The sequence below is a fragment of the Parasteatoda tepidariorum genome, chromosome 6 (genome assembly GCF_982258835.1).
Source record: "Parasteatoda tepidariorum strain Cologne lab strain chromosome 6, Ptep-v5.0, whole genome shotgun sequence".
NCBI classification, from domain to species: domain Eukaryota; kingdom Metazoa; phylum Arthropoda; class Arachnida; order Araneae; family Theridiidae; genus Parasteatoda; species Parasteatoda tepidariorum.
In genome coordinates this window covers 13,963,113-14,035,201 of record NC_141760.1, presented here as the reverse complement: position 1 = coordinate 14,035,201, position 72,089 = coordinate 13,963,113, and the positions used below count along the sequence as shown (strand labels likewise).

The following is a 72,089-nucleotide window of genomic DNA, read 5'->3' as shown; positions in this document are numbered from 1 at the left end:
CAACCTAAAATATACCTTAAATATACCTCCAGAGGTATATATGTTTCAGCCTGAAGTATATTTTTTTACACTTGTGGAAGTATTTATTCAACAACCTAAGGTGTGTCATTTTACACTTCAGGTTATTATAAATCAACCTCAGGTGTATTTTGTTCGACTTCAGGTAATTATTTTTCAACCTCAGGTATCTAATTTTATGCTTGTAGAGGTAGATATTTTTCAACCTATGGTGTGTCATTTTACACTTCAGCTTATTATAAATCTACCTCGGGTGTATTTTGTTCGACATCAGGTAATTGTTTTTCAACTTCAGGTATATAATTTTATGCTTGTAGAGGTATATATTTATCAACCTGTGGTGTGTCGTTTTACACTTCTGGTTGTTATAAATCAACTTCAAATGTATTTTGTTCTACCTCAGGTAATTATTCTTCAACCTCAGGTATATAATTTTATGCTTGTAGAGGTATATATTTTTCAACCTAAGGTGGGCCATTTTACACTTCTGGTTGTTATAAATCAACCTGAAGTGTATTTTCAACAATTGGAAAGGTTATTTTTAATTTTCGCCATGTGTTCCATGTTCTACCTTAAGTTATTATTTCGTAACCTCAAGTATATATTTTTGTATTTTTAGAAGTATTAATTTCTCAACCAAAGACGTTTTTTTTAGCACTTACGAAGGTGAGGTGTTATACGGACCACCTAGTTTATTAATTTTTAGACTCACTGTATAAAAAATATAATATATATATAAAGATATTATATATATTATATGAAGAATAATGTACATTACATTTTTTTTCACTAGTAGAGATCATTTATCAACCTGAAATTTTTAATATTAAACCTTCGGCAGTAATTGCTTCTTTTGCTAAGCTATAAAAGAAAGTTTCAAATGCATAATTCTTCTATAATTTTAATAGATTGATTTAAATCATCTTAAAATAACACTTATCCAAATTCTACAGTTAGTAAAAATTATTTATGGGAGCTCATACTCGTATTTTTAGAAGATAGTTGTCTAAGGTGCTTGAATTTTTAAAGCTATAAAACTACAAATTTAAATAATTAGTCAGCTGAAATTCAAAGTACTTTTATTTAAAACTAAAATTTCACTTTTTTTACAAACCAACAAAATTATTTTAAATACTGTTTCCGTCTACATGTTGAAACTTGTAATTATTGGAACCTAAAAGGAAAAAAAAATATAAATTAGTAAGAAAGTCATATTTACAATAATAGTGGCAGGTCTTAAAATATTAGAAAGTATTTTTTTTATCATTTAAATTAACTGGATGAAATTAATTTTCCTTTTCAGATAAATATCTTCTGCCATTTCTATTCAATCCTCGTAGCTAAAAAGCATAACATGCATCACAGCTACAAAATAAAATACACTGAGGACAGTATTACCATTAACAACATTTACAGAAATTCAAATATACAGGGTGTTTATAAAGTCTCGGACCCATTTTGATGGTTAATAACTCATAAAATAATAAAGATAGATTAAAATTAATAACATAAATGGTTAGATAGACTCAAAAACTTTCATGAACCTTGTCAATGAACTTCCAAGTGTGCCCCCTTCGTCGCACGGAGATTATTAAGTCGATAGTCAATTTCACGCCAGGTAGCGGCAAGCATGTCGGCATCCACAGAGGCTATTGCGGTTGTAATTCTGGCTTTTAGGCCATCAATGTTCGACACGATCCTCCTGTAAACTTTGTCCTTTATAAAACCCCAAAGAAAAAAGACCAGCGGCGTTATATCAGGTGATCTGGGTGGCCAAGGAATTGGACCTCCTCGCCCAATCCATCTTCCTGTAAAATGGTCATTCAAAGAACTACGAACGATGATACCCCAATGAGGTGGTGCACCATCTTGTTGCAAAAAGACATGTGGCTGAAGCTCTTCTAGTTGTGGAAATACGAAGTTTTCCAACATGTCTAAGTATACGACTGATGAGATTGTCTTTTCTGTAAAAAAGAAAGCTACCTCTCGTGAAATTGACTATCGACTTGATATTCTCCGTGCGACGAAGGGGGCACACGTGGAAGTTCATTGACAAGGGTCATGAAACTTTTTGAGTCTATCTAACCATTAATGTTATTAATTTTAATCTATCTTTATTATTTTATGAGTTATTAAACATCAAAATGGGTCCGGGACTTTATAAACACCCTGTATAATTCCAATCTTATTATGCAATTTTAACACTTTGTATTTTTCTATACATCTGTAACATTATGGTACTTGTAAGTTTAATAATTAGATTTCCTTCCCTTTCTTTTTTAAAAATCTTTAAACTCAATAAACCTAGTCTATATTTTTCAACTTTTAGTCTGACTTCATGAAACTAGCAGCTTTTTTTTTAATTTTTGACGCTGATTCTGAAAAGGACTTATGTTATTGTCAATCACATCAGAGTTTCTTAAAAAATAGTAATTTTAATAATTTTTAATCAATGTAATCAAGAATCTACAATCGTTTAATAAATTAAAATTTTAAAGTTATGTACCAATTTTTATTCTTTTTTTACACTCAATCGAATAGAACAAATTACAAGCTGATAAGGAGCATTTATTTTAAAGTTGTGAGTAATTTTATGTGAGGAAAATGTCTAAGAGAGAATGATTTGAAATAATACTTTTAAAATAAGTTGAGTATAATATCTGATATATAACTTACAATACCGAGCAGAATAAAACTAATAGTTAGTTGTTACAAACACTTGTTTAAATATAAATACACATCCCTTAGGATGAAACTCTAAATAATGCATATTACTTTCAACAATAAATGTTTTTATTTGCAATTGATTTTATTCAATTCAGGATTAAAATTGCATACTATACTGACCTATTTCTAAAATATTTAAGATTTCCGAAATTCGCACATTTTTGAAGTAAGGATGAAACTCTAAATAGTTCATATTACTTTCAACAATAAATGTTTTTATTTGCAATTGATTTTATTCAATTCAGGATTAAAACTGCATACTATACTGACTTATTTCTAAAATATTTAAGACTTCCGAAATTCGCACATTTTTGAAGTAGTGAACCATAAACAGCTGCATGAAAAAGCTCATAACCTTATTATTAGTATTAGTATAATACTAGTATATGAATTAGTATTAGTATAATTTTAAATTCTATTTGTAAATTGTTTTTGAACTCTCTTTCGGGGCGGGAGGATGTGGCAACTCAAGCCACGAATAAGGTTAAATCCCCACAAAAGGGATTTCTACTAGGCGTCTTCCCTAACCGAGGGAGAATTCAATCAGAATGAAACTTGTACTGGCGAGATAAACATCTCGTGGAATCGGAAAAATCCGATTTGAATATATAATGCATAATCAGGAAAATTATATGTTTATTTGTGTTTATGTTTAGTGTTCCTATTGTTATGTTTAATAAATAGATAAAAAAGGACAAATTTGGAAAATCATTACAATTACGGACAGGATATCACTACTGAATAACGCAACCTAAAGGCTTGATAAGTAAAATATCACATAAATGTTTTTATTTGCAATTGATTTTATTCAATTCAGGATTAAAATTGCATACCATACTAACTTATTTCTAAAATATTTAAGATTTCCGAAATTCGCGCATTTTTGAAGTAGTGAACCATAAACAGCTGCATGAAAAAGCTCATAACCTAGAAACAAATTGTCATATAAACTTGAAATCGGATTTAATTTCATTCTGCCCAATATTCTAATAAGTAATAACAATCTGCTTAGTAAATAATTAACGTGGGTAAAATGCGAGAAAATAACATGTAGTGAAAATAGCAGTTTTGTGATCAAACATGAAGAAGTGAGCTAGTACAGTTACTAGTTTTCAATTATCAAATATCTAGCAAACTATTGTTATCAACAATTACATAAATTCTGTAGTTTATTAGAAGAAATTACTTTTTCTTTTAGGTACAAATTCAGAACTATATCCTAAGGAAAGGCTGAGCAGTAGCTTGCTTGTCTCTTCTTCTGCGCCGCCGCGCATGTGCTACCCTTATGAAAAAATCGAGGTATAAATGAGGTATAAACAAGGTATATTTTAAAGGTATAAAGGAGGTTGTTATTTAAAGACGTCGTTGAGGTTGAAAAGGGTGCAAATGAATACCTCAAAACCAACCTCAAATATACCTTAATATATACCTCCAGAGGTATATATGTTTCAACTTGAGGTGTTTAATTTTACATCTGGGGTGAGGTAGATATTTACTACTTTAAAGTGTTTCATTTTCAACCTTAGGTTATTACTTATCAGCTTGAAGTATATTTATTTACACTTGTGGAAGTTTTTATTCAACAACCTAAAGTGTGTCATTTTACACTTCAGGTTATTATAAATCAACCTCAGGTGTATTTTGTTCCACTTCAGGTAATTATTTTTCAACCTCAGGTATCTAATTTTATGCTTGTAGAGATATATATTTTTCAACGTATGATGTGTCATTTTACACTTCAGGTTATTTCAAATCAACCTCAGGTGTATTTTGTTCGACCTTAGGTTATTACTTATCAGCTTGAAATATATTTTTTAACACTTGTGGAAGTATTTATTCAACAACCTAAGGTGTGTCATTTTACACTTCAGGTTATTATAAATCAACCTCAGGTGTATGTTGTTCGACCTCAGGTAATTATTTTTCAACCTCAGGTATCTAATTTTATGCTTGTAGAGGTATATATTTTTCAACCTGAGGCATGTCATTTTACTCTTCAGGTTATTTCAAATCTACCTCAGGTGTAATTTTTGATAGTTGGAAAGGTGATTTTTTACTAACGTAAGGTGTATTATTTTTCACCTCAAATATAGGTTTTTATGCTTGTAAAGGAAATTTTTTTAATCAAACTAAAATATGCCATTTTTCCCTTCAGGCTATATTTTTTTATGCTAATGCTGGTAATTAAATATAATTAAAATATTTCTCCTTAGACTGCTAATTTTTAACCTAAATATATATCTTTTCACTTGTAGAGGTATTTATCACTCTGATGGAGTTTTTAATGTTACACATTAGGTGGTAATTACTTATTAACTTTTTACGGTCTGTCTTAATTTTCACTGCTAATCCTGATGCTAAGAAACTATTTTCTAAACACATAAGCGGAATACGGATGAATCTTTCTTTCGAAAGAATTTTCGACTGATTTCCATGTATTGTGTGAAGAAAAGTAAAATGCAATGCAAAGAATATATCTTCCTTTAATTTTGAAATACAACCCATTGGAATGTATTCTTCCTCACACAATTCAGAATAGGAATTTTCACTTAACGCCTTTAATTTATAGTTTGTGAACCTTGTGCTAATTTGCAATTAAATAGTTCATAAAATTTATTAATCTTGAATTAACATGTAGAGTTGAATAATGTTAAGTATGCTGACTCATAAACCTTAAAAGAACATTTCAAATGTTTCTGTAATTTTAATCATTTCAATTAAACTATCGTGAAAAGAGGATACATTTGATTCAGAAAAATGTGGGAACTCATTTATATAGAACAGATGTTAAAGGCGCTAATTTTTTGTAAAAGCGAAATAACAGCAAATTTAAATAATTTAGCCAGCTTACAAATAAAAACGTTTATTAACAAAAAAAATTAATTTTTCGTTCAAGAAATCAAAATTCTTGACAATTACTCTGCTTCTTCTGCAAGTTTGCTGTGCTTACGTTATTTGGAGCATTGGAACCTATAAATAAAAAATTTGAATTAGCGAGAGTCATATTTACATTGATAATGACAAATTTTAAAAGATTAGAATAATATTTTAAAGCTTATTTCGTTGCATAAATCACCTTTTATTATTATTTCTATTCAATTTTGAATAAATAAATGGTTTCTTTAGTAACAGCAGATGAATAAGAATAATAATAATGACCTGCAAAACTCTCCTCCCAGTATATTTCAATTCTTTATTTTGACTGTTTAAACATATCACTTAAAAAAGCTAATTCTTCTGTAAGATGCATATAAAAACTGCTGTAGAAATAACACGCTTATTGAAATTCTTAATTTTCCAATAATTCAACCGACCATTTTTAATTATGGATTGTTATGCTGATATTTAAATTTTTTTCTCAGCAAATTTTGAATAAATTCAATTACACTGGCCTGCTTGTTTAAATTTTTAGTCCAATTTCGCAAAAGAAATTGTACTAAAACCAATTCTCAATGCTGCTGATTCCGAAAATAATTGTCTATCACGTAAGGTTTTTAAAAACAAAAGGTCATTTTCAACCTTTTATTTAATGTGATCAAGAATCAATCATCTTTTAATAAAAGAATGTAGAACATCAATGTTTTGTGTTTTTCATGCCCCATCGAAATAAAAGCAACATTAAGTTTATATGTTTACTTGCCTGAGAGAATAATTTAAGATAATGCTATAAAATAATGTTTTCAAAAATCAAAGATCATGCAAACTTTATCAGTAATTTTTTAGGTGAAAAGATTTCATTGAATCAAAGGAGAATAATTTACTTGTCTTTTTTCTTTTTGGTGTATATTTAGAGTTACTCCCAGGGGAAGGCTCTCCAGTTACTAGTCTCCACTTCCTCCTAGCTGCAGAGCACGTATTATTGACTTATTCAAACCTTGAAATTCTGGATGCCATTTACGGAGCAGCTCTGTAAAAGTTGCATGTTCAAGTTGAGTAAAATCAAGTTATATAAAAGTTGCATAGTAAGTTTCATTTGGAAATTTTCAGATGAGATTTTTTTTTAAGAAATTGAAGGAAATTGAAATATATATTTATATAACTTTGATAAGTTACTAATGTTGACAACAAAAATCCAGAGTCAATAATACTTTTAAACTTTTTTAACTACAATATAGGCAGATTAAGTATAGGTTCACCAAAATGATTTTAATATTTAATTGAAATAATAAAATTATTTTTTTTGAATAGCTGTCTCAGTAAATTTGTTTTATACAATATTCTTTGTGGATTAAAGATAAAAACTATTTTATTAGAGCACACTATTTATACGAAAAGTTTTCATGTTCTTTTAGTCTCTTTACGAGTCTTCACGAGTCTTATTAAAAATAAATTGAAAATCATTCCAAAATATTAAACTGCATCATGTTGATCTAGAATAATATTCAAGATTTTGCCTTAGCGGACTAAAAACTAAAATAAAACTAAACACAGTGGCGCGACAGCCCATAGAGGGTCAAGGTCTACTGTGCCCATTTCAGTTTTCTTGACCTTGGGCTCTGGGATGCAGGAGCAGATGTTCCGGTTAGGTGGTCAGCCGAACGCGGAACCCCCAGTGTTTAGTTCCCAAGCATGCTTGGTACTCATTTATCGACCCACTGAAGGGATGAAAGGCTGAGTCAACCTTGCCCGGCCCAAGGATCGAACCCAGGACCTGTGGCACGGAAGAGCGGGGCGTTGCCTTAGTGGACTAAACGGACAAAAAGTTTGAATTTTGCATGAGAATTTTTTAAATGGATGCCAGTTTTCCTTCACCTATAGTTGCCTTTTTGCTAACTAACTTCAGATATTATTTAATAGGTGATACACATACAAATACTTTTAAGATACTCAACTAAACCAAGCTTATGTATAAAAGGGCAAGTAAACTTAAACTAGGCTGCATTAATTTCTTCGTAAAAATTTTAGTAACTTGTACTTGTCAGAATTCAATATGCTGTTGCTGGAATTATTATGGTGTTATTGAAGAAATGATTTCTGATGAAAAGATGTGTTCTCTTAATCTTAATTTTAATGTTGAACTGAGCCATATTACACAAGTAACTAATTCTGGCAACTTTAACTTAATTCCTGTGACAAATATATCTTCTGTTTGTATTTCCATCCAGTGCGATGACACTGGAAAAATTTATTTTGCTAATGTGGTGAACAATCTAGAATTAGAATAACTTTTTTCTCTCTAGAGGCAATGTATATGTAAGTTCAGTAATCCCCGCTTATATATAATGTAATCGCTGTTAATATCAATCACTTATTATTACCGAAATTATTCGGTTCTGATTTTTTTTCATTGATATTAGAGTTTTCTGTGATCCTTACATAATTTAATGTTATTAGAATTTAATTTTCAAAATTCTTTATTTATTAGCGTTATATTTTTATTTACTCTGCACATTTAAAAATAAAAAAAATTCTTTTCTTTCTCTGCGATAATGTTAGAATTTCCAATTTCTCATCATTTCTGGAGTTAAAAAACAAAATATTTTTCAGATTATGAAAATTTATGAAGTTTGCTTTATTAATTTGTGAGGGGGGTTAAAAAATTAGTTCACTAAAATTAGCTTGAATCTTATCTCATATTACATATATTTTTATTAAAAAAAATTTCAGATTTTATTAGGAATTCTCATATATTTTTTTATGAAATTTGTTGATTTGATATGGTAAACTTGTTTCCTACCTTAGAATCACCTGTTAATAGTAAACATTAATTTAAAAAAATGAATATTTACTTCGAAAAACAGGATTGTTTTTTTTTCTTCATGTTTGTAAATATATATTTTTATGAAAATGCAACTTTTGAAGAAATATTAAAATTTTTGTGTGATGTATTTACCCTGATTGCAATTTTTATTGTATATGTTTATTTTATTAGTTAAATATGTATGTTAGATTTTTGTTGAAGGCAACAAATATGCATTTCGTTCCTTACAATAGTGTTATTTATTTGTTTTATTACCTGCAATACATAAAACTGTTAACTTTCAATTTTCAGTGATTTATTTATAAGAGAAATTATGAACCTTTTACTCAATCAGCTTGCATACTGCTACGTTAAAACATATACATTTAAGCAAAACAAAAAGAATAGTTATATTTGAATAAATTACAAACAATAAAATATACTGTGCGTAACCTGCTGTAACGATTCACCAGTAACGTTACCCTAAACAGCGACGAGAAATATTTAGATTGATCTGTCTTATTGCTAAGCCTACAACAATAGCCTCAAAGAATATCCTCCGACTTAAATAATGTAAGATCAGGACGCGTCTTTAAAACAAAAATAATGAAATTTAAGTTTGAAAATTGAAGCATATTTGATTAAAAGTGACAAAGCTAAATTAATAAATGTCAAGCACACTTACCGAATTTTAAAGAAACTTTCGATTGTAAACACACACGCCATTTGCCGGCTAGCACGGAACTCTGGGAAGTGAGCTAGTTGATATGAAGTGTACTTTAAACAACCTTAAAACAACCTTAGGTATAAATAAAATGACTTCATACATCTCAATAAAGACCTCACTCTCTTTAGTTAAAAAAAAAATTTATTTTTTATACCTCGTAAATACCTCTTTTGTTACAAGTGTAAAAAAAACAACCTGGTGAACCTTAAAAACTGCCTCATGATTCTGGTTGATATGAAGTGAATTTTAAACAACCTCAAAATAAGCTTAGGTATAAATAAAAGGACTTCATATACCTCAATAAATATCTCACTCTCGTTAGTTGAAATAAGGTCAATTTTTTTATACCTCAAAAATACCTCTTTTATTACAAGTATCAGAAAATCAACTTGATATACCTTAAAAATCACCTTATCAGTCTGGTTGATTTGAAGTGAATTTAAAACAACCTCAAAATAAGCTTAGGTATAAATAAAATGACTTCATATACCTTAATAAATATCTCACTCTTTTTAGTTGAAATAAGGTAAAAAATTTTACACCTCAAAAATACCTCTTTTGTTACAAATGTAAGAAAATAAACCTGGTATACCTTAAAAATCACCTTATCAGTCTGGATGATTTGAAGTGAATTTTAAACAACCTCAAAACAAGCTAAAGTATATATAAATCAACCTCGTACACCTTAATTACAACCTTTACGAGGTATAATTTTTATTTCTGTTTTCTCTGCAACCTTAAATATACCTCAAATATACCTCAAAACAACCTTAATACCTCAAAAATACCTCAAATCAACCTTAAATTTTCATAAGGGTAATTACAGTCTAGGCCATCTCAGTAATATCAGGGAACTGTGGATAAGCTCTGTAAATATATATATATATATATATATATATATATATATATATATATATATATATATATATATATATATATATATATATATATATATATATAAAAATAATATAAACTTTGTAACAAATATCCAAACGATAAGCATACAGCTATAGTAGAATTTCAAAGCGAAATTGCTATTTTAAAAATCTTTCAATTTTCAATGATTTATTTATAAGAGAAATTGTGAACATTTTTCTCAATTAATCAGCGTGCATACTGCTACGTTAAAACATATACATTTAAGCAAAATAAAAAGAATAGTTCTATTCGACTGAACTACAAACAATAAAATATACTGTGCATAACCTGCTGTAACGATTCACCAGTAATGTTACCCAAAATAGTGACGAGAAATATTTCGGTTATTCTCTCTTATTGCTAAGCCTACAACGATAGCCTCTAAGAATATCCTCCAACTTAAATTATTTAAGATCAGGACGCGTCGTTAAAACAAAAATAATAAAATTTAAGTTTCAAAATTGAAGCATATTTGATTAAAAGTGATAAAACTAAATTAATAAATGTCAAGCACACTTACCGAATTTCGAATAGACTTTCGATTGTCAACACACACGCCATTTGCCGGCTCGCATGGAACTCTGGGAAGTGAGTTAGTTAATATGAAGTGTACTTTAAGCAACCTTAAAACAAGCTTAGGTATAAATAAAATGACTTCAACACCTCAATAAATACCTCACTCTCTTTAGTTGAAATAAGGTATATTTTTTATACCTCATAAATACCTCAATATCGTTAGTAGAAAAAAGGTATATTTTTTATACATCGTAATTACCTCACTCTCGTTAGTTGAAATAAGGTTGATTTTTTTATACCTCATAAATACCTCTTTTGTTACAAGTGTAAGAGAAACAACCTCGTATACCTTAAAAATCATCTTATCAGTCTGGATGATTTGAAGTGAATTTAAAACAACCTCAAAATAAGCTTAGGTATAAATAAAATGACTTCATATACCTCAATAAATACCTTTTTATCGTTAGTTGAAATAAGGTAAAAATTTTTATACCTCAAAAATACCTCTTTTGTTACAAGTATAAGAAAATAAACCTGGTATACCTTAAAAATCTCCTTATCAGTCTGGTTGATTTGAAGTGAATTTTAAACAACCTCAAAACAAGCTGAAGTATATGTAAATCAACCTCGTACACCTTAATTGCAACCTTTACGAGGTATAATTTTTATTGCTGTTTTCTCTGCAACCTTAAATATACCTCAAAACAACCTTAATACCTCAAATCAACCTTAAATATACCTTAAATTTTCATAAGGGATCTGCCGTATTTCATAAGATATTAATGTTATTATGTAATTCTGGGGAGTTTGGAGTGAAAATTTGTTTTAGTTATTTTGTTATTTATTATTAAAAAAGGTGACATGGTTGCTAGATTTTGAATAACTCGCTTTTTTGGCAGTCTTGATTTAACCTGTTTCCATAAGTTTATTACTGTTTGTTCTTGTTGCAAGCTGTGCTCCATCTTACGTTAGTGTTAACACTTTTAGCTTTGTAAACACAAGTATTGTCAGCATTGTAAAGATAAGTAATCAAATACATTGTTTGCAAGAATCTCAAAACACAACGATGCCAAATGGCTTTAAAATACAATGGAAACAGTAACCCGGAAATTTACGCGATGCCGAGCTTGCAGCGTTCCCCAGTGTAGAAAACACCATCCATATGACAGTGGCGTAGAGCAATACACTCTATCTATGGCAACACTTTTCATGAAAAAAGAAGGAAGATCCAGCTCGCGCTTAGAAAACGGAAGCAGATCTTTTTCACCCTCCCAAACAAGCTGTGTACCTAGTTGCAAAACTCCACCTAACGGCCAGAGTAAAAGCTCTGGCAAAAACAAGTTCTGGGTGAGGGAGGGGGGTGGAGAAGAGTCTCCCTTTCTCTCCTCATCAGGCGGCAAATGCAATATGAGATGACTAAAAATCCATTCATTGCGTTAATTGGGAACAACTAAAACAGATAAAGCCACCATCTTTTAAACAATGACATTAGTTTTCATTTGTGCATTATTAATTGTTTGAAATTTAGTTTATGTTTCTTCCTTTTTTATTTAAGCTTGCTAAAAATTTTAATTCATAATTAGATAGACTAAAGTAACAGATTAATTGAATAATTTTGCGATTTATGAAAAAGCATTTAGATAAAACAATTTTAAGTACTGTAAAAAATAGTCAGTTTCATTTAAATAATAATTAAAGAATCTGTTGATTTTCGTTTTTACGTAATTGATTCTCTTGATTTTTCAGTGATTTTTAGGAATTTACATAAGATGAAGCAGGCAAACATATTTTTTTGATGATTATTTTATTGAAATTTTTTGAAACGAACCTATTTTGTGCCAATTTTATTATTTCAGATAAGTCAAAATTATTATTAAATATTGCTTGGTTTTTATTCTTTGTTTTATAGTGATGTTATATATTTTCTCAGGGCTAAACATACATCATGCAAAAGCAAACATTTATTAATTTAGTTTTCAGTAAAAGAGAAGTTATTTTTCAGGCATTATTTCCTTTTTGTACATTTTTCTAAAACAAATTCACAAAGTTAAATGCTATTTTAGTAGTTCAAAAATTAATCAAATATAAAATAAAAATTAGTTATAAATTCAATTGGAGAGCTATTGATTTTAATTAATTGAATGTTAAACTTTGAAACTGTTAACTGTTATTAAAACTGTTTTTCTCTTAATAGTTTTAAAATAAAAATTATGCTTTTATTGCCCTTTGATGCAATTTTTTAGTAAACTCTGCCTCTATTCAAATAGTCAATTTTAGAAACTTTAACAACTTTTAATAAACTATATTGTCAAAAAAATAATAAATTTCTGTATAAAAAAAAGGCATGCATTAGAACATGAATGAAACATTATTTTGCCGTAGATATAAAGAACCGCACTGTCTTGAATACCAGCCGTTTTATAACCCTTAAACTTTGGCGATCAGCTGAAATGGGTGATTTCCAAACTAATTCTATCGCCAAGAGCTTGGATGCCCGATTTTTGAGCGTGAGAACGAAAATGGCTCGAACTTTTGAGTGGGAGTGATGTAAAAGAATACGCTAGGAAATACATATTTTTTGCTACAATATCTTTTTTCATGCAAAAAGGTTTCTGGATACTGGACATTAGTATTTCACCTCTTTCTGAATAAATATAAAATAGCTCTTGGTGTCAACATTTTTTCTTGCTATCCATATATTGCAACTACCTCACTACTGAAAAGGTAATTTTGCAGGTATCATTTTCATCAATTTTCGTAGCATTATTGTCGGATCTGTATTTTTATTTAAAGCAAAAATTTTTGTTGTTAATTATAAAAATTATTTTTTGTGTCATTTGTTGAGAATAAAATAATCAATTGCAGGAAATAAGAAGAATTAGAATGTACTTATACATTTTATTACCTTTTTTTAAGTTTTATCTACTTACATTCATTAAAGTTTTAGATTTTGTGTTTACAATTCTTATCCCTTAATTTTAGCTCCTTTAGCAGCCTCAGTGTGCCTGTATGTCTTAAGTGGGAGTTATGTGGAATTTCTCAAATCGTTTTTATTCGAAGCAATTTTATTTTGTGCTCCTAATTATTATGTTAGATATATTTATAATAGTGTGGAAACATATTCGAATTAATTACTTTTGTGTATTGAATTTTCTTGAATATTATTTGCAATAAGTTATAACTTTAATACAAGGTTGGAAGGAAACCACTTTTTTGTTTCTGATGAGTGGAAGGTTAAATTAATAATATTTTGGTTGGTTTTTAATTTAGGTTAAATTAATTAATAATATTAATTAGGTTAAATTAATAATAATAAAGTAACCATTGAAATTATCAACTTTCCTTGTATGAATATGCTTAAATGGTATTAAAATAAAATATTGATTTACATTTTATTATATTACTAGTTTTAAAAATAAGCTTACATGAGTTAAAGGTTTTTTGTTTACATATTTTATTATTATTAGTTTACATATTGTATTGTAACATAAATTGTGTTTTGTATATCCCGTTGCAATGCTTTTAGCTTTGTTCTAGGTTGTTATGATCATCAGTTAAATTTGAAAAAAAGGCTCCTGCATTGACTGAATTTTTCACAGTTCTGACCTGAGTATTGTCAGGATTACCAGGTCAGTGCCTGTTGAAAATCCAATTTTGATCCTTCGGTACAGAAATAGAAATTCTACATTTTAATTTGTTTTACTAATATAGTTAATAGTGATTGGGTAAATTAGAGTTAATAAATCATATAGTTTACATTTCTTATTATTTGAGAGATTCTGCTTATTAAACATTACTATAAAGGACATTTTGAAAACTGATATTATAGTTTAAAATAATATGAAGGGACTTGAATAAAATTTGAATAGTTGAGAGGAAGCACAAATATGTACCAATGAGGAACCTGCATGTTTTTTTTTTTTTTTTTAAATGAAACTTCGTGACATTCTATGAAGATAGACACTAATTTCAGACCTGTGCGATAACTAGTTATTTTGTTATTAATAGTTAAAATCGCTCGATTAGCCCCGCCCCCTAAATCGCTGCTAGGTTTCCCATCCGCTCTGATGACGTCACGATACAGTACAACCTCGACTCCCTTCATGTTTCGAAACGGCGAAAAGGTGTGGTTGTCATCAGCGTTACTACAATTTACTCAAATAAATGAAATTCAAATGTAAACAAAGTCACTTTTCTCGGTAGAAAGCTATGGTTTAACTCCTTCCGCTCGCTGAGATACTGTATCCTGACTTCATAGCAAACCACGCCCCGTTTTGTGTCTCATGATGTTAGTTTCGTTTTGGGCTAATTTTAAGTTAAGTTTTTTTTAATATTCGGGTCAGTTTTTTAAATTCTGAATTGATTTTAGGGAGTTTTAAGATATAAACTATTCAAAATATTCTCCATTCTATAACTATTCAACATTCTGCGATTACCCGAAGCATGCAGGTTCCTCATTGTAATGTAATGATGTTTTGTATTGTTATAGGTTATGACTTTTTTGTCATCAACTAATGAAATGCATACTTTTAAAGCTCCTTCAACAGCCTCAATGTGCCTGTATGTCTTAAGTGGGAATTGTGTGGAATTTGTTGAATGGTTTTTATTTGAAGCAATTTTTTTGTGCTCTTAATTATAATATTGGATATAGTTATAACAGTATGGAAACATATTCGAATTAATTACTGGTGCTTATTGAATTTTCTTGAATATTATTTGAAAGGAAATAGGAATAACAAATAAGTTATAACTTTAATAATACAAGGCTGGAAGGAAACTACTTTTTGTTTCTTATGAGTAAACGATTAAATTAATACTATTTTGTACCGTAAATTTAATGTAACCATTTCAGTTATAAACTTTCTTTGCATGAATATGCTTAAATAGTATTAAAATAAAAATATTGATTTACATTTTATTATATTACTAGTTTTAAAAATAAGCTTACATGTGTTAAAGTTTTCTGTTTACATATTTTATTATTTGTTTGATGCTGCAATGATAACATTACTACTATAAGTGATATTTATAAAATTCATATTAAAATTTAGAATAATAGTTGTTGATTAACTTACTTATTGTTGTCTAAAGGATGTCCATCGAGGTTCTTAATTAATTAGGCAGATCGTAATTAACAACATTTTATTAACACAAACAACAACAATAGTAAAAGACAGAGCGCCGCATTAAAGCGACCGTATTAATTAGCTCGTACATATCATCTGAAGACGTGGGTGGAAGCATTACGTAATTCTTTGCGCATGCGCGCCTCTTATATATTCTTTAATTTCTTTTAATTCTCCACATACACTCCCACCTTTTGAGTTTAATTAACCTTAATCACACTCAAAAATTAAATCTTACTAAACACTTATAAATGAAATGTACTTAAACTTATAAAATGACACACAAATATGACATACAAATATGACATACATGTAACTTTAACAGAAAACATATACATATAAAAATTCACAAAACATTTAACTTTTGACTTCTAATCTATAAAGTCTCTGGACAGGTCTCATAAACTCAGAATTCTCTGTCTTTACGAGAGCAAGCCTTGTTTTGCCATCACGACCTGGAATTAATTTCAAAACTCTAGCTAAATTCCAAAAAGCGCGTTTTTTATTAGCATCTTCAACTAAAACAATTTCACCGACCACTAAAGGATTATCCTTGAAATCTCTTATAGTTTGTTGACGTAACTGACCTAAATATTCAGTCCTAAACCTATTTCTTAAAGACTCTCTTACTCTTTGGAGATGTTTAGCTCTCTTACTTAAACCTTCCTTATCTGCCTTATCGATGTCTGTAACACCTGAAGAAGGTATTTCGTGCAGAAACATTTCTGGAGTCAAAGGGGAAATGGTGTCCACGTCTTCCGATACGTAGGTGAGGGGTCTCGTATTAATTATTCTTTCACAATCACACAAAATTGTGACCAATTCCTCATAATTTAAGGAAGAGCGTCCTAATATCTTACGTAAAATTCGCTTCACCATTTGTATTAACCGCTCCCACCAACCACCCCACCAGGCGGCGGAAGGAGGGTTAAACCTCCACCGTATCTCATGCTCTGCAGCTTTTGAAGCTAACTTGTCCCATTCTATCGAATGAAGAATCTTTTGCGCACCAACAAAATTTGTTCCGTTATCGGAATATATTACCGACGGTCTTCCTCTGCGCGCAATAAAACGTCTTAAGGACTGAAAAAAGGCTTCCGTAGTTAATAAAGTTACTAACTCTAAATGTATAGCCCGGTACACAGCGCACGTGTAAAGTACTATATAAGACTTTTTCCCATCCTTAAGATATAGTGGTCCGGCTAAATCGACACCTACAATTTCGAAAACAGATGCATCATTAACTCTAACTTTAGGCAAAATTCCAGGCGTGACATTACACTTTGTAGTATTAAATCTTAAACATTTTACACACTGTCTTATACAATTTCGTATAGTTTTACGACTTTTCAAAATCCAAAACTTTTCTCTTAAATGAGACATTATCATAGTAGTACCAGCATGTAAAAGTTCAATATGACAATTAATAATTAACAATTTGACAACTGGGTGATCACTAGGTAATATAACTGGATAAATGAAATTAGATTTATCTTCACGAAAAACTAAATTAGTTTTAGCTCTAATAATACCATCATTATCAAAAAATGGCCTTAATTGTCTCAACTTATTATCATTGATACCTGTAAAACTGTCCTTTTGTATCAAAAGAATGAGACTTTTCTCTGATCTATCCAATTCATTTACATTCAAAAACTTAGAACAGTTCCTTTCTAAATTTCTACAATTATTATAAAATCTAAAAATCCAAGCTATCATATTTACAATTTTCTTATATGAAGAAAAATATTTATAATACCAATTATCATAAACATTATCATTTTTACTTAAATTTACAATGACAGATTTACGCAGTTCAGAGTTGACTAAATTCTCATCTGGGGCTTCAAAGGATTTTGGCCAATTTTGTTCGTTTTCATACAACCAGTTAGGCCCCTCCCACCAACGACGTTCAATAAGCTGCTCAGCTGAACAACCTCGCGAAGCAAGATCGGCAGGATTAAAAGATCCGGGAATGTGGCGCCACATGGTGTGAGAAGTCAAAGAACGAATTTCTTTTACACGATTTTGAACAAAAATACCCCAGTTGAGTTCCCGTTTTATCCAACTCAAAACTGTCGTTGAATCTGTCCAACAATAGATATCAATATTGTTAAGATTCAAATCTTTAATTATATTTGCTAACAATCTAGATCCAATACAACATGCAAGAAGCTCTAGCCTTGGTATTGTCAATGGTTTTAGAGGTGCAACTCTACTCTTAGCTTGCACTAAATTAACTTTAACAAAAGGTTCATTGGTACTTTCAACTCTTACAAACACACAAGTTCCATAGGCTAGCTTACTTGCGTCACAAAACACATGTAGACTCATCAAGGTATTTGACAAATCGAGACAAATCCATCTTGGAATCTTAATGTTCTGTAGCAAAGGTAATTGGATAAACCAAGATTTAAATTTCTTAATCAAATTATCAGGTAGTTTGTCATCCCATTTGATTTTTGAACTCCAAGTTTCTTGTAAAATTAACTTAGGTAATAACATTACCGGTGCCGTAAAACCGATTGTATCAAATACCTGATGAGCCACAGCTAACACTTTTCTTTTCGTAATTAATTCGTCAGAATTATCTGCTCGTTCAATCTTACATGACAAAGTGTCCTTCTCCGTGTCCCAAATAAGTCCCAAAATTGGTACATTTTTTGTAATAGATGAATCCTTAACACATAAATCAGGTAAATTTGTCTGCCAATCTCTTAAATTAAAATGACCCTGAGACATTATACATTGTGATTCTAAAATAAAATTTTGAGCTTCAGTTTCTGTACTTAGACTAGTTACACAATTATCTACATAAAATGATTGTTTAAGAATATCTGCAGTACTATTTAAATTTTCAGAAACTCGATTTAAATGGTAACGCAATGTAGCGGCAAGTAAAAAGGGACTTGAGGTAATTCCGAAGACTACCCTTCTGTGCCGATACATTTTAAGTTCGTCCGAATTGTCTTCACTGTACCACAAAAATCGCAAAAAATCTCTTTCTTTTTCCCGTATTGATATCTGTAAAAATGCTTTCTCAATGTCCGCAGATATACCCACAAAATTTTTACGAAATCGATTAAGAATAGACGGGATCATTTCTATTAAGTTTGGTCCAGTAGCCAAACATTCATTTAAAGATGGTTTTCCGGCCGACTTGGCTGATGCATTAAAAACTGGCCTTATTTTCGTACTAGAATTTTCCTTAACCACTGCTCTATGAGGCAAATAATGAACATTATCTACCTTTACATCGTTGGCCACTTCAATAATCCCTAAAGATGACCAATCCTTAAATACGTTAGAATAAGCTTCAAAATTACCCGAATTAATTAATTTCTTTTTCGTATTCAAAATCGACTTAAGTGCAATATTTTTATTATCAGGCAAAAGCGAGCTGTCTAAAACCCATGGTAAAGATATTTCATACCTCCCCTCCAAATTGACTTGAATGGTATTCTCGAAATGATTTAATGTTTCTTCCTCCAACTGAGTTTTTGTTTTGTCTATCTCTGGATCCGTAATTCCCAATGCGTCTAATTTCCATAAATCAGAAATGTTTCTATCCTTCACGAGAAGTGAAGAAATGTAACAAGAAGCCTCGCTCTCCCCCTTTGGCATATTGCCAACATTTAACTTCCCAATTAAAGTATACCCTAGCCTAGTATGAATCGCACAGGGTCCTGCTCTCAAGTTTTTAATTCTACCCGTAAATAATTTTCCGGCAATATCTGCCCCTATCAACAACTTAATTCCTTTATCAAAATTACAAAATTCTTTGTCCAAATCACTTATTTTAATATTTAGTTTTCGTAACTCTTTAACCCAGGGGCCATATGGGATCTGTTTAATATCAGAACAGATTTGTTTTTGACTTAAAGCTTCAAATCTGCATCTATAACTCCTATCAGTGCTACTTAATTCTACATTATATACATTGTGCATACTTTCTTCAGTTTCGACCCCACCAAAAAGTGATTGCTTAATTTCTACTTGTTTTATAGGCATATAACTCATACATTGTGCAACATCTTCAGAAATATAACTTCTCATACTACCAGTATCTATAATTCCACGAATTAACATTTCCTTTTTACCATTATGCACTCTTACAATTAAAGTTTGAAGCAATACGTCTGAGAGTTGAATTTGATTATTTAACGTACTTATGTTGTTTTCATGGTTTTCTTCATTCGAAACATTATCGATCTTATTTTTCGGATTATCAGGACAAAAAATAGAAAAATGTCTATTATTACAAATTAAACATCTAACATACTTTGCTTTGCAAGTATTAGCTCTATGACCCTTTTTTAAACAGACGAAACAAACGTTCTTTTTCTTAATTATTTCTTTTTTGGTTTCCAAGGTCATAGATGCTAATTCTCTGCAACTCTCAGATGTATGTGCTTTATCACAAAATATACAAATATTCGTATCAAATTTCTTAAACTTATTTATACATTCATTTTCATTCTTATTAGAGTTAAACAACTCACATGAAGAAGCAATATGTTTTGTTTCATACTTATTAATACACTTTTTACTATTAACATTTTTATCTGAAGAAAATGATTCCTTACTTAATTTTAATCTATATTCAGATTCAACTTCATTTCGTAAAAATTCTATTAACAAATCTAAATCAGTCTTACCTGACGTATCGGTCGCACAATTCTTTTGCCTTTCAAATACCTGTAATAAATCCGTGGGAATAGCTGATTCTACCAAAGGAAATAAGAAATCTGCATATTTATCTTTCGTTAACCCCAGTGATTCAAGAGCTCTTAGTTGTGTTTGTAGTTTATCGTATAATGTAGCTAAATCAACTTTAGATTTATCACTTAACACAAGTTTTAATAAGTCCCGTATGTAGACTTGCGTGAGAACACTTTCATTTCCAAATCGTGTTTTTAAGTGTTCTACAGCTTTCGTATAATTTTCTTTTGTTGCTGGAAAACTCTCGATGATTAATCTTGCTTTGGATCCCGCAACAGTGCTTTGTATTAAATACTGGAACTTTTCCCGCTCCTGAATTCTTTCATCATCGTGTATTTTGCTGAATAAAGTCCAGAAATTAAGCCACTGCCTTGGATCACCCGTAAATTTCGGTAGTTCGATGTCAGGTAACTTATACGCCGTAGATGGAGACTTATTTGGTGTAGACGTATCATCACGAATCGGCGTCGTAGTTTCGGTTTTGGTAGTCGCCGATATTAGCTTTCCTGCTTTCACTTTTATGGCAGAAAATTTGTCGTAGTATTCCTCGGAAGCTTCATATTCATTGTTGTACTCCTGCTCCGTGCATTTTGCGGCTTGCATATTTCGTAGGTGTAAGTTTTGAGTATCTCGTAGCTGCTTACATTTTTCCATTAAAGTATCCAAACTTATTTCTATTTCGATGATATCCGGTGTCTCAGTTCGTATTAATCCATCTAACTTATTTAAGGCTTTCGTAAAACTTGTTCGTGATGCCGCTCTTAATTGTTTTGAAGCATCCATGCTTACGTATAGTTTCTTTACTGCGTAGTTGATGTTTTCTTTTTACGATCCGCGTTGCATCAATTCGATACACGTCCAGTCAGGGATGCCACTATGTTGATTAACTTACTTATTGTTGTCTAAAGGATGTCCATCGAGGTTCTTAATTAATTAGGCAGATCGTAATTAACAACATTTTATTAACACAAACAACAACAATAGTAAAAGACAGAGCGCCGCATTAAAGCGACCGTATTAATTAGCTCGTACATATCATCTGAAGACGTGGGTGGAAGCATTACGTAATTCTTTGCGCATGCGCGCCTCTTATATATTCTTTAATTTCTTTTAATTCTCCACAATAGTGAAAAGCACAAGTTGTATTGTAACACAAATTGTGCTTCGTGTTTTGTATATCCAGTTGCAATGCTTTTAGTTTTGTTTTAGGTTATGATCATCAGTTAAATTTGGAAAAAAGGCTTCTACATTGACTGAATTTTTCACCGTTCTGATCTGAGTATTGTCACAACTGCCAGGTAAGTCCCTGTTGAAAATCCAGTTTTGATCCTTCAGTACAGATATAGAAATTCTAGGTGACCCAAATGAATGTTATGAAGAAAGCTGACATAATGGATTAGTGTACATTTTAACTACTTGAAAATAATGTTTTAAACATTTTAATTTATTTTAATGCTATAGTTAATAGTACTTGGGTAAATTAGAGTTAATAAAGTATATAGTAGTATTTTTTATATTAACCCTATTTTTATATTGTAAATGAGTATCTCATATTACAATATAATTTACTATTTAGGACTATTTCGAGAGCACAATAAGCTTGACATCAGAGATTTTCCTTTCCGTCCATGCTGAAAATGCCCTAAACCTTCTTCGAAGAAGCATTATTTACATCCCAAGTAGCACTCAATATCGACCGATCTCAAAAAAACTTCGCTAACGACGTCGATCGATGTTGTTCCGAAACATCTATCTATGTAAAACCGCCCGATTTTTTTATATTGTACGACATTGTAAAATTGATATGGATCGATTTTTCAATAAAGCCGTAGAATGTCGAGTTTGAAAAAAAACATATTCCACGGCGTCTACAGATACAGTAGAATGTCGATGAATGTTTTCATCACGTTATTCGTATAACAAATATTAATAAGCATTTAAAGATATGGCAGAACGCTGATCGATAATTTTGATACGTTATTCAAGAAAATTTTTTCACTGGGTATTGTAGGATATATGTACATGTCTGGTATTATATAAGCTTTGAACCTTCAGATTTTATTTCACTAATTGCACTCCAGGCTGTACAGTTGCAGATTCAATTAATTAGATTTATAATGAGTAAAAAAAAAAAAAAAAAACATCGATTTGTATTGCGCAAAATTTGTTCAGGATATCTTGAAAAGAGCTACATCATCTGCTCAGTCTGTGGTTATTTAACAGAAAATTAACTATTTCCTCGCATGCTAGACAATAAGCATTCTGTAAACTAGTGAGCAAATATTTCATATTGTTTTTAACATTGCCTTAGAATAAAATATCTACAAGTATTTAAGCCGTACTTTCAAAATACAGGGCGCATAGCCAGATTTTTCAACAAAAAATAAGTACTCAAAAATATTTTTAATCAGTTTCCAAAATAAAAAATATAATTATGATTTGCTAAGGAATTAATTTAAAAATTAATTAAGTGTAAAATAGGTGAATAGGAATAGGTGTAAGCACTGTAGATGAATTTAAAGAAGTGAATATTAATGTAAGGCATGATAATTAATTATTTTCAGCTCAACTATGATTTATAAATCAAAATCAAAGATTATTTGCTTGTTTTAAAATAACCACATTTTACATGTATGTAAATTAATTTTCTTGTTTTTTAGCATTTGCAATGCACATTTGATCTTCAGACAGGATTCAGTCACTGAAAATTAGTAATTTAATATGTTGAAATATTATGGGTTTAATAAAATTCCCCTTCTGATATGAACGTACTTTGTAATATAGAAGGTGTGAATGCAGAGGAATAAAACAAAAAGTAGCTATGAATATTTTATTTGAATTGGTAAAACAAATTGGCACATTCTTGGGTCTCTAAGTCTAAAGAATTGGTCACGTCAATTATCTTAGGTTTTTGTCCTTCCCAATCAATGGCTGTAGCCAGGACCTTCCCAAATTTTTCCGCAAGCTCTTGGCCTCAAAGCATTTGAGAACTTTATAACAATATATACAATTATAGTGTTGGAAGCAAAATATTGAGTAATATTATTTAAAAAATAAAAACTGAAAGACTGTCTAACAAAACACAATTTATGAATGTGTATATAGCGAAACTTAGAGAACTGAATTGAATGAAGGGCTTAGAGCAGTGTTTCCCAATCTTATGACTTTTGTGTACCCTCTCTAAATTTTTCGTAACGCTGAGTACCGCTAATAAAAAAGTGAATGAATTTTTTACTACAAAAAATTGCCCAAAAGTTAAAATTCACAACTGGCTGTTGACACCACTATAGTGGTGTCAACAGCCAGTTGTGAATTTTATTATAATTATAATTATTAACTGTTAACTCGGCAAAAAATAGCCAATAGAGAAATACGTTTTTCAAAACTTTTCATGGCTAGCTTTGTTTTTAAATAAAGTTTTTGAAAAGTCCCGTTTGTTGCAAAATATGTCCCATAAGAACGCGTACCCTCCTAAACTGTTCCCGTACCCCTGGGGGTACACGTACCACACTTTGGGAAACACTTGCTTAGAGCAATGATTCTAAACCTTTTTTTTTTTTGCGGCCACACACTTTTAACGATTTTAAAATTTGACGGCACACAATGAAAAAAATTAGATTAAAAGTTGTTTACTTACCTATAATACACAGTGTTAAATAGTTTGTGATAATAATATGTACTATAAAAGCACGTTTATTAAGGGATTAATTATTTCTTTAGACTGATTTTTTATTATTTAGTAAGATATTTTTTTTGCTAGTTATTAATTGTTACCTTGTTTTCTATAGTTATTAACTGTTATTTTTTATGATTTCTTGTTTAGTTTTTTTGCTAATTATTAATTGTTAGCTTACTTTTTTGTTCGTTATCCTTTGTTAATTTGTTTATTAATTGCATAGCTTACTTTAATGATTAGCTTTTATTTCTGTTTGTAAGTTAATATTTAGCTTGCTTTCCTTTGTTAATTAATAATTATAATAGTCATTAAATTTCCTACTTATTTTAACATTTTTTTTAAAACTGTGTGTCAAAGACAATTTAAACACTTCCATCTTATTTTAAGATTGTCAGAGACAAGACAATCGCTGACAAAGATGTTCATGCGGTTAAAGCGTAGAAAAATTATAAATATTATATATATGTGATATTATATACATACAATATTATATATATATACAATATTATATATAGATACACTTTTCTTTAATTTAAACTTCATTCAAAAAAAAAAAAAAAAGCATTATAATTTTTAATGTATCATTTCTAATATTTGGCGGCACACAAAAGTGCCGCGGCACAGTGATTGAGAATCACTGGCTTAGAGAATCGGCACAAGGATCAAAAAAGGACATGTTGCATTAGACTCTGTTTTGTAAAACTGTCTGAATAATTAAGCGGCAATGCTATATCTGTGATTAAATTCTTTAACAACAAAAAATACTATAATTATATTATTCTATTAATAGAAAGCTTATCAGTTCAGCTTTAATTGTATTTCGTAATATTCAATTTTACTTCTATGTATTAAAGAACATTCTCTTAACTAATGTGAATACAGAAAAAATGTTGAAGTTGAAAATAAGATTTATTTTTAAAACTAGTGGGCTGCACCCCCTGCTCGCCAACCCCCGAAAATTGCTACGCAATCTTATATGGTTTGCTTCGCTCGCTACTAACTTTGGTACATTGAAAATGCACAAAATTCTAAGAATTCAAAACAATCATTCAAATCCATATTAAAATGTTTTTTTTTTTTTTTAAATTACATCTTTTTAGTAAATACTAAGTCAATAAAATAAATTTGAATTCAAATAAATGACATGAAAATCGTCAAAAAATGGGAAAAATCGTCAAATAAATTCGTAATATATAAATTCGTGAAAAAAAAGCGCTTTCGACAAAATACTAAAATAGAGACAAAGACTACTCACAACTGCCTAGCTTAATAGTATGAGATTATCGCTGTTTTCTCAGCAACCTTAAATATACCTCAAAACAGTCTCGATACCTAAAAAATACCTTAAATTTTCGTAAGGGTACAGAGAGAAAGCGGTTTCGGACAGTTTATATCGAAAATGTGGTGCCAGTTGAAGAGTGACATTTATATTTCGATGTCTCCGAGCCGTTAAATAACAGTCTACATTGCGCGTTGTTGCATGTTTATGCCCTTGCCAGATCCTGGAAATCACACTTTGTGAAACTCCAGTGGCTTCTGCTACTTCGGCTTGTGTTTGATCACCTTTAACGACCAACAACTCTTCAATTCGGTTAAATGATTTCGTAGAGACACGAAATTTTTATTTGTGACTCTCTTTTTTCGCACACAAGAAAATTTGCTTATACCGTTATTTTATACGAAATCCTTTTATTGTTTTGAGCAGTGTAGTACATCGCACAGTTTGGGCATTCACTCGATCGAAACGCGCATAAATATTTTCGAAATCATTCCGCTTTTAAATGTATTAGATTAGTGTAAATATTAGATTAGTGATTAAAATATTTTATCAAATAATGCATGTTTATGCTTTAATGTTATTTCAAACCTTACGTTAAATGTGTTGAACTGTAAAATATGAAGAGAAAAAGTAACAAAAATCAGCATATTTAAATAAAACTTTTGATTCACAATTTTTTAGATAATTTTTATTTCAGTGTCTAATATCGTATATTATATAACAAGTGGGCTGCACCCCCTGCTCACCAACCCCCGAAAATTGCTACCAAATCTTATATGGTTTGCTTCACAAACCAAACTCGCTTCGCTCGCTACTAACTTAGGCAAATGCATAAAATTCTAAGAATTAAAAACAATCATTCAAATCCATATAACAACTTTAAAAAAAAAAAAAATTACATCTTTTTAGTAAATACTAAATCATTAAAATAAATTTGAATTCCAATAAATGACATGTAATTCGTTAAACCTATTAGAAATGTGCTATAGTATAAAATCTTAAGATAAAATTTCTAAAACTGATATCTCTTTCAAAAGGTTAAAATTTTGGCTGTAATTAAGTCTATTAAAAATTGAAATAAGTGAATTGCAATGAAGAAACCTGCATAAACAAATAAATTCTAGTAAAACAAATAAATTCGTGATATAAATCAAATTCGTCAAATAAATTCGTAATCTATAAATTTGCGAAAAAAAGCGCTTTCGATAAAATACTAAAATAGAAATCTATCGACGAAGACTACTCACTTCTGCCTAGCTTATGCTCTCTCTGGTTACTTCAGTTTCCGTTTTTAAAAGCGCTATATGTTGAGCCATCTCAGCTAAATTTGGCATGTGACATTTTTACCGGCAATCATTGGTCGATTTTCTAGCGTTGCCATTCGGGGAGTTGTAATGAGGCTTTTTTTTTGTCGCCGTGTAAGAAATATATATATAGATTGAACGTAAATACATGAATGAACAAACCAATTTTCATTATTGAATAAATTTAATAATTTTGTTCAGAAATCAAATGGATTGATTTAAAAACTAAATTTTTTTTCTTTTCTCCTGTTTTTTAAAAAAAAAACAACCAAAAAAAAAAACACTTCTCCGACACTATGAAAATTACGATTTAAAGCTCATGCTCAAGTTAAAAAAAATCATGTTTTAAGATGTAATTGTTTAAAGATAACGATATTATTTATATTCGAAAGCTTCATTACTATTTTATATTTTTACAGATTTATTAAAAACATTCTGAGCGAGTTGTTTCAGACATTTTCAGCATAATGCAAGAAATAATTTTCTTATTTCTACACTACTGGCCATTAAAATTGCTACACCAGGAAGGAATGCAAATAGCAGAATGATATTTATTGGGCACATATATTATAGTTAGAAGAACAAGTGATTAAATTTTCATGATATTTGGATGTATAGATCCTGAGGAATCAGTCCTCAGAGCAACCTCCCCTGGCAGCAATAAAAGCAGTTAAACATGTTCTGCGTCAATGAAGGTCAGGACAGTGCGGGCCACACACACACGGTCATGCATTGTCCTTCTGAAAGTAGCGTTTTGAGGCCTCAAAGATAAGGTAGAGCAACTAGCCCTAACACATCAGAAATGTAACAGCTGCTGTTGTGCTTACAATGCGAGCAAGAGGTCACCCCATAGCATTACTCCAGGCGATGGGCCAGTATGACGATATGAGTTTCATAGATAAGAGGAACCCGCAAGAGGAAGTGAAGGTCCTATCTTTCCGGTGGCAACGAAAAATGGGTTACTTTTTTCAATCATTGTGGCGACTTTTTCTATCTGTTAAATCGCCACATCGCCAGTGTTCGTGTACATGTTTGTTGTGATGGCTTGTTAATTTCACGTGCCGAAATTTTACTGCATGGAATAGAAATCTAATTTGTTGTGGTAAGTAAAAATTATTAATATGTTAGTTTTATACATTTATTTTTAACTAATTAAATTTTAAAACATTGCATGAATGTTAATATATTACGTTCTATAAAACGTAAACATCTTTCACGTGTTATTTTCCATTGAGAATGAATTTTATAATTCTTTCATATTGGAAAATTTATTCTGTTTAAAATATAAATGTTTTGATCATTAAGAATGTTATAGATAAATCAGCGGTAATATATAAAAAATGAGCTTGCATAAATTTTTGGAAATTATATAGTCTGTTATTTATGTATAATAATAAATGAACTTATACAGAGAGAAATGCTTGTGTGTTGTACTGTTTGTCATTAAAATTAAGGAACGATGCTAAAATTTATATAATGGCTAGTTTATAATAAGGAATGTTGAAATATGAAGGTTGCATTTTTTAGGATAGCTGTATTAAGAAGAAGTGGTGATTAAAGTAACAAGTATTTTAAATCTTCAAATCATCTTTAAATATTTCAAAATTGATAGATGAGTATTTTTTGTCTGTGTGAGAAGTTTATCCTTTTTGACATAGTAATACTTTAATGCATAGTATTTTAATGTTACTTTTTTTCTCTAGTGGTTCATGATACAGTTGTCTGATTGTGGAGAAGATAAACTTGGTGAAACAGTAGCTAGAGAACTGCCTATTTAGATAGTTTATTAAACTTTCTATATAGATGTTTTTAAAATGGTTATCTTTTTATTGTTTCTCCAAGCTCGGTATAACAACTAAAGCTTATTTGCAAACTTAACTAGATGTTAATTACTTTCTAGGTTAAGTCGTTCATTAGCATTTTCAAGTACTTATAAGTTTAAGATTGTTCTAAAAAAACTTATTATTACATTAGCTGTATTTTTTACCTCTTACTGCTATTAATTTTGCATTGATGACAACAATAAAAATTACGTTCCATTTTTACAGACTCCTGAAACTGGTAAGTTCCCTTTTTTGAGTAAAACATTGCAGTTTAATCAAAATATTTTTAGTTTAATTTTGATCTTTAATGATATGAAAGTTTTCTGTAATGCATATAAAATCAGCTTATCTTCTAGAAATATTATATATTTATATTAACAATTATTTATAATTTGACATTTATGTGGATATATTTATAAGTATTTGGAGTTTTCATTATTCTCCTTTTGTTAGTTGTGTGCATATATTCATATCATGAAATATAATCCAAAGTTCTGATTTTTCGTAATTATACAATATTTAATCTGCAGTTTGGGAGTAAGGTTATTGTTTCTAATTTATAAAAATTTAAGTACTGTTTTTGAAATTGCACATGATTAAATGATCAAGTCATTGATGATAATTTAAGTTCTTTATTGTAGGGTTAAAGTACAGTTTGTTAAAAGTAAAATTAATTTTGTGTATGAAATGAAAAAAGCAGGTATAATGTATCAAACATATGCATGCTCTTATTGTCTGCTGTTTAAGTTATGTATTAATTTCACAGCCTATGTATAAACTCTTATATAGCCTTTTTGTATGGTACCATTTTTGTGTAATGAGCTTTAGTTATGGGATGAAAGTTATAACAATTGCGTTTTATGAATGTTTTTAATTGTGTAAAAGCTAGTTATTGGGACATCTATCAGAACAGATGTCAGTAAGCACATTTGCATAAGTATTACTAATTCATAATGAAACAAACCTCATCGTCAGAAATCGGGTCAAAACTTTTTTTCTTCTAAAATGCTCAATTTTATTCAAAATTTTCTTTTTAAATATATTATATTAATAGAATCTTTTAAATATATTTGATTAATTAAATGCCTATTAATATTCAAAATTATGAGTAAACATAACACATAGAATTTTAAGTATGACAGCAATTTTAACTGGAAAATATTGCAATTTTTATATTTTGATAACTAGAAAAATCTTTAAAATTCCCTTTTGTGTCAATTATTTAGTACATTCTGCAACAGTTATGAAATTTATATTATTTCGTGAAATCTACTGGATTTTTTTCCTATCCGTGTTGTCAGCTATGATTTCGCAATTTTTCAGAGGAGAGTTTCGTCAATTTCAAATATAGTTATTAAGGTTTATACTTGCTTATGTATGTGAAACTTTTTTTTTCATAGGCTGGTAATTTATTTAAAGTGGAAAATCTATGCAATGAAATTCTCTAAACCACATTAACTTTCACTGGTGTAAACAATAAAAATTGCAGTTAAGAAATTCTGCAATAACGCAAGAACAATGAACTATTTTCATAATTTGTCTAATTATTTAGGCAATTAAGTTCAGAACAATATTTAGGTAAATGTATTTCCTTAAATGTCTTTCTATTTTTAAGTCTACTCTACTTGATTAAGCAAACTAAAGTTGATAAATTTATTGTGTTATATTAGTTGTTACGCTCTCAAAAATTAAAATTTTTTTTTCTGTAAATGCTTAACCACGTATTTATGTGTCTAAATATTTGAATCTAAAAATTATATTAAGCATTTATAGCTTGTCTTTCTCAAACTAATATTACTGCCATGCTTAGTAGGTAAGTTTAAGGATATGTCCAATGTTCTGTTTGAAACAAAATACTATAAAATGCTAAGACACATGTTTCAAGTTTTTTTTTTAAATATATTGTTTTAATAAAGTTAGAAAAATTTACTATTAAGCCTATAAGCAGGGTGTATAAAAATCATGATTTTTTTTAAAAAATCAAAAAAATCAGATTTTTTTGATTTTAATCGGATTTTTTTGATTTTAATCATGATTTTTTTATAATTTCAATTCTATGGAATATAATCAATTTTGTGTACCATAGATTTAAAGTTGTATTGTATTACTGTTGTTACTTATGGTATACATTGGAAATAAACATTACTAACCATTATCAACAAAATATTTCTTAATAATTTAAAAGCAAAAGGTGAAATAAGAAATAAACAATAACAAAGTGATTTCAAACTACAAATCAAGAAAGAAATTGTTTATCAAACAATATGTGATAATTATTAATTTTACATCTACAATATCAAATTATTTAAACAATCATTTAATTAGTTTTATTTAAAGATTTAAACATAAGGACTAATTTAGCTGCCTTTTCTACACCCAATTGATTCCGTAGTTTAGTATGTACAAGTCCAAAAGTGGAAAACATCCTCTCTATCCCTGCAGTTGTTCCTTTTGCAGTACATAACAACTGTATTGCATCAAACTCTTTTTGACCTACACAGTTCTTTAGAAGCGTAATTGATTTCCACCATTCCAAGATGTTTAAAGATTCTAGAGATTCTTTATCAAACAAAGTTCCATTAAACGGAGGAGAGCGTACAATGAATTTTAGCAAAATACTTAATAAGGAGGTTTCTCCATACTTTTCTTTAACAAAGTTTACAGCTTGATCTTTTTCATTTAGTGTTAAACATTGTACTTCAGAATTAGGATCCAAGAGGTAAGCTAGGAAATGAGCTGGTGTTAACGCTTGTTCATATCATTTAGTAAAAAAATTTTTGCAGCAATTATTATTAGAATCTTTCAGAGTTTCCTTTAAATTTTTCCAGATGTTGACAACATTTGATAAACTACAATTATCTTTTTGCATTTTATCTAAAGCTACAGAAATGGGTTTTAAAATTAAAAGCATATCTTCTGCATTCCTTTTAATTGCCATATTCATGACTTTTGACCTGATATTAGTGTCGATTAAAATCCAATTTTTGATTAAAATCAGTGATTTTTTTAAAAAAATCATTTGATTTAAATCATGATTTTAATCAATGATTTTAATCATTTGATTAAAATCATTTACACCTTGCCTATAAGTAATATTTTAGAGTTGTGAATGCCTAATTAAAATTATGAGTAGGCTTTAAATGAATGGCAAATATTATTCTGAATTTTTGTTTTATTTTCAATGGCACTTCATTTGTGAATGTTTTTTTTTTTTACTGATTTAATTTTTTTTTCTTTTGAAAACCCAAACGAAATTTAATATTTTTTTCTTTTCTTCTGAACTAGTTTCTTTAAGCATGTAAAATATAACATTAAAAGTTAATAAAATAGATTTTCATATAAAATTATTGAGTGAATTATATTAAACTTCCATTTTTAAATTAGATGTTTCTTGTAAATGACAGTTTCTTGCATTGGGTAGATTTACATAATCAGTTTTTTCTAGCCTGACAAGAGTTTACCAATCCTGGTATGTATTTGAATATAATTCCCATGTTTGAAGAAGCTACCACTAAGTAATAATTTTTAAAACCGTTGTATGAAGGAAAGAATCCTTTTGTGCAAAATTCTTATTTATATTTGTATCTAAAACTATTGTTTGTATGCTTATTAATACATTTATTTGAGATTATTAATTTAGGTGAAGTGTATTTAAGTTGAAGTCTTATCAAAAATGTGATGTCTGTCTGCTGAAATTTCAGAAAAATGGAAAACTGTGACAACTATTTTATTAAATAAAGTTTGAAATTGTTCATATGACCAGTAGTAATTTTGACTTCTTTCATTCATTATAGCTTCATACTTAAGAAAAAGTTTATTTAAGTATGAAATTATTTATTAAGTAAAAATTCATACCCAATGCAGCTACAAGAAGTTGATTACAGTATCTTTGTACAATAAATAAATAAAATTAGTAAAGATATTTGTATTTTTTATTTTTATAATGCTTAAAATATTTCATTAAAAAAATCTACTGGGATATGTTTTGAGTTATCAATTTGAAATATGAAAACAGTGTGTAAATATCAATTTGCGATATCTACCAACTTAAAATTCTGCACTTTTAAATTCTATTAATTTTTATTGCAATTTTTCAGAAAAATTTTCTGTCCTATTTTCCTTATCAATATTAAGTACATTTTTTAAGCGTTTGATCTTCAGGTAATGAAACAATTTGGGAAATTCTAAACGAAATGCTATCAGATCCATTAAGATGGAACAATTCCTCAGCAATAACTCTACTTGGAACAATTTCTGAGCTATTAACACCTAGAACACAAAATACTTATAAAAAAAAAAAAAAGCATAATATAGTCAGAAAATAAAGGTTTTATTTTTTATGGTACATTTCAAAAAAATTATTTTTCTCTTGTAAAATAATGGATGTGGAATTTTTTAAAGTAACCCAGAAATAGGAAGACAGGGAAGAAAATAAGCTTTTCGAAATCTTATGAATCATCGTTTATATTTGTACTTATTAAATTTAGGATATTAATAAAAACTAAGAAGATAAAATACTTAATTATGGTCATGGATTACATTTTTCTATCATCCTTTGTATTTGAAGCATTTTGCAATCTGATCCTCTCTTAAATCCGCTGTTTTTCCAAATTATTTGATGGCCTAAAAAAGTATTTTGGAATCCATTCGATGCAAATATGTCAAAAAATTTCACGCGACGTATAAAATTAACCAGTAAATAAAAATAAAATAAATATTTCGTTTCATGCTAACTTTATTTCAACAATGGTTAAAATATTAAAAGCAGCGGGAACAATTTTTCAAAGAGACTTTTATTTATTTTTTTTAGAAACTAGTTAATTTTAGATTAAACAATAAGTCATGCATTTTATAGAAAATTGTATTACCCTACATTTCCGGTGCATGTATTTTACCTCTACGAATACGGTCGAGAATGAGAATAATAAATTGAAAAAACCCTAAAATACAAATTAAGCGTCCCGAAAATTTATATGATTGGATGGGAAAGGGTAAGAAAAAAAATAAATTTGGACTATTTAAGTCTTAATAGATAAATTATAATTGATATTAAATAGATAAATAATTTCACTGAGGTACCTTTTTCTTTTATATTCCTTAATGTTTTATTTTTATACGAATACAAAAAGTTTCCAATCGTTGAGCCTAAGAAAATAATTGATATAAAAATTTATAACATCGTTTTTAAGTATGCTAAACTAAAAGGCATACACTCGCCGTTACTTAATGATTTTTATAATCTAAATTTTTTCTTAATAAGAATGCTCTGAATTGATATATGTTCGTAGAAATCATGTTAAAAATTTGAAATTTTTAGAGCCTAAAAATAACAGAAATTTTGACTGCATCGGCAATAGTTAATGCGAGTATAAGTAATAAGACATGTTGATGTAAGTATAAGTTAAGGGATAGCAAGCCTCAATTTTGATGTTTTGTTTTATAAAAAAAAATAGACTACACAAAGTTTCTCACTAATTAGTTTGAGTCATTAGCTTGACGTCATTACCAATCCAAGTATTGTATACACAAAAATGCTACTTTTAAATACTCTATTTCCTGTAAGAGCAAAAAAAAAAAAAAAATACTTTATTTTAACTTAATTCAGTTGTGATTGAAAAATAGCATGAACTATCATGAAATTCAATAGAAAAACTGGGTATTTACATAAATTTGTCTAGGCTTGTATTTAGCGAAATTATCTCTTTGCCCAGAACAATCAGAATGTAAAAAAGCTAAATACAGCTTTTTATCATTCGTAACTTATTTCCGTACAGTTTTGAGAAAGTAAGACATTTTATAACATACATTTATTATTTAACCTTGTAATTATTAGATATGGAATGTCCTTAAAAGCTAAAAGAATAAAATTGCATAATCTGCCACTTAATATTGTTATGCATTTGACTCAATCCAGTCTTATAAGGTCGAAATGAAATTTTTTAAAGTTATTTGATAATGAAATGAAATAGTTTTAAGCACCACCATTTGCTGAAATGTAATCTTGCGCCTTATTTCACATTAATTCATAGTAAAAAAAGAATGCATCGTAGAAAATGGAACTTATTAGTTAAAAATTCTAAGAACATTCATCATAGTCTATCACGTTTTATCAAGAAATTAATCCTTGAAAAATCAGAATTCAAATTTTAAATTCGATAATGCTGTAAGTTATTTCAAATTGTAAAAGAAAAAAAAATCAAAATTAAACTTTTGATTTTAACTAAGGTGTCTTTAAAAATTATGTCACTGTATTAATGGAAAATAAAGGTAATTAAAGGAAAATTTATCTTTCGTAAATAGCAAATAACTATAATTATAAACTAAATAAATACAACAATTAACAATAATGCTTAAATTTTGTTGCATTGTTAAATTTTTACTTTGCTAAATTACATATAAATTTTTAATTCATAAAAAGTATTATTTTATGGATGTAAAGAAAGAATTTTTAAAAAAAATTCAAAAGTTTTGGGTTATGGCACGTACTTCCTTAGATTAAAAATATTAAAATAGAGAATAAATAAAATAATATCGACGACTAAAGTAATATCTAATCGGATACAACAAGTATTTCGGACATTCACCAAAGCGACTATATGATTGTTGACATTCACCGGTGAAAATCGACATTCTCTTGATTTTAGTCATTCACGTTAACAATTATGCTGTAAAATATTTGTCAGAAAGAAAAAGTAGTTATGAAAATTATATTTATATATAGCATACTAAATAAATAAGAAAAAAACACGAAGAAAATTAAGAAAAACAATAAGTTTTATTTATTGCGCTTAAGCTGCAAGTAAATAGAACTCATAAAATAAGTTCAAAATGTAGAGAAAACAAGGGGAAAATTAGAGAACAATGAAAAAAGAGAAGAAAAAATAATAAAATTACAAAAACCGGAGAGAAAAAAAAATTATTGCAGTTAACACATTTTCACCCTACACGAACCAATCTGTTAATTGCCAAAGTTGCATAGTTTTTGCGTGGTTCCCCCGAACTTTCAAATGTAGTTAAAAATTACCAATAATATTTAGATTTTGTTTTGTTTCACTAAAAAATTTTATTTGAATTATTATGTATTTTTTAAAAAAATAAATCCTTAAATGATATTTACAGTAACACTTACATGAATGTGATAATTGTGAAATGATTTAAATTAAAAACCATCTAAAATTTTTAAATTGTTAATAAAAAATTAACTTTTAGGGCTTTGTTAATAAAAAATTAACTTCTTAAAAAGGACTTTGAAAAATTATATGCTTACTACGCCTATGCTTAAACGAGAAAAAAAAATAAATAAATAATTTCAGTCACAGATAGCATGTATGAAGACCAATTTGTGTGCCATAGACTACATGGGGATGTAAAGTGATTATTGCTAGATTTATTAGTTAGTTTGGATTGCTTAGTTGGATTATTTGGATTGGTATAATTTATTAGTTTGATAAATTGGATTATTGCTATTTTTCTAATTAATTTTAAATCCATTTATATGCTCAACAGTGATTCCTAAGATTTTGATAAAATTCTGACTGAAACATTTATTTGCGTCACCAAACATGAAATTTTTAATCAAATTGCGACTTCAAGTGCCACAAACATTTTTAAAATATGTGAACAGAGTGTTCCGTTTTCTCATTCTTAATATAAATTGTTTATATAAATATGTATTAATAATTTAATCTAAATATTATACTCAATTATAGGTCGCAAGCTGATATGCGAGGAGTAACAAAAAGATAGTTGGAGACTATCGAATTCCTAGTTAAGAAGAAACGATGAATAAACGGCAAAACCAATTTGATTGCCTAATGATTCTTAGATATAGTTCTACCGATCTCCTTTCAATTTCTTTCTGTTCCACCCGAAAATCAAATATGTTTCGTTATTTACTCCAAAACTGGGATTTGCTGGTTTTCACAGATATTGTTTTTTTCTCGCTTGAATTTTATTGACTATAATTTATTTTCCTTCTTTAGACGAAGTTAAAAAGCTGAAGCGTCAAAACAACGAATTTTCGAAGAACCATTCTTTCTCAGAAGAGGCTAGCATTAGCTTTAGATAATTTTACACGCACACAAGATAATTTTTAAAACTATAGATTAAGAATAATATGCTCTCTCCTTTTGCTTAAATTTAAATATCTAAATTCAAAAACCAATTCATGTATACGCGACCAATCTGTTTTTTTATTTTCACAGAAATGCAATTGCATGTCAATAATGCTTTTCCTAAGAAGGTTTAAGGCATTTTCAGCGTGGGCGGAAAAGAAAATCTCTGATTTCAAGCTTATTGTGCTCTTGAAACAATATTCAAGAATAGTAAGGTCCCGCAGTGGACTGATCGTTAAGACACGGTTCCCAGCAGATCACCGAAGTCAAGCATCACTGACTGCGGTCAGTGTGCGGGTGGGTGACCACTCGGATCAGTTTGCGTAGGGAACGAGGGTGTGCGGTATTGGTCCTCGTTAAACTGTTCTACCGTAAAGTGCTCGACTTCGCGTGCAGGTCGCCGGGCTACCGAAGCGGGGGTGCCATCCCCTCTGCAGAGGATCAAAATTGCGATGGCATGTCTCCGGATCATCCTCAGGGATGTTTCCCATACCGTCGCCAATAGCCCATTGTACAGCTCTAGTGCGACGTAAATGAACCAATCAATCAAGTATAGTAAGATCAACTAAATCTACATGCATCAACTAATAATTTAATTCAATTCGTAATCAAATATTTTTAAAGGTAAGTGTAAAGGAAAATGTCAACATAGCATCAAGGAATTTTTTTTATACAAATTAAAGTATTTTACAAAAATAATTTTTGTTTTAAGTTTTTTGAAAGAAAGAAAAAACATTTAAATTGTAAAAGTTTCATTTTCTTCAACAGTCTTTTCGATTTCGGAAATATTTACTCGTCTGAATATATTAGCAATTGTTTCCAAACTTTGTGACTACGTCAGTAAATTCTTGTTTTAAATTGTAAAAAAATTCTTAAACGACTCATTTTTCAAGGACACGAAAATTCATCCCTCCCAAAATTTAATTTTCTTATTCCCAAAATTAATGTCTGTAGGGATTTACTAATTCCTGCATTAAAATACACTCCACTAAAGGCTCTGTCAGTAGTTTAGAATTGTAAAATTAAATTATCAAATTAATTATTAATAAGTAATTAACTAAGTTAATACATATTTCTAAATCGAGCTGAAAGTTTATTAACCTTAAAAGTAAAAATATAATTTATTATCCATTTTTTATATTTTATTATATTGTTATATTCTAAATCAGACCTAGTACAACTAAACACTCACCAAAAAAAAAGATGGTAGTAAATTTTTTTTAAACGCCAAGAATAAGATAAACCACAAAAATAAGGCAAACCTGAAAACCGGTTTTTCGTTGCCATCGGGAAGATAAGACCTTCACTTCCTCTTGCGGGTTCCTCCTATCTACGGCACTAATGACGATATCGACTGCATGCTGCCAATGGGCGTTCTCTCCACGATGTCGCCAAACAAGGATGCGGCCATCATGATACAGAACATGGATTCGTCTGAAAAGACGACGTCATGCCAATCCTGTGTCCAGGTTTGTCGGTGATCACACCATATGATGCCGCGTCAAGGATAACCGAACTGACAGTCCATACTGCTGCAAATGTCGTCAAATTGTTCGTGCAGACACTTGCTGTCTTGCAAATGACCCCATTTCTTGACTCAGGGTTCGTGACGTAGCTGTACTATTCCTTAAGACCATGTTGATAACGTGTGTCTTCTCGGCAGTAAGAGATGGGGGAGGGGCACTGAGATCCTGCACGTCGTTCCATATGACCGTCATGAACCCATATTCTGCTAACAGTCATGGGATCTCGACCAACGCCAGTCCAATACTTCGGTATAATAAACCGCAATCCCGGTAGGCCACAATTTGACCTCGATCAAACTCAGGAACGTGCGGGTAGGCATTTTTACTTCTTACACGAGGCACAATAACTTTTTTATTCAAGAACAACGCTCAAATTCATTCCTGTATGGGAAACTTACTGCCAATTATCTTCTTTTATAAACATTGTAGGTGTCGCTACCACTGCCAGCTTTGCATGAATGCGCTGATAAGTTAATCACTTGCATACCACAACATGCTTCATCCGTCCTGCAAATTTCACGTTCAAGGTGTGTTCCTATCTTGGTGTAGCAAATTTAATAGCAAGTAGTGTAGTAGTAGGTTTTTTTTCTTCATATTTTGAAATAATCTTTTTCCCTGAAAGTACTCTTTTTATAAACTAATGACTACGCTAAATTTAAAATTTTGAAACATGAGATATTCATTAAAAGCTATGTTCCCAAATAAACTTTTTAAGAGTATTTTGACCAATTCCAACTAAGAAATCCCTGTAATGATATAACTGTTACAGTGTTAAAATGAATTCTTAAATAGTTTTTTTTTTGCCATTTATTTCCTACTCATGAGAATCCCCGCAATTACAACAATCATTGCGCAGCATAGCACTTCACTAAATTTTACCTCATGCATTAAGTGTTTGTGGGTATAAGTTGAGTTGATTCAGAAAATTATAAGAAACCCTAAGTTATTATTTAACACTGAAGCAAGTATTCCCAATTACTAAATTTTATGTTCTTAAGTCAATATATAAATGAGCATATAATTATGTTTTAATAATATAACAAGAAACTAAAAATAGTATGGTTAACACTTTAAAGATCTTTACCAGTCATCAAATTGTAGTCTTTAAAATGTAGAACTCCGGACTATTAGATAAATTTAAATTGGAAACGCTTTTTTTCAAAAAATATAAGAAATGTCGTATCCTACTTATAGCCTAGTGCTATGATATTGTATATAGTCATGGCTATTTTTTGCTAGTTTCCGTTCAATTCTACATTTCCTTAATATGGATTTTAAAATATAAAAAAATCATAGAATATAATTTTATCTGCTTAAAACTATATAATGTATTATTGATTCCGATACTTTATTTATTTCAAATAATTTATTTCTTAATTAATTTCAAAAACATTAAAAAATGAATTCTAATTACAGTTTTAAGACATTGTATAACATGTTTTGATAAGAAGATATAACTTTTACGTTAGACAATTTTAAGTTGTATCAAATACAGGTAAAATTTGATCAAAGTAATTTTTATAAAAAATTATTTATTTTGATAGTATAATATGCAAGCATTATTCTGAAAATTTATACTACAGTTTGCTGTCAAACAGAATGTTGTAGTAAAAAAACTTAACAGTCAGCCATTTATAGTAAAGTCCCTATTTCGAAGTCTCATGATATTGAATGTCTTACACCATTTCCGCCCAAATGAATTAAAAGGAAAAATATATTCTTCTTCTTCACAAACAGATTTGATATTAAAAGCTCTGGAGTAGACAGTTAAAATACTTTTCCATAAAAATTGTTAAATAAAGTTACACAATGAGATTAATAACTAAAATGAAAATTTTTAAACATTATTTGTATAAACTTACAAAAAGAATAAAGTTAGTTAGCAGTATGAACAGAACATTAAGCATAAAAATCCTTAACAGATGTTTTCCTCGACACCGTATTCACTATGGAAACTAACCCACAGGTTTTACGAGAGCAAATCCAGATAAGATTCCAAAATTTCTTTTCACCATGTATGTAACTGCATGTCAGTTGGTACCAGAGTTAACTAAATTAAATCTGAAGATTTCCTCGGTTCGAGTAACTGTAGGTGCATATTAGGCAAACTTTTATTTGTTTATGTTTTCAAAATTAACATGTTTGATGTTCAGTGAGGACAATTTATTTCTAGATGTAACTATAATTAATTTATATCAAATAAATGCTTATTAATAAAATGAAAACTAAATTTTCCTGGGTTAATATCCTCAATAGAATATATTATGCATATTTCTCAAATTATTATTAGCAGTCATTCCTGCACTTAAATAATTTTTCAATCGGAAAAAAAAAACGTAGATAATTCAGATTGTGTCCATAATAATAATTCAAATGAATAGTGTAAGTAATAAGATTCTAAATAATTTAATTAGCTTTTATCTATATTTTTTATTTTTTCAATGAAAAAAAAAACAAACAACCGATGCTTCAAAGAAATATAAAATTTGAAAGAGAATACAATTCATAAAATTATTATAGATCCGAATGATGTACATTCAGATGATAGATCTTGCCCAAAAATAAAATATAGTATAGAGATGAACAGGCAAAATAATGTGCAATATTTAGATATGAAGATAGCGAATGACATTTTAAAAATTTTTATACATAAAACAAAACTATTAATAAAATTAAAAACATTATTTTACTTTATTTTTAATATATAATAATATTAGGGTGATCTGGGGAAATTCCTGATCAAAAAATGCAAACATCTTTTTTGTGAAAAAACTATTCAAAATAGAATTTTAATATTTACTGCAAGTTTGGGGCTATATGAGATGAGTCTTATGCTGCCTTCTTTTGTTTGAAAATCTAATTAGAATTTAAAAGATTTGGAAATTTTAGTGATCAGGAATTACCCCTGGTCTTGATCATTTCTAGGGTAATTCCTGATCACTTCTGGGGTAATTACTGATCACCAGTTTTTATTGTAAATGGGCTGTTTAAGAATAATTATATAATGGTAATTAACAAATAAGACATCAAGATCAAACAAGTAAACCAAAAAGATATGTTTAACCAGCCAATAAAATGATTTATTTAAAAGCAAGAAGAAAGATTAACACTTTAAATTTTCCAAAAATCTTTGCATCATGCCATACATTTTAGGCAATCAGCCAACTTATTCTCATGTTCTGCGGAAATATAAGAGAGTTCCCACATGGGTTACTTTTGCTGGATTTTTTAACTTCATTAAGGGAAAGTGTAAAGTTAATTAAGGTATGTCAACAGCTCTGGCACTGAAATTTTCATTTTCAATCATTAAAAGAAATTCGCTAATTTTGCTTTCTAGAAGCTTAGTATCCTTTTTAGGCTTATAATTTCTCACCATATTTATACTAGGCTAATGTATAAACTTAAAAATTATTCTAACAATTATACTAAGCTAATTTATAAATTTAAAAATTATTCTAACCATGTACACACATAGAATTAAGATAGAAGCAAGGTAAGACAAACCAGAAATGGTGCAAATCAGAATACAGTCTTGTATACAGTTAAAAACATATTTTGTGATGACAAATAAAATATATTTTATAGTTGTTCCACTTAATAAATATGAACTGTTATTTAAGAAAAGACAATTAGCTATTTTACATACTATTTATAAGAAGAAATGACAGTGACCAATAATTTTGATATAGTTTCCTATAATCAGTTATAATGTTTACAGTAGATGTGAAACAATTAAACAAAAGCTTACACTACTTTTACACCAAAGAAAAAGAAAGTAACTCAAAATATTTATTATTAAGAGAAGGAATGTGATGCAGAAATGTGCACATTTTGAAACCCATCTTTGAAATGGAAAATACAAAAAGCAGTTTAAAAGATACTTATTTTGTTCGATTAAACAAAAAACTATTATTAAGTAAATGTAGTTATACTTTAGTAAAGTGTACAAGCATTCTTGTCCATGTCTCAAATTTAAAAAAAATATATTTTTTAAAATAAAGGTGATCATTATTTACCCCAGAAAAAGAGTGATCGTGAATTACCCCGGGTCACCCTATTTAAAATATATAAGAAAAATTATGCTGAAATAAATATTACGTAATCAATACAAATCTTGATGAGAGGTAACATTTTAACTACACAATAATCTGCATCAAATAACTTTAATAACCATTTAGAATTTTATAACCATCAAACAATCAGCTGAGTATTTGGAAAAAATAGAATCATTTGGGAGAGATTAATTGCTTAATATTATATGAAGATAAAATGCCATCTTTAATTAACAATTTTTTAAATATAAGGCCTGGCTACTTTATGACATCTGGTGCATATACGACTGATATATTTTTATTTACAATTATTTAAATGATAAAATTTTTAAATTGATGATTTTTTTTTTAAAGTTTTGGAATATTTGTTCATATTATGACATTTGCCTTTAAAATAATTGTTATACTATTCATCATATCTCTGACGGTAATTTTCTCTATCTGTTATGAACTAGCCACTCCCTCTATTGGAGATCCTCCAAAGCAACAATAAAACGCAACCGTAACTTTTGACACTGAGAACTGTTCTATGTTGATTCAGTCGAGGAGCAACCGCTCTGTTTAAAAATGGATACCTCTACTTTTTAATTTTACATTTGTATAAAAGATATACTTTAATAAATTTTCCTATTATTTCCTTATATCATTAGAGTCTCAAAGAGAAGAAGGTATTTACTTTCAGGAACATACGGCCAGACCCTTAGTAAAGAAGTAGCGGAATTAAGGAAGAGGTATGCTTTTACCTAAATAATACTTTATTGGATTTATATCACGAAGGAAGTTATCTCTTTTTTAATACTATCAATGGCAGAGGCAGCCAATAATAGTCATTTCTAGCTTATTTTGAACAATAGGAATGTATTGATTTATGCTTATCTGAGCTGAGAAGTTTATTGCATACAATTTCATTTTAAGTTTTTAGAAAAAAGGAAAATTTTTCTCAATGGTTTTAGCTATTGATAATATGCTAACTTATTAATAATATGTTATTGATAATATGTTAAATATTCAAAATGTGAATAAGCATAAGAATGATGTAGCATAATCTTCTTGATCCTTGTTTAAAATAAAAGTATTTTTAATTAAATTTTAGTAATATTTCTATGTTTGTGTGCAGCTTTATGATATCCATAATAATAAAATATCTAAATTCATAATGATAATACTTAGATCCTTTTGCTCATTTATGCAAAGATAAACGATGTTAGATAAACGAAACTTAAAATCTTTTTCATTTGCCCAGTAAAAGAGTGATTCAAATTTAATTACTCAATGCCATCTATTTTTAATTCTTTCATAAAAAAATTTATTTAAAAATAGCAGCGAAAAGGAAAATTTTTCTCAATGGTTTTAGCTATTGATAATATGCTATATTATTAATAATATGTTAAATATTCAAAATGTGAATAAGCATAAGAATGATGTAGCATAATCTTCTTGATCCTTGTTTAAAATAAAAGTATTTTTAATTAAATTTTAGTAATATTTCTATGTTTGTGTGCAGCTTTATGATATCCATAATAATAAAATATCTAAATTCATAATGATAATACTTAGATCCTTTTGCTCATTTATGCAAAGATAAACGATGTTAGATAAACGAAACTTAACATCTTTTTCATTTGCCCAGTAAAAGAGTGATTCAAATTTAATTACTCAATGCCATCTATTTTTAATTCTTTCATAAAAAAATTTATTTAAAAATAGCAGCGAAAATTGAAAGCAATCACAGTTAATAAAGCTGTAAATCTAACATGGGTGTAAGTTAAGGGTGAGTTCAGAAACCCCCAGAAAAGTAACAAAGTGTATTTATTACATATATTTAGTACTTATTACATATACTGCACAGATAAGGTATTTCACAAGTATGAACATAACTGTGCTTAGTCAGATAACTTTTGCAAGAAAAACTCTTTACATGCAGCAACAAGAATACGGATATTCACCAGTGTGAACAAGACTGTGTTTAGACAGATAACTTATCTGCAAAACAACTTTTGTTGAATATACGTTAAGAGTAAGGTTTCTCAATAGTATGAACACGACTGTGTTTAGTTAGATAACTTTCTCGTGAAAAACTCTTGTTGCATATACTACAAGAATAAGGTTTCTCACCAGTGTGATCATAACTGTGTGCAGTTAGTTGACGTTTTTGCGAAAAACTTTTGTTGCATATACAACAAGAATGAGGTTTCTCACCAGTGTGAACACGACTATGTTTAGTCAGTTCACTTTTTTGCGAAAAACTCTTATTGCATATACTACAAGAATAAGGTTTCTCACCAGTGTGAACACGACTGTGTACAGTTAAAGAATTTTTTTGCAAAAAACTTTTGTTGCATATACTACAAGAATAAGGTTTCTCACCAGTGTGAACACGACTGTGTGCAGTTAGTTGACATTTTTGCGAAAAACTTTTGTTGCATATACTACAAGAATGAGGTTTCTCACCAGTGTGAACGCGACTGTGTACAGACAGATTACTTTTATACGAAAAACTCTCGTTGCATATACTACAAGAATAAGGTTTCTCACCAGTGTGAACATGACTGTGTGCAGTTAGTTGACTTTTTTGCGAAAAACTTTTGTTGCATATACTGCAAGAATAAGGTTTCTCATCAGTGTGAACATGACTGTGTGCAGTTAGTTGACTTTTTTGCGAAAAACTTTTGTTGCATATACTACAAGAATGAGGTTTCTCACCAGTGTGAACACGACTATGTTTAGTCAGATCACTTTTTTGCGAAAAACTCTTATTGCATATACTGCAAGAATAAGGTTTCTCACCAGTGTGAACTCGACTGTGATTATTCAGATAACTTTTTTGCAAAAAACGCTTGTTGCATATACTACAAGAATAAGGTTTCTCACCAGTGTGAACTCGACTGTGATTATTCAGATACCTTTTTTGCGAAAAACTCTTGTTGCATATACTACAAGAATAAGGTTTCTCACCAGTGTGAACACGACTGTGTACAGTTAGAGAGAGTTTTTGCGAAAACCTTTTGTTGCACATACTACAAGAATAAGGTTTCTCACCAGTGTGAACACGACTGTGTTTAGTCAGATGACTTTTTTGCGAAAAACTCTTGTTGCATATACTACAAGAATAAGGTTTCTCACCAATGTGAGCAAGACCCTGTTCAGTTAGATGACTTTTTTGTGAATAACTCATATTACATAAACAACAAGAAGAAGGTTTCTCAACAGTGTGAACACAACTCTCCGTAGTCAGATGACTTTTACATGAAAAAACTCTTACTTTATACTAGAATAAGGTTTCTCACCAGTGTGAACACGATTTTGTTTAGTTAGATAACTTTTTTTTGAAAAACTCCTATTACATGAACTACAAGAGTAAGGTTTCTCAACAGTATGAACATAACCATGTGTAGTCAGATTACTTCTATGGGGGAAAAGTCTTATATAGGACAGGAAAAAGGCTCCTCACCAATGTGAACAGGAAGGTGTATAGTCAGATGAGTTCTTTGTGTAAAACTCTTGTTATATATACTACAAGAATAAGATTTCACTCTTTTATGAACACAACTATACTTAGTCAGATAACTCTTAGGGGATATTTCCGTATCGCTATCTGTGAGGCCCACTAGATTCGCCAAGGCGCGATTTAACCGAGGTCCTCTATTTAATGCCTATAATTATATTTCTCCATTCTTTGCCGATGTATTTTCGACAAACATTGTGAAAGTATCTTAGAGCACACAAACTAAAATCAATTAATTCACACGTATCAATTAAAATTTCACAATTAATTTCACAATCATTTAAAATTTCACACGTATAAAAGCAAGATTTTCTATTTAACATGATGCACAAATTATTTCGAGCACATTTTTCCTAATTCAGATTTCCTAACACATATAAGATCAGATCATGGGGGCTCGAATTGTTTGGGGATTGACAAACTCATGGGTATAGTATAGCGAGACAAGATCTTTGCTTAAGCTTATAGCTTTCTGATCCCATTAATAAGGCTCTGGCTGAAGCAACAATCTCGAGCTCGGCACCTACTCTAATGGGCTCTTCCCACGTGACGTCACACTCCCGGGGTGTAGGAATAAACATTCCAATACCTACACGTGTTTCTACAGTGTATTAATCATAATCTTCTGTTCTCTCTATTTTTAATCTCTTTAATTGTACAAATTATACTATGTATAAACTTAGTGAAACACCGTTACACGTTACAAATTTTAATTCATTGACGATTTTGAATTATAGAGCGAAAATAAACGAAAGTAGACAGAATTGCAACAGTGATACTATGTTCATGAATGAAAATACTAAAGGTTTTAAGATGTTTTTAGAACATTTTGTGAGCAACGTAGAATTTGTTGATTTTGTGGGGGATAATAATGTCCCGATATTTACAATTCATGCGAAAGTTAGAGCAGAAATGAAAGTATCGCAAGTATATAAAGTTGAGATGGATATTCAACAAGATGATTGTGAGGTAGGTGTTTTTATTATTATTTTTGCCTAGGTTCACGCATTACTCATTATTTATTATAACTTGAAATAGTAAAATGCGTTGCTGTAAACTGTGAAGATAAAAAGCATATTAACATAACAGCAAATACAAATGGTTGATTATTGAATGAAGACTGTAACAGTATATGTTGTTAACGACTAATTAATTTATATGTTGTGGCTGAAGTATAATTTACTAATGACTTTTCATATAATCAAAAAGTTTCTTTTTAACTTTGATTTTTGACAATAAATCATATCAAAAATTTGTTTCTATGTATTACGTATTAATTTTTTTAACAGAGTTGACCATTTTATGAAGTTTGCAATCATATACACTACAGAAACAATTTGTTAACCATCTAATTGACAGTTATCTCTTAATTATAGTGTAATGTGTAAAGCAATAATATTAAGTAACAAAAATTTCAAAGGGATACTTAACTGTTAGCTTAGGTAACAGAAGTGCAAATATTTTTAAAATTTTATTTATCTGTTTTAAAATTTATTTAGTATTTATAATTAATGTTAAAACTTTTTTATTATCTATTAGAATCATCACTATGCTCTGTTTAAAATAGAAATCTTTAGACCAATTCGTTTGAAATGTAAGTAATTATGAACGTAAAGTGCTAGCTGACTTGAATTTAGGTTTTTAACGTAATACTTACCCTTTTTGTTTTGTGTGTGAGCATAAGTATTTAGGATATATGTATTCTGCATCAAGTGTATAAGTTGGTTTGATCAACCTAGATCCTGCTTGAAGGAATAAAGTAATAAATCCTTGATCATTATATATAATTTAATACTACACTTTGCTATTGTTTATTTGTTTTTCATATATCTGCCCCTCTTGTTCTATTCAATAATAATAGCCTTTATGCTTCTTTTAAGCTGTGTATATTATTTTTTTTAAATGTCTTGGTATTTAGGATATATATATTTATTTCAGATTGTGAGCGGAACTTGTGAGTGTCCCGTTGGTGCGAATCCAGCGATTTGCAAGCATTTCTTTGCTTTAGCGGCCTTGCTTGAGGATTACAGCAAGAAAGAGATGTTTTCAGCTCCAACTGAAAAACTTCAGAGATGGCATCAACCTTCAAAGAAAAAGTTCTCCCCAAAAAAGGCTGAAACCGTCTTCAATGTTAAAAGTTGTCAAAGTGTGAGTAAAGAGTTAAATTTTTCTTCACTGAATGCACTTCCGCCAAATTTTTCAATTTTTCATGTCGTAGATAACAGTCATTTCTTAAATGAAACAATCCCTTTGCCAGCTATACCTTTTGCAGGTAGTGTTAAAAGTAAATTTGAGGATGAATTGAGTTTTGATGAAATAACATTTATCATTTCAAATCTTTATTATGAAGTGACTGATTGTTACGTGTTAGAAAAAAACACTGTCGGCCAATCTGACAATCCTTTATGGATAAAAGAACGGAAGTGTAGGATAACTGCATCTAATTTTTATAAAATCCTAAAATATACTAAAGATATGAACACATTGGCGAAGCAAATTTTGTCACCACCTGATATTTCCAAGCTTCCTGCAGTGCAATGGGGTCAGAAAATGGAGCCTGTCGTCAGGAACAAAATTCGAAATTTGTATTTGGACAGGAATGTGAGAAGAGTTGGTTTGGTTGTGAATCCTATGTACCCTTATTTGGGTTGCTCTCCGGATGCACTCATATTTTCTGCTGTAGAAGGGCCACTATTGGTTGAAATTAAAACTATATTCAATCCAAAGAGGCAGTCTTTAGACGACTTATGTAAACAGAGAAGTGACTTTTGTCTACACTTTGATGATAGTGACCAACAATATAAAATCAAAAGAAATCATAGATACTATTATCAAATTCAGGGCCAGATGGCGATCAGTAATTTGGACAAGTGTTTATTTGTACTGCATTTCAATGCCAACCAAATGCATATGGAAGTGGTTCCATTTAATAATGATTTTTGGCTATCCATGTTACCTAATTTAAAGTCTTTTTATTTTAAATATTATTTGAAGTTACTTATATCTCAATAAGAAAATGTTTTTGTTTTGTTTTTATTAATATTTCTGTTACTTTATACTGTTTATTAAGATTTGTGTTATTATTTGATATAAAATGCTTCTTTATTGTGCATCATGTTAGTATTAATTACAGTGCAAAAGATATGCTCTTTATATAAAGCTATTAGGCATGTGTTTTGTTGCTCTTTTGTTTCTCTCCCTGTTTTTTATTCTCAGGCTTTATGGTTGTCAAAACTGAAGATCCTCCAGAATTTTGACAAAACACATCCTTTTACTTGCGGTAATACTTGTTGTGAAATGACAAGGGTAAAGTGCTTTTAAAAATGCTTATTTTTCTTTGAGTGCTTATAAAAAATGTTTAGTTTTCCTTTTTTCCAAAAAGAAAAAGGATATCCTTTTTCTTGCCATGTCAATTTATGCCATGGATCATGCAAAAAGAGCGATTTTTCGCAACGTTGTCATTTTATGCAACCTCTTTTGATAAAAATAAACCAGATACCTTAGATATAGATGTATCAGTTGTTTCATATGTTGAAGTCGAGGGTCATCTTGAGTATATGATGAATCTGATTCATCAAAAGTGCACGATAATCCCATAAATACCTTTAATATTTATTGTATTAAAATAATAACTTGCATGTTTAAATTTATTGTACTGATTCATTTTTTAATACATATAAATTTTATTAAAATATTATATTTACTTCTAATAAAGTTGAAAATGCATTCTGCAAAACCACAGGCAATGAATTCTATAAAGCTGCGAAAATAGAACCACATTCATTGTTGATTGAAATTGTTAATATTATGTCTATTTGAATAAGGATGTCTTTTAAAGAGTGTGAAATTTTGTGTTTGATGAAATATTATTAAATTGTTTGTTTATTAATTGTATTATTAATTGCTGATGTATTATTATTAAATTTCTCTACAGTTATTATTCAATAAAATATTTCATTCTAGAACTTGTTCTGTGATTTATATATGTATATTGGAAACTTCACTAAAACAATCTCATTGATTTTACATCTTGTGCATTATCCTTATTATAAAAAATTTCAAAATTAACTATTAGAGCCTTTACATTTTCAAAAAGAATTTTATTGAAAAAAAAAATTATTCACCTCAATATTAAACAAAAAAAACTGTCAAGTATTTATCATTCACAGCAAAATTAAAATTTTTTAGTGTATTGGAACTAATACTTGTTAGGATAATGTAATTTTGGCACATAAAATAAATTTATTATAGCCAGTGTCCTTTTATCCTTATATTTGATCCAAAAAATTCTGTTTCTATTATAATTATCCACTGATGAAATTATGTATTTAATTCATGATTACTTTTAAAAATATTTACTTTTTTATTCAATCCAACTGGTTAATGGAATAACTTAATAATTTTTTCTAAATTATAGAAAAAAAGCTTTCAAGTATTGTATCGATTTTTTTTAGTTGGCTATTTCTGAAAATGATGCACAGAGGTTGTTCACAGAAAAAATAAAATTTTCTAGTGTATTGGAACTAATACTTGTTAGGATAACTTAATTTTGACACATAAAATAAATTTATTATAGCCAGTCTCCTTTAATCCTTATATTTGATCCAAAAAATTCTGATTTATTATAATTATCCACTGATGAGATTATGTGTTTAATTCATGATTACTTTTTTATTCAATCCAACTGGTTAATTGAATAACTTAATAAATTTTTCTAAACATTATGTTTTTTTTAACGATAGAAAAAAAGCTTTCAAGTTTTGTATCATTTTATTTTAGTTAACTATTTCTGAAAATAATGCACAGAGGTTGTCTTTAATTATGTTCTTGATTATTTTTATCAACCGCAAATTATTCTCTTATTTCGTTAATGAGGATATTACTTTTAGAACTTTCTCTTCAGAAAATGTAATTTTATCATAATATGGAGCACCTTAGACACCTAACGTTAATTTTACTTTTTGCATATGTTGTAAAAACTTAAGATCTTTCAAATATAACATAAATTTTTATCCACACAATTATAAAATTTGTTTATGCAAAGAAAGACATTTTGAAAAGAATCATACAATTTTTATTAGTGGCTCAGAAAAATTTGTAAAAAATGCACAAATAAAAAAAATTCTGTTAACTTCATGAAAACATTGTGATGGCACAGGGCCTTTAAAATATCGATATTTTTTTATTCTGGAGATTGCTCTCTCAACATGCACTCGCAGATTAGATACCTTTTTATTTTCTTCTCTCTCCTCAACACTAAACTGAATCAAGTTTTTTAAAAAATGAGGAGTCACTAAATTGCAATTCTTTTTCTGCAGTTCTTTATGGATTAAAAATCCTCTATCTGCAAGGATTGTGTCGTTCGATAAGTGGTTGAGAAGTCCAGACTCCAGGAAAAGTTTTTTGTCAGAAATTCCCCCACACCACAGATCGGAAATGTAGCATATTGCTCCAGAAGGTGTTATTCCAATTAAGGCTTTCAGCATGTTTTTATTTTTGTAATGGCTGAAAGTTAATTGCTGAATCCTTGGATTTGAAGTCTTATGGATTGCTATCTCTGTGCAATCCAGAATAAGCCTGCAATTTGGATACGTGCGTAGAAATACCTCCGGCATGTACTCCAATACTTGTGATTTTGAGGGCCAGATATCTATCGCCTTAAGTTTAATGTACACAAAATCAATTACTGAGGATAAAATCCTACTGATTGAGGTTTTTGAAACATTAGTGACGGCACTCAGAAACTCAATCGTCACACCAGATTTTATCCGAACTAAAAAAATGAAAAACTTGTCTTTCGCTGACACAGTGCAGCTATCTTTTAGTTCTGTAAGCATTAGAAAATTAAAAACTGTTTCAAAGACAGTTGGTAATAAACTATATTAACCAGTTACTGAATTAAAAAGAACACTATCCTTGCACAAAACTTGGTAACAAAACGTTTTGCTAGCTAGCAAATTTTCTAGTTCTTTAATTTTTTTTTCTGCAAAACTCAAACTGTCTAGCAAACAAGAAAAAACACTTTCATCAGTCTGCACACTGGCATCTTTAAATGTCGCATCTTCCACTGAGTCATCAGGAACATAAGCAGGCCTAGAAAATAATATTTAAATTATGAAACTAATGCATAAACATAAATCAGCAATTTATAAATTTTAAAGAAGTTGATGTAAAAAATTATTCACAAATGCTAAGAAAATTTTAATAACTAAACTGTTAGGTGATTTTTTTTCGTAAACCAGACATAGAATTTATCAGAAAATAAATTCTGTTACCATAGTAAATATATTATCAGTTTTTCTTTTATGTACATAACAGAAATGGAAGAACTCCTCCTGGAAAGACTGTCTCTGGGTAGCAAAAATGAGTTTTTATAATACAAAATTAAATGCAATTTTCTTTAAAATTAGTTTATTTAAAATAGTTCTATCATTCATAATTGGTCTCTTTCTTTTTACACATAGTTACATCAGTAAAGATCATTTTTATTGACACTTAAATTTATTCATCAATCTAGTTTTCATAGTTCCAACAACAAGTGGTATTTCCGCATGAAGAAAATGACACTATGTAAAATAAAAATTTCTTGCGGAAAATCATGTTCCTACGAAGACGTACATATAATATGTATGTATGTGGCAGAAGGAGATAACCCATGATAAGTAAATGCAGTTACCAAAATAAATTTTAAGCTTTGATACACATGTCGACTTTATACATATTTCAAATCTCATGACCTGAACATCAAATCTCATAACCTCATCATGATGAATTGTCCACCAAAAGAATTTTAATTCTTTGGGTGTACAATTTATTCGACTATCACAACTGGTCAACGTTCTCCATTACTATTATATATTACATCAGTTTCAAACAGAGATTGTTTACATATTGTAATATTGATTAAAAAAATAGTAATTGAGAAAATTACTAAAGATTCTGCTCATTTAAAAAATTATAATTGATTAACATTTTTAATTATAATAAAAAACTTTTTATGTTATTAAATAGAAAAATGACACAAATGCAAATTACATACACAGAATTTTTTCATAGCATTGAATGTAAAAATGTAAGTATCAACCCCACGCTAAATAAATTTTTATCAGTTCGAGCTAAAATCTGTATTAACGATTCTATAAAAAAACTGCTTTTGAGAATTACATTTTCAGAAAACTACCTTTTAAAAAGATATTTGATCATAGCATTTTTTTTTATAGGTAAAGTTAAACTGGCTTTAAGTCTTTGTGGTCATATAAAAACATTAAAGAGTGAAGCATTTACAGAAATGAAGAAAAGCACCAAAAGATTAAACAAACTTATTTAAACTAATAAACACATCTTTCATACAAAATAGTTTATTATGAGCGTTTTCTGAATAGAATTGTTGAACATTTATTCATTGTAGATAATAAATAAATATAAACTTACTGAAATTGATAGGTGTTACGCTTCCTCTTTGGGGTGCAGGTTGATTATGCTTAAATTTTGTTGGGGCTGCATCAGGTTTCAAGAATCTTCTGTTTGAAAAGGGTTGATAGGTAAAACACTCTTCTTCAAAATGCTCAGAACATAACTGGGAATACTGAGTTGGATTGAAACCTTCTCTTTTCATTCTTGCCAACCATTCCTTTAACAAGCTTTTGTTACCCAGAGGAAATTTATGGTATGAAACTTTCTTCTCTTTACACTCTGCTTTGGCTGATGAATTAGAGCATCCAACAGCAGCACAGAATGAAGGCATCACCTGAATTTTAAATAAATCATTTTATTGATCAAGCAAATTTCAATATTTATCAGAAATTGTGACAAAAGAGTATATTTAAATTTAACAACACCATAGTGAAAATTCAAATCCTTCAACTAAGCATTAAAAAATTCAATTCAAGCATTTGAAATTAAGAAAACATTCAAAACAAAGGTTGTTTACAACCTTTGTTTTGAATGTTTTCAACAAACATTAAAGACAAGTTTAACAGATTTTAAAGTTTATACGATACTTCTATTCTTATAATCATTGATACAGCACAATATCACTAGATATAATCAGTAATAATAAACAATATAATTAAAAATTTGCCTACCTCTAGTTATTGGTAGAGAAAAAATGTGTTACAGTTGCTCGCTAATCCCGACAATTAAAGATAAGAAAACAGAAAAGAAAAACATGCAGAAAAAGCTCTTTTAAAATAAATTTATACAGAAGATTAATATTTATAAGATTTATATTAAAACATAGCAACAATAATAGATATTAAAGTGTTTTTAAGAAAGGATGAAAGTAAACACAAATGGGAAAGATACAAGACAGTTATAGAATAATAAGAAATGAAAGCTTAGATATTATGAGGTAGGAAAAAAAATTGCTTTGCCAATATCTATTTACAAAATAAAGTGAAAAGTTTAGGCAAAAAGAAATTGTTTTAAAGGAATAAAAAAGTAAAATTCAGTTTAAATTATGCTTCTGCTATGTAAACAATGGACGTAGTTGGTCGGGCATTACAACACCACGTGACCAATCAGACGAAGTTGGGAAGAGCCCATTCCGGTTAAAAAGTTTGCAGCTGCTTACTACATGTTATTCTGATAGGCGATGTTATCAAACGGTCCTCGTTAAACTGTTCTACCGTAAAGTGCTCGACTTCGCGTGTAGGTCGTAGGGCTACCGAAGAGGGGGTGCCATGCCCTCTGCGGAGGATCAAAATTGTGATGCCATGTCTTCGGATCATCCTCAGGGATATTTCGCAGACCGTCGCCAATAGCCCATTGTACAGCTCTAGTGCGACGAAAATGAACAACAACAGCAACAAACGGATAATTTTGTTTTCAATAAAAGAAATAAATTAGATGATTTCTGAGCTCAAATCCCTTATGAAAAAATCGAGGTATAAATGAGGTATAAACGAGGTATATTTTAAAGGTATAAAGGAGGTTGTTGTTTAAATACGTCGTAAAGGTTGAAAAGGGTGCAAATGAATACCTCAAAATCAACCTAAAATATACCTTAAATATACCTCCAGAGGTATATATGTTTCAGCCTGAAGTATATTTTTTTACACTTGTGGAAGTATTTATTCAACAACCTAAGGTGTGTCATTTTACACTTCAGGTTATTATAAATCTACCTCGGGTGTATTTTGTTCGACATCAGGTAATTGTTTTTCAACTTCAGGTATATAATTTTATGCTTGTAGAGGTATATATTTATCAACCTGTGGTGTGTCGTTTTACACTTCTGGTTGTTATAAATCAACCTCAAATGTATTTTGTTCTACCTCAGGTAATTATTCTTCAACCTCAGGTATATAATTTTATGCTTGTAGAGGTATATATTTTTCAACCTAAGGTGGGCCATTTTACACTTCTGGTTGTTATAAATCAACCTGGAGTGTATTTTCAACAATTGGAAAGGTTATTTTTAATTAGCGCCATGTGTTCCATGTTCCACCTTAAGTTATTATTTCGTAACCTCAAGTATATATTTTTGTATTTTTAGAAGTATTAATTTATCAACCAAAGACGTTTTTTTTTAGCACTTACGAAGGTGAGGTGTTATACGGACCACCTAGTTCATTAATTTTTAGATTCACTGTATAAAAAATATATATATATAAAGATATTATATATATTATATGAAGAATAATGTACATTAAATTTTTTTTCACTAGTAGAGATCATTTATCAACCTGAAATTTTTAATATTAAACCTTCGGCAGTAATTGCTTCTTTTGTTAAGCTATAAAAGAAAGTTTCAAATGCAAAATTCTTCGATAATTTTAATAGATTGATTTAAATCATCTTAAAATAACACTTATCCAAATTCTACAGTTAGTAAAAATTATTTATGGGAACTCATACTCGTATTTTTAGAAGATAGTTGTCTAAGGTCCTTGAATTTTTAAAGCTATAAAACTACAAATTTAAATAATTAGTCAGCTGAAATTCAAAGTACTTTTATTTAAAACTAAAATTTCACTTTTTTTACAAACCAACAAAATTATTTTAAATACTGTTTCCGTCTACATGTTGAAACTTGTAATTATTGGAACCTAAAAGGAAAAAAAAATATAAATTAGCAAGAAAGTCATATTTACAATAATAGTGACAGGTCTTAAAATATTAGAAAGTATTTTTTTTATCATTTAAATTAACTGGATGAAATTAATTTTCCTTTTCAGATAAATATCTTCTGCCATTTCTATTCAATCCTCGTAGCTAAAAAGCATGACATGCATCACAGCTACAAAATAAAATACACTGAGGACAGTATTACCATTAACAACATTTACAGAAATTCAAATATACAGGGTGTTTATAAAGTCTCGGACCCATTTTGATGTTTAATAACTCATAAAATAATAAAGATAGATTAAAATTAATAACATAAATGGTTAGATAGACTCAAAAACTTTCATGAACCTTGTCAATGAACTTCCACGTCTGCCCCCTTCGTCGCACGGAGATTATCAAGTCGATAGTCAATTTCACGCCAGGTAGCGGCAAGCATGTCGGCATCCACAGAGGCTATTGCGGTTGTAATTCTGGCTTTTAGGCCATCAATGTTCGACACGATCCTCCTGTAAACTTTGTCCTTTATAAATCCCCAAAGAAAAAAGTCCAGCGGCGTTATATCAGGTGATCTGGGTGGCCAAAGAATTGGACCTCCTCGCCCAATCCATCTTCTTGTAAAATGGTCATTCAAAGAACTACGAACGATGATACCCCAATGAGGTGGTGCACCATCTTGTTGCAAAAAGACATGTGGCTGAAGCTCTTCTAGTTGTGGAAATACGAAGTTTTCCAACATGTCTAAGTATACGACTGATGAGATTGTCTTTTCTGTAAAAAAGAAAGCTACCTCTCGTGAAATTGACTATCGACTTGATATTCTCCGTGCGACGAAGGGGGCACACGTGGAAGTTCATTGACAAGGGTCATGAGACTTTTTGAGTCTATCTAACCATTAATGTTATTAATTTTAATCTATCTTTATTATTTTATGAGTTATTAAACATCAAAATGGGTCCGGGACTTTATAAACACCCTGTATAATTCCAATCTTATTATGCAATTTTAACACTTTGTATTTTTCTATACATCTGTAACATTATGGTACTTGTAAGTTTAATAATTAGATTTCCTTCCCTTTCTTTTTTAAAAATCCTTAAACTCAATAAACCTAGTCTATATTTTTCAACTTTTAGTCAGACTTCATGAAACTAGCAGCTTTTTTTTTAAATTTTTGACGCTGATTCTGAAAAGGACTTATGTTATTGTCAATCACATCAGAGTTTCTTAAAAAATAGTAATTTTAATAATTTTTAATCAATGTAATCAAGAATCTACAATCGTTTAATAAATTAAAATTTTAAAGTTATGTATTACAAATTTTTATTCTTTTTTTACACTCCATCGAATAGAACAAATTACAAGCTGATAAGGAGCATTTATTTTAAAGTTGTGAGTAATTTTATGTGAGGAAAATGTCTAAGAGAGAATGATTTGAAATAATACTTTTAAAATAAGTTGACTATAATATCTCCTATATAACTTACAATACCGAGCAGAATAAAACTAATAGTTAGTTGTTACAAACACTTGTTTAAATATAAATACACATCCCTTAGGATGAAACTCTAAATAATGCATATTACTTTCAACAATAAATGTTTTTATTTGCAATTGATTTTATTCAATTCAGGATTAAAATTGCATACTATACTGACCTATTTCTAAAATATTTAAGATTTCCGAAATTCGCACATTTTTGAAGTAAGGATGAAACTCTAAATAATGCATATTACTTTCAACAATACATGTTTTTATTTGCAATTGATTTTATTCAATTCAGGATTAAAATTGCATACTATACTGACTTATTTCTAAAATATTTAAGATTTCCGAAATTCGCACATTTTTGAAGTAGTGAACCATAAACAGCTGCATGAAAAAGCTCATAACCTTGAAACAAATTGTCATATAAACTTGAAATCGGATTTAATTTCATTCTGCCCAATATTCTAATAAGTAATAACAATCTGCTTAGTAAATAATTAACGTGGGTAAAATGCGAGAAAATAACATGTAGTGAAAATAGCAGTTTTGGGATCAAACATGAAGAAGTGAGCTAGTACAGTTACTAGTTTTCAATTATCAAATATCTAGCAAACTATTGTTATCAACAATTACATAAATTCTGTAGTTTATTAAAAGAGATTACTTTTTCTTTTAGGTATAAATTCAGAACTATATCCTAAGGAAAGGCTGAGCAGTAGCTTGCTTGTCTCTTCTTCTGCGCCGCCGCGCATGTGCTAATTACAGTCTAGGCCATCTCAGTAATATCAGGGAACTGTGGATAAGCTCTGTAAATATATATATATATATATATATATATATATATATATATATATATATATATATATATATATATATATCCAAACGTTACAAATATCCATACGATAAGCATACAGCTATAGTAGAATTTCAAAGCGAAATTGCTATTTTAAAAATCTTTCAATTTTCAATGATTTATTTATAAGAGAAATTGTGAACATTTTTCTCAATTAATCAGCGTGCATACTGCTACGTTAAAACATATACATTTAAGCAAAATAAAAAGAATAGTTCTATTTCAATAAATTACAAACAATAAAATATACTGTGCATAACCTGCTGTAACGATTCACCAGTAATGTTACCCAAAACAGTGACGAGAAATATTTCGGTTATTCTCTCTTATTGCTAAGCCTACAACGATAGCCTCTAAGAATATCCTCCAACTTAAATTATTTAAGATCAGGACGCGTCGTTAAAACAAAAATAATAAAATTTAAGTTTCAAAATTGAAGCATATTTGATTAAAAGTGATAAAACTAAATTAATAAATGTCAAGCACACTTACCGAATTTCGAATAGACTTTCGATTGTCAACACACACGCCATTTGCCGGCTCGCATGGAGCTCTGGGAAGTGAGTTAGTTAATATGAAGTGTACTTTAAGCAACCTTAAAACAAGCTTAGGTATAAATAAAATGACTTCAACACCTCAATAAATACCTCACTCTCTTTAGTTGAAATAAGGTATATTTTTTATACCTCATAAATACCTCAATATCGTTAGTAGAAAAAAGGTATATTTTTTATACCTCGTAATTACCTCACTCTCGTTAGTTGAAATAAGGTTGATTTTTTTATACCTCATAAATACCTCTTTTGTTACAAGTGTAAGAGAAACAACCTCGTATACCTTAAAAATCATCTTATCAGTCTGGATGATTTGAAGTGAATTTAAAACAACCTCAAAATAAGCTTAGGTATAAATAAAATGACTTCATATACCTCAATAAATACCTTTTTATCGTTTGTTGAAATAAGGTAAAAATTTTTATACCTCAAAAATACCTCTTTTGTTACAAGTGTAAGAAAATAAACCTGGTATACCTTAAAAATCTCCTTATCAGTCTCGTTGATTTGAAGTGAATTTTAAACAACCTCAAAACAAGCTGAAGTATATGTAAATCAACCTCGTACACCTTAATTGCAACCTTTACGAGGTATAATTTTTATTGCTGTTTTCTCTGCAACCTTAAATATACCTCAAAACCACCTTAATACCTCAAATCAACCTTAAATATACCTTAAATTTTCATAAGGGATCTGCCGTATTTCATAAGATATGTTATTATGTAATTCTGGGGAGTTTGGAGTGAAAATTTGTTTTAGTTATTTTGTTATTTATTATTAAAAAAGGTGACATGGTTGCTAGATTTTGAATAACTCGCTTTTTTGGCAGTCTTGATTTAACCTGTTTCCATAAGTTTATTACTGTTTGTTCTTGTTGCAAGCTGTGCTCCATCTTACGTTAGTGTTAACACTTTTAGCTTTGTAAACACAAGTATTGTCAGCATTGTAAAGATAAGTAATAAGTAATCAAATACATTGTTTGCAAGAATCTCAAAACACAACGATGCCAAATGGCTTTAAAATACAATGGAAACAGTAACCCGGAAATTTACGCGATGCCGAGCTTGCAGCGTTCCCCAGTGTAGAAAACACCATCCATATGACAGTGGCGTAGAGCAATACACTCTATCTATGGCAACACTTTTCATGAAAAAAGAAGGAAGATCCAGCTCGCGCTTAGAAAACGGAAGCAGATCTTTTTCACCCTCCCAAACAAGCTGTGTACCTAGTTGCAAAACTCCACCTAACGGCCAGAGTAAAAGCTCTGGCAAAAACAAGTTCTGGGTGAGGGAGGGGGGTAGAGAAGAGTCTCCCTTTCTCTCCTCATCAGGCGGCAAATGCAATATGAGATGACTAAAAATCCATTCATTGCGTTAATTGGGAACAACTAAAACAGATAAAGCCACCATCTTTTAAACAATGACATCAGTTTTCATTTGTGCATTATTAATTGTTTGAAATTTAGTTTATGTTTCTTCCGTTTTTATTTAAGCTTGCTAAAAATTTTAATTTATAATTAGATAGACTAAAGTAACAGATTAATTGAATAATTTTGCGATTTATGAAAAAGCATTTAGATAAAACAATTTTAAGTACTGTAAAAACGTGTAAAAAATAGTCAGTTTCATTTAAATAATAATTAAAGAATCTGTTGATTTTCGTTTTTACGTAATTGATTCTCTTGATTTTTCAGTGATTTTTAGGAATTTACATAAGATGAAGCAGGCAAACATATTTTTTTGATGATTATTTTATTGAAATTTTTTGAAACGAACCTATTTTGTGCCAATTTTATTATTTCAGATAAGTCAAAATTATTATTAAATATTGCTTGATTTTTATTCTTTGTTTTATAGTGATGTTATATATTTTCTCAGGGCTAAACATACATCATGCAAAAGCAAACATTTATTAATTTAGTTTTCAGTAAAAGAGAAGTTATTTTTCAGGCATTATTTCCTTTTTGTACATTTTTCTAAAACAAATTCACAAAGTTAAATGCTATTTTAGTAGTTCAAAAATTAATCAAATATAAAATAAAAATTAATTATAAATTCAATTGGAGAGCTATTGATTTTAATTAATCGAATGTTAAACTTTGAAACTGTTAACTGTTATTAAAACTGTTTTTCATGTTGTTCAACTGTTATTAAAACTGTTTAAAATAGTTTTAAAATAAAAATTATGCTTTTATTGCCCTTTGATGCAATTTTTTAGTAAACTATGCCTCTGTTCAAATAGTGAATTTTAGAAACTTTAACAACTTTTAATAAACTATATTGTCAAAAAAATAATAAATTTCTGTATAAAAAAAGGCATGCATAAAAACATGAATGAAACATTATTTTGCCGTAGATATAAAGAACCGCACTGTCTTGAATACCAGCCGTTTTATAACCCTTAAACTTCGGCGATCAGCTGAAATGGGTGATTTCCAAACTAATTCTATCGCCAAGAGCTTGGATGCCCGATTTTTGAGCGTGAGAACGAAAATGGCTCGAACGTTTGAGTGGGAGTGATGTAAAAGAATACGCTAGGAAATACATATTTTTTGCTACAATATCTTTTTTCATGCAAAAAGGTTTCTGGATACTGGACATTAGTATTTCACCTCTTTCTGAATAAATATAAAATAGCTCTTGGTGTCAACATTTTTTCTTGCTATCCATATATTGCAACTACCACACAACTGAAAAGGTAATTTTGCAGGTATCATTTTCATCAATTTTCGTAGCATTATTGTCGGATCTGTGTTTTTATTTAAAGCAAAAATTTTTGTTGTTAATTATAAAAATTTTTTTTTGTGTCATTAGTTGAGAATAAAATAATCAATTGCAGGAAATAAGAAGAATTAGAATGTACTTATACATTTTATTCTTTTTTTTAAGTTTTATCTACTTACATTCATTAAAGTTTTAGATTTTGTGTTTACATTTCTTATCCCTTAATTTTAGCTCCTTTAGCAGTCTCAGTGTGCCTGTATGTCTTAAGTGGGAGTTATGTGGAATTTCTCAAATCGTTTTTATTCGAAGCAATTTTATTTTGTGCTCCTAATTATTATGTTAGATATATTTATAATAGTGTGGAAACATATTCGAATTAATTACAGTAGTATATAGGGGGGGCTACAGGACACTTTTGCCCTTCCCTATATACTACTATTAATTTCCTATTTTTATATTAAAAAAATTTAAAATAGACCTATATTTTACATTTTTATATGAAATATCAGTATATTTAAAAATTCTTATTTTTATATTAATAATTTTTATTTTATTAAAAATCCTGTACCTTATTTAAAATATCGTTTTTTATTTTACATGCTATCTCTCTTACAATCTTACGACTGGGAAAAATAAATCCCTGAATGTTTAGGATGACTGTAATCTTATCCATTTATTAAGAAACATTTTACTACCTATAAATGGAAAGTATTGAAAAAGAGAGAAATAAAAAGTTGTTAGAGCAATTAAAAAATGATCTAAGATTAGTTAAACTACAATCAGAAATTAGGAAAAATAATGAAATAAAATTAGAAGAAGATATAGGAATACAAAAATCATTAGCCGATTTTCACGAACCTGTACTTCATCAAATGGAAAAACTAGAAACTTCTAGACAACAAAACTTGCTAGGTATAAAAGATGCTGTTGATAATTTATCTTTCACTATGAATGAGACCTATAGATCTTTACCTCAGATAGAGAATCAGTCAGAGGAAGATTATACTGAAGATGTAGGAAGTATGTTTTTAAAAATAGATATAGACAAAAATTTAGATAAAGAATTATTAGAAGAATTAGAATTTGAATTACCTTCAATAATGTGGAATAAAACTGATGAAGATATTGAAGAAGTTATTAAAAGGGCAAAAGCAAAAAGAGATCAATTTAAAAGAGAAAAAGGAAATGAAACCAAAAATAGAAATTTAACAAACAACAAAGATGAGTATCAGAAAAGGATTGATAATGCTGATTATAAAATGAATATGATGAAAAGATATTTAGAAGCTTTATCAGCTATTAAACAAGGTAGACATTACACAGGAAAAGGTTTAGAAGATAAACTGAATATCTTAGTTGATTTGACAGATAAAATTTGTAAAGGTTCTAAAAGTAAAAAATTGTATAATAAAACTGTAGATTTGTTGGATTTACTTTTAAGAGAGGGAACTATGACAAACGATCAGGTAAAGGAATACTATGGAAAATTTCTTAGTATATAAATGAGTAATTATATTGTAAAAAAAGTATACTTGAGCGACAGTCAGATTTCTAAATTGAAATCAGCTTATAAAAATGGTGAAGAACTTAGTTTACAAATAGATAAAAGTAAAACACCCAATTTTGATTTACATTTAACAGCTACACAAATTAACCAAATTGATAAAGGTAAAAGAATTAAAATATCAAAAACTCAACTGAAAAAGAATGGAGGGTTTTTACCATTTTTAGTACCTTTACTTTCTACTTTAGCATTAGGAGCAGCTAGTGGAGCAGCTGGTTGGGGTACTAAAAAAGTATTGGACAAAATTTCTGGATCAGGTAAAAAAAAAAAAACTTGTGGAAAGGGAGTCTATCAGCCATGGGAATATCCAACAAAATGATTGAAAACAATATGAAAAATGAAAAAGGATTTAGAGGTATATTTACTATAGATATGTTACCTAAAAAGATAAGAAAATTTGAAAACGGAATAATAAATTTAGATATATCTACAGGTCCTGGAACTCATTGGGTTTGTTATTATAATGATCCAAAATATAATTTTGTTGAATATTTTGATCCTTTTGGAGAATATAAATATAACAATAGAATAATAAAAAATGATTTTCTTCCTCAAAACATACTAAGTTATTTAAATACTTCTGGAAAAGAAATTAGATATAACGATAGTTTTTTACAAAGTCCGAGTTCTGTAAGATGTGGTTTCTATTGTATGAAATATATAACTGAAAGAAATAAAAATAAATCTCCTATTGAAGTTTTATATTCATTTACTCAAGAACCTAGTAATTTAAATGAAAAAATTGTTCTTTATAAATGAAGTATATTATATTAGATTCGAAAAACGTAGATAAATCTGAAGATTTCACCATTGAGTATTTGAGACCTTTTCATTTTACAGAGATAGCTCTTCAGTCTTTTTCAATGTATATTTCATGGAATAATATTACGGAGAAAAATAATAAATTTTCATATTTTGATGGAGTCAAATGGACAGATTTCATTATTCCTCATGGTCATTACAATATAAGAGGTTTGAATCGTTATATGGTAAAATATTTTGGAAATGATTCACCTATATTATTTGGAATAATTGAAGAAAGACAAAGGTTTAGTATTAAACTCGAGAAGAATTATAAAATTGATTTATCTAAAAGTGAATTGTACAAAATTTTAGGATTCGAACCCAAAATATATGAAGAGGAAGAGCAAGAAGGTAAATTTATTGCTGATATAGCTAATGGTAATGATAATATTTATATTCACTGTGATAAAGTGGATGGTGCTTATATAAATCAGTTTCAATCTCAAGTTATTTATTCTTTTACATCATCAAATCCTCCTGGAAGTTTATATGCTAAAGAATTTGATAAACTAATATTTTTTCCGGTTAAATCTGATTCCATTAATCGAATTAGAATGAGAATTACAAATCATAGAGGTGAACTAATTGATTTAAATAAACAAGAAGTACAGTACAAATTTATTGCTAAATAAATGAATAAACATAGATTGTACAGAAAGAGTAAAAAAATACAAGGAAGAGGCTTCTTTTCAGACTTTATAAGTCCAATTGTAGAAGATAAATCTAAGGAATTTGTGAGAGAAAAATGGAATGAAATATTTTCCAAAAATAAAAAACATGGTAGTGGATTGAAATTTTTTATTCCTAAATAAATGGATAAAATTTACGATTTGAAAGACACTAGTTATTATTATAATAACGACGTTGAAAGTTTTGAATATAGAGAATTAAAAAGTGAAAATAGAAATAATATTCATGAAAATGCTACATATAATTTCTTTATCAATGATACAAATGCTAATATTTTATATTCTGCAGGATATCTGCAACAAGAATTAAAAATTGTAAAAGGAGATGGAGGTGTAATAAGTAATGAAAATGTTACTCTAGTGAATGGAGGAGGTCTCATAAATTCAAACAGGTTGACTATAGGAAATACTGAAGTTGAATCCACTATAAATTATAAAGCCATTATGAATCAAGTATTAGGGATGATACACTTCACCCCTGATTATTCAACATCCGAAGCTACTAACATGTTCTTTTATGTAGATACAAATGATTCTGTAGATAGAAACAATTTCAAATATAATGGAAATCTGATAGATACTACCAAAATAACAGATTTTTTTAAAAACCTTAAACTAAATGAAAGTTTTAACGAAGGATTTTCAAAAAGATGTAAATTTACTAAAAATAGTCAAACAGTAAAAATATGGATTCCTTTAAAGTATATATTTGATTTCTTTAACGAATATAAAAAAGTAATGACAGGTTTCCAAGTTAAAATAGAAATTCAAAGAAATGATAGTAAAAATATGTTGTATACACAGATATTCAAAATCCAGATTTTAAGGTTCTTGTTGAAGATTTATCACTTTGGTTACCTTATGTTAGATTTAAAAATTCAGCATCTGTAAAATTCAATGAATTAAAATTATCAAATACTCCTATAGAAATAAATTGGGATCATTATAACATTATCAAATCAAATGTATTTTATAAAAATTCCAGTGGGTCTTATTCTATTCCCGCTACATCTGATGAAGTTTTGAGATTATATGTCATTCCTCAATATGATGAAAGAAATGAAAACATGAATCAAAATAATATGATGTTTGATCACTTGGATATGATAGAATGTTGGTTAATGATTAATAACATTAAAGTTCCCACTGTAAGTTATATGATGGACTTTAATAAAAATGATTATAATCGATTATATTATGCTCTTTTAGAATCAGGAATGAATAATATAAATTCTGAAACAGGTTGTATGATAAACTATTCAAATTTTAGTAAGTATCCTATAATTTGTTTCAACTTGGTAAACCATGAAAATTATACGAACTTGAGTAATTTAATGATTGAATTCAATTGGAGATTGAGAAATAATACTACTAAAAATTATGTTTTTTACTTTATTTTGAAAGAAAGAAACAAATGCTCCTTGAATATGTCAACTCAAGATATAAAAATGATTAAAACTCTGAAAACATAAAGGATTTTTTCTATTTTAATAAATGGCTGCTTATTATCCACTTTACGACGATGAAATAAAAGAAGGACCTTTAGGACCACCAGGTGTAGGATTTAAATTAACGAATGATGGTAATTATGATATGGAAAGTAAACTTTTAAAAAATGTTTTACATCCTCAGGAAGATAATGATTCTTCAACTAAAAAATATGTAGATGATTTAAAAAATAAGTGTTTGATTCGTAATAACGGTTATTTTAATGCTAAAAATAAATGTATTAGAGATATAGCTACTCCTTTAGAGGACAATGATGCTTCAACTAAAAAATATGTCGATGAATTAAAAGACAAAAGTTTAATACATGATGAAAATAATTTTGATGCTAAAAATAAAATCATATCAAATGTAAAAGAACCTGAAAAAGAAGACGATGCGGTTACCAAAAAACATCTTGATTATTATTGTATACTGTGGGATAAAATTAATAGAAGTTATTATGTTCACAACGAAAGAATATCGAGTGTAAAATGGCCCATAAATGATACTGATGTTGCCAATAAATATTACGTTGATAATAAAACTTTTTGCGCTACCACAGATAGACTTGTTCAGTTTACAGGTGTGGGTTACAAGACTTTTGAATTCAACGAAACTACTTCAAAACTTTTAGATTCAAACTTAAAATTATCACAAAACATGTATATGAAAATTACAATTTTTTTAGCCTGTGACAAAATGAATGAAAAGCCAAAAATACGTTTAGAAAAAGTGAAAGAAGTACTTCTTGATAAAGAGATAAATGTTAACGAAGATTCAATAACTATGTTTGCGTACGGAAAGTTAAATGAAGTTTTAACATTATCAGTGCTAACAGGAGGAGGCTGTAAATTAAAGCCTTATTTACATATTGAAAAGATAAATTTTTCGTCTTAATAAATGGCCAATGAAATTAATTGGAACGACTTTTCTAGAAAGAAACTTTCAGAAGATGTAATTATAAGTTTAGCAGATTATTTAAAATGGGAATATGTGTTTCAATTTTCTGAATTATCTGAAGTTTTAATCGAACGATATGTACAGCCAAATGATTGGTATATTATTTCTCAATATCAAAAACTCAATGAACCTTTTATTGAAAAACATGCCTCTGATGTAGATTGGGAAAAAATATGTAGATACCAAACCTTATCTATCCGTTTTATTGAGAGACATTTAGATAAAGTGACTTGGTATGAAATATCAAGATTCCAAAAATTGGATTTAAGATTTATAGAAAATTATAATGACCGTTTAAATATGAATGTTGTATCTAGATATCAAAAATTATCAATGAACCTTATAAGAAAATTTCAAGATTATGTAAATTGGGATTATATTATACAATATCAAGATATTGATAAAGACTTTGTAATAGAATTTGTTTCTAAAATAGATTTCTGTCTTTTAATAAAAAATAAAAGTAATATATTACCAGAAGAATTTTATAATTCAAACAAAGAAAAGATAGTTTGTATACTTCTTGCTGAAATTTGTCATAATACACGAGTACCGCTATATGAACCATTAAAAGAATAAATTATTTAAAAAAAATATTTTTATTTTAATAATAGTTTTTACTCGCAGTAGATTATTTTTTACTCGCAGTAGATTATTTTTTAATTAATAAATGTATTCTAAAATTGTAATTAAAGACTATAATGAACCAGATGAATTTAAAGATCCAAATCAACATCCTCTATTGCCTATACATCCCTTTAGATTAATCATAAATGGTGCTTCCAACAGTGGAAAATCGAACTTATTAATCAATTTAATTTATGACTATTTACACTTTGATAGACTTTACATGTGTGCAAAAGACATATTTGAATCTAAGTATGAAAAATTACAAGAAAAATACATTCAATTTACAGATGTAGAATTAGAAGATATTCAAAAATGTAAAGGCTTAAAGAATAAAAAAGAAGTTTTGAAAGAATATAAAAAATTTAAAAAAGATCAAGTTTTGTTTTCTTCCAAACTAGAGGATTTTATTACCGTAGATGGCTTGGATCCTTCCTATATGAATTTAGTTGTATTTGATGATTGTATATGTGAAAAAGATCAACAATCTATAGAAGAATTTTTTATACGAGGAAGAAAGAAAAATACATCCCTTATCTATATAAGTCAGTACTATTATAAAATACCTATAACCATCAGAAGTAACAGCGATTATTTTATATTTTTCGATATGAAACAAAAAGAAATTAAACAAATAATACGAGAAATAGATGGTCAATTAACAAAAGAAGAATTTAATAAAATGTATAAGAACTGTATCAAAAAACCATATGATTTTTTAGTTTTAGATTTAGTCAATCCTAATATGAGGTACCGAAATAAAGAATTTGTGTAATGGAAGAATATTTGGAGAAAAGAATTTTTATTCACAGAAAAAGTTATAACTCAATTGAATGGCTACAAATACATATAATTTTTTATTACCTATAAATGACGTGTAAAAGTAATATATTCAAAGTTGGAAAATTAAGTAAAGACGGAAAGTTCAAATTTTGTTGTAAAGAATGTGGTCAAAAAGGATCTGGCTTTATCAATTCAACAATAAATAATTTACCCTTTGAAATGCATTTACCAGGACATCAATTTACAGGACCTGGAACACAATTATTACATGGAAAGAAAAGATTAAACGATGATTTAACATATAAAGAATGGAGTAAGCCCATTAACAGAGTAGATGAAATTGCATATAAACATGATGTTTGTTACCTTAAAAATAAAGATACTAAAACTAGAAATGATGTATGTGATAAAAATATGATAGAAGAGTTAAATACAATTCCAAATCCTACAATCAGGGAAAGAATAGAAAGAGGAATTGTTAAACCTATTATCAAAGCCAAAAGAACATTTGGTATGGGTATGATTTATTGTTTAAAATGTAAAAATTTTACTAATACTAAAGATGTTTATGAAGAAACTTCTAAAAATGGAAGATTGACGAGGAAAGGTATATGTGAAGTTTGTGGATCTAAAAAAAGTACTTTTTTAAAGAAAACGGGGTCATAAAAACAGTTTATTATGATCCCGAAAAAGGTTATTGTGGTATCAATGAATTAAAAAGAAAAACAGGTTTATCTCAAAAACAAATTACAGATTTTTTACATGAACAAGATGTTTATACTAGATATAAACCTCTCATTAGAAAATTTAAAAGAAGACGAATATATGTATCTCATATTGATGATCAATGGCAAGCGGATTTATTGTTTATAAAACCTTTTAGTAAATACAATAACGGAGTTAATTATATTTTAACAGTTATTGATATGTTTAGTAAATATGCTTGGTGTGTTCCTATTAAAAGAAAAACAGGTGAGGAAGTAACAAAAGCTTTTAAACTCATTTTTAAAGAAAGAATTCCAGAGAAACTACAAACGGATAAAGGTACGGAATTTATTAATAAAGATACTCAAAAATTATTCAAAGATAATAATATTCAATGGTTTACTACTGAAAATGTTGAAATAAAATGTTCTATTGTTGAAAGATTTAATCGAACAATTAATGGAAAAATAAGAAAATATATGGCAGCAAATAATACAAATAAATACTTAGAAGTACTAGATAAATTAGTTTATAATTATAATAATTCTTATCATCGATCTTTTAAAATGACACCCTCACAAGCCAGTCGGACAGAAAATGAAAGTATCGTATACAATAATTTATTTTCTAAAAAAGAAATAAAGAAACCAAAGTTTAAAATAGGTGATAAAGTTAGAATTTCAAAATATAAAGAAACATTTACCAGAGGTTATCATCCTACATTTACAGAAGAAATTTTTATAATATCTGAAATATTGAAAACAGATCCTATAACTTATAGAGTGAAAGATTTAAATGGTGAAGAAATTAAAGGAACTTATTATGAAAAAGAATTAGTAAAATATAATAAGAAAAATGAAACATATAAGATTGAAAAAATAATAAAAAGAAAAGATAATAAGTTATTCGTAAAATGGCTAGGTTATCCTGAAGAATTTAATAGTTGGATAGATGAAAAAAATATTATACTAATTTAGGAATCATTTTTAAATCTCTCCATATTTTTTAAAAGCCAAAAGGTACAGTATCATAATTATCTAAAAGTCTACGTTTATCGTATCCAAAGGTATAACGTTTATTTGTTTTAATACTTGAAATATTTCTATCTTTTTCGATTTTAAACTGATTGATTTCTACATCTAAACAATCTGTTTCACCTGTTATTATTTTAGTCCTATTATCAAAGTCTAATATGGTTTCACTCTGATAAGACATTTTAAATCCTTTTACTTTTCCATGTACAGATTTATCATTTAATTTATACCCATAATCTTTAGAGGCTCCAGCTATCCAAGATGTAATATATTTATCATTTCCCAATTCATCAGTCCATTCTCCTAACATACATCCCGTTTCAATTTTATTGGTTCCGTCGTCTATATATACTATACTATCTGTATCATAATAAAGTACTTTATCTCCTAATTTATCTAACATTTCATATAATCTAATTCTGGCAGAACTAGTTGTAAAAGCAGCTATATATATATTAGTATTGAAGTTATTTTTTTCAAATTTATCTTTCATTTTATAACTCATTTCCACACAATCGTCATTTAAAAAATTCATATTCAAATCTTTAATAGTATCATTTAGAATAATTCTATAAAAATCTTCAATTTCCATCACATATTCAGTTTGTTTCGTATTATTTCTTTGACCAAACTTACCCCATAAAGAATTTAAACATATTTTAGCTATGAATCTCAAACCTGGATTTTCTTCAATTTTATCTAAATTAATACTTAATTTTTCCTTAACTACTTTTCTATATTCTTCTTCATTTTTAAAATTATTTTTCCATTTATCACAGGTTTCTAATTTTATTTTTAAAAACGTCTTGACGTATTCTTTAAACAGTTCATTCGTTTTATTTTCGAAATGCCACACTTCATGAATATTCAATATTTTATATCCTTTTTTAATAGCTAATCTGATCTCTTCGGTAGTCCAAGTTCCGATTATACATCTATCGCTATCATCGTGTTTACATTCTGAATTTCTTATCTCGTAACAAATTTCACATTTCTTTTTTTCTAAAGTGGTTTTGAAATGATTACATTTTATTGTTTCAGAACAAGTTCTACATAATGAAAATATTAATTTTTCTTCTTTATAAGGTAATACTGGATGATATAATTTTCTAGGTGGAAGTACTTTACATTTTATTAATCCATACCAATTTTCATCGTATTTTTTAGGATTAAATATTTTGATTGGATGACCTTCTGGATAGTTATCAAAATAATTTACAGTAGGATATAAAGAACATACGTCAATATATCTACCTTTTTCATTACTTTTCATTTCATATTTTAATTTGGTAGGTTCACATCTTCCACCATAAAAAGCATCTCTAGGATTTAAAGGTTCTATAAAATCTCTCTTCCATTCTTTTTTCATGTATTGTTTCATATCCTTATTATTATCAAAATCACACTCCCAGATATTTATCAATTCATAACCCGCTTCAATTATATTTTTATTGATCTTCTTAGTTCGTTTATATAAATCTTCCATGAGCATTTGATTAACAGTGTTTACTTGTGTTCTAGTGAAACATTTGTTACATCCATGCCAGAAACATCCATTAAATTGAAATACTGTATTTTTATAAAATCCATCTACCTTATAATATTTTTCACCTAATTGTAATTTTTTCTCTCCTCCATTCAAAGCATGACGTATATTAATATTTTCCTTTTTTGATATGTAATCTAACCAAGCTATTGATTTTTTACTGTACTGATCTTTTTGAATGACAATTTCATCAATAGCTATTGTGTTTTCTTTCAAGAATTTATCTCTGTAAATGGCCATACATAAACCAGCTAAAGTTACATATTTAAACGGATCTACATTCACAGTTTCTAAGAATAATCTTCTTAATTCTATACAGCCTTTTCTTAAAATATCTACATCAGATCTACAGTATTTTATAAATTCCTTTTGGAAATCAAAGGTTTCATGTTTAATGGAATCATACCATTTATCAAATTTTTTCCTGTCTTCATTAACCATATAATTATATCCATAGTAATATTTATCTGGATATTTACCAATATAATTT

At 28.8% G+C, this 72,089-nt stretch overlaps 4 protein-coding genes, 1 long non-coding RNA gene and 1 pseudogene across 5 annotated transcripts; 2 read left to right on the top strand and 4 right to left on the bottom strand.

Moving 5' to 3' along the window:
- Positions 1-16,069: 16,069 nt before the first annotated feature.
- On the bottom strand, positions 16,070-21,217 carry LOC147807578 (uncharacterized). Its single transcript, XM_087166694.1, has 2 exons — positions 20,371-21,217; positions 16,070-19,452 (listed from the first exon to the last, which is right to left on the bottom strand). The coding sequence occupies exons 1-2, from the start codon at positions 21,215-21,217 to the stop codon at positions 16,070-16,072; spliced, it is 4,230 nt and encodes a 1,409-aa protein (XP_087022820.1).
- A 6,362-nt stretch (positions 21,218-27,579) lies between these two features.
- LOC147807577 (uncharacterized) lies at positions 27,580-32,275 on the top strand. The gene is made up of 3 exons (XR_015434881.1): positions 27,580-27,795; positions 28,742-28,754; positions 32,157-32,275. It is a non-coding gene; the product is annotated as an uncharacterized LOC147807577 (long non-coding RNA).
- An 11,725-nt stretch (positions 32,276-44,000) lies between these two features.
- On the bottom strand, positions 44,001-45,383 carry LOC147807576 (uncharacterized). The gene has a single exon (XM_087166581.1). It carries the CDS (start codon positions 45,381-45,383, stop codon positions 44,220-44,222), a length of 1,164 nt encoding a protein of 387 aa, XP_087022707.1. The 3' UTR covers positions 44,001-44,219.
- An 830-nt stretch (positions 45,384-46,213) lies between these two features.
- Positions 46,214-49,671, top strand: LOC147807575 (uncharacterized). The gene is made up of 2 exons (XM_087166580.1): positions 46,214-46,682; positions 47,652-49,671. The coding sequence occupies exons 1-2, from the start codon at positions 46,383-46,385 to the stop codon at positions 48,723-48,725; spliced, it is 1,374 nt and encodes a 457-aa protein (XP_087022706.1). The 5' UTR covers positions 46,214-46,382; the 3' UTR covers positions 48,726-49,671.
- Positions 49,672-50,764: 1,093 nt separating this feature from the next.
- LOC147807573 (THAP domain-containing protein 1-like) lies at positions 50,765-54,226 on the bottom strand. Its single transcript, XM_087166575.1, has 3 exons — positions 53,798-54,226; positions 53,145-53,460; positions 50,765-51,806 (listed from the first exon to the last, which is right to left on the bottom strand). Exons 2-3 carry the CDS (start codon positions 53,455-53,457, stop codon positions 51,715-51,717), a joined length of 405 nt encoding a protein of 134 aa, XP_087022701.1. The 5' UTR covers positions 53,458-53,460; positions 53,798-54,226; the 3' UTR covers positions 50,765-51,714.
- LOC147807574 (uncharacterized) lies at positions 50,877-51,550 on the bottom strand (annotated as a pseudogene).
- Positions 54,227-72,089: the final 17,863 nt, after the last annotated feature.

Bases quoted from the DNA above. Each gene is read 5' to 3' on its own strand.
- LOC147807578 (XM_087166694.1), bottom strand. From the start codon at position 21,217: ATGGATGCTTCAAAACAATTAAGAGCGGCATCACGAACAAGTTTTACG. The intron at 19,453-20,370 runs GTAAGACTGATT...AGTTGTTGATAG, and splicing joins TTGTGCGACCGATACGTCAG to GGGCAGATATTGCCGGAAAA.
- LOC147807573 (XM_087166575.1), bottom strand. From the start codon at position 53,457: ATGCCTTCATTCTGTGCTGCTGTTGGATGCTCTAATTCATCAGCCAAA. The intron at 51,807-53,144 runs GTAAGTTTATAT...ATTATTTTCTAG, and splicing joins CGTAACACCTATCAATTTCA to GCCTGCTTATGTTCCTGATG.
- LOC147807576 (XM_087166581.1), bottom strand. From the start codon at position 45,383: ATGAGTTATTCACAAAAAAGTCATCTAACTGAACAGGGTCTTGCTCAC.
- LOC147807575 (XM_087166580.1), top strand. From the start codon at position 46,383: ATGTATAAACTTAGTGAAACACCGTTACACGTTACAAATTTTAATTCA. The intron at 46,683-47,651 runs GTAGGTGTTTTT...TATTTATTTCAG, and splicing joins TTCAACAAGATGATTGTGAG to ATTGTGAGCGGAACTTGTGA.